We start from the raw sequence: 72,089 nt of genomic DNA, 5'->3' as shown, positions 1-72,089 counted from the left end.
AAAAATTAAATGGTCGTCAGGTGCTGTGGAAAAAACCTTGACTTTTTACGTCACATCTGAGACGTCACAACACCGCTCCCGGATGGGCTCGAACCACACACCTATTCGTTAACAGCCGAACGCGCTAACCTTTGAGCCAAGGAAGCCCAAAAATTTAATGGTCGTCAGGTATTGTGGCAAAACTTTGGCTTTCTACGTTACATTTGAGATCCCACACCACCGGTCCCGGGTGGGCTCAAACCACCAACTTATTGGTTAACAGCCGAACGCGCTAACCATTGGGCCACGGAAGCTCAGAAATTAAATGGTTGTCACGTATTGTGGGTAGGTTTTGACTTTTTACACTACATCTGAGACCCCACAACACCTCTTCCGGGTGGGCTTGAACCGCCAGCCTTTCGATAAACAGCTGAACGCGCTGACCATTGCGCCACGGAAGCCCAAAAAATAAATGGTCGTCAGGTATTGTGGAAAAATTTTGGCTTTCAACGTTACATTTGAGATCCCAAAATACCGCTCCCGGGTGGGCTCGAACCACCAACCTATTGGTTAACAGCCGAATTCGCTAACCATTGAGCCACGGAAGCTCAGAATTTAAGTGGTTGTCACATATTGTGGAAAAGTTTTAACATTTTACGTTACATTTGAGACGTCACAACACCGCTCCCGGATGGGCTCGAACCACCAACCTTTCGGTTAACAGCTGAACGCGCTAATCATTGCGCCACGGAAGCCCAAAAATTAAATGTTCGTCAGGTATTGTGGAAAAACTCTGACATTTTACGTTACATCTGAGACCTCACAACACCGCTCCCGGATGGGCTCGAACCACCAACCTATTGGTTAACAGCCGAACGCGCTAACCATTGCGCCACGGAAGACCAAAAATTAAATGGTCGTCAGGTGTTGTGGAAAAAACCTTGACTTTTTACGTCACATCTGAGACGTCACAAAACCGCTCCCGGATGGGCTCGAACCACACACCTATTGGTAAACAGCCGAACGCGCTAACCTTTGAGCCACGGAAGCTCAGAAATTAAATGGTTGTCAGGTATTGTGGATAAGTTATGACTTTTTACGTTACATGTGTGACCCTACAACACCTCTTCCGGTTGGGCTCGAACCACCAACCTTTCGGTTAACAGCGGTACGCGCTAACCATTGCGCCAAGGATGCCCAAAAATTTAATGGTCGTCAGGTATTGTGGCAAAACTTTGGCTTTCTACGTTACATTTGAGATCCCACACCACCGCTCCCGGGTGGGCTCGAACCACCAACCTATTGGTTAACAGCCGAACGCGCTAACCATTCAGCCACGGAAGCTCAGAAATTAAATGGTTGTCACGTATTGTGGAAAAGTTTTGACTTTTTACGCTACATCTGAGACCCCACAACACCTCTCCCGGTTGGGCTCGAACCACCAACCTTTCGATTAACAGCTGAACGTGCTAACCATTGCGCCACGGAAGCCCAAAAATTCAATGTTCGTCAGGTATTGTGGAAAAACCTTGACTTTTTACGTCACATCTGAGACCTCACAACACCGCTCCCGGATGGGCTCGAACCACCACCCTATTGGTTAACAGCCGAACGCGCTAACCATTGAGCCACGGAAGCTCAGAAATTAAATGGTTGTCACGTATTGTGGATAAGTTTTGACTTTTTACGCTACATCTGAGACCCCACAACACCTCTTCCGGGTGGGCCTGAACCACCAGCCTTTCGATTAACAGTTGAACGCGCTAATAATTGCGCCAGGGAAGCCCAAAAATTAAATGTTCGTCAGGTATTGTGGAAAAACTCTGACATTTTACGTTACATCTGAGACCTCACAACACCGCTCCCGGATGGGCTCTAACCACCAACCTATTGGTTAACAGCCGAACGCGCTAACCATCCAGCCACGGAAGCTCAGAAATTAAATGGTTGTCACGTATTGTGGAAAAGTTTTGACTTTGTACGCTACATCTGAGACCCCACAACACCTCTCCTGGTTGGGCTCGAACCACCAACCTTTCGATTAACAGCTGAACGCGCTAACCATTGCGCCACGGAAGCCCAAAAATTCAATGTTCGTCAGGTATTGTGGAAAAACCTTGACTTTTTACGTCACATCTGAGACCTCACAACACCGCTCCCGGATGGGCTCTAACCACCAACCTATTGGTTAACAGCCGAACGCGCTAACCATTGAGCCACGAAGCTCAGAAATTAAATGGTCGTCACGTATTGTGGAAAAACTTTGGCTTTCTACGTTACATTTGAGATCCCACAACACCGCTCCCGGGTGGGCTCGAACCACCAACCTATTGGTTAACAGCCGATCGCGTTAACCATTGCGCCACGGAAGCCCAAACATTAAATTGTCGTCAGGTATTGTGGAAAAACTTTGGCTTTCTACGTTACTTTTGAGATCCCACAACGCCGCTCCCGGGTGGGCTCGAACCACTAACCTATTGGTTAACAGCCGAACGCGCTAACCATTGAGCCACGAAGGCTCAGAAATTAAATGGTTGTCACGTATTGTGGAAACGTTTTGACTTTTTACGCTACATCTGAGACCCCACAACACCTCTCCCGGGTGGGCTCGAACCACCAACCTTTCGATTAACAGCTGAACGCGCTAACCATTGCGCCACGGAAGCCCAAAAATTCAATGTTCGTCAGGTATTGTGGAAAAACTCTGACATTTTATGTTACATCTGAGACGTCACAACACCGCTCCCGGGAGGGCTCAAACCACCAGTCTTTTGAACAGCAGCTGAACGCGCTAACCATTGCGCAACGGAAGCCCAAAAATTAAATGGTCGTCCGGTATTGTGGAAAAACTTTGACTTTTTACGTAACATCTGAGACCTCATAGCACCGCTCCCGGGTGTGCTCGAACCACCAACCTTTCTGTTAACAGCCGAACGCGCTAACGATTGCGCCACGGAAGCCCAAAAATTAAATGGTCGTCCGGTATTGTGGAAAAACCTTGACTTTTTACGTCACATCTAAGACGTCACAACACCGCTCCCGGATGGGCTCGAACCACCAACCTATTGGTTAACAGGCGAACGCGCTAACCATTGAGCCACGGAAGCTCAGAATTTAAATGGTTGTCACGTATTGCGGAAAAGTTTTGACTTTTTACGCTACATCTGAGACCCCACAACACCTCTCTCGGGTGGGCTCGAACCTTCAACCTTTCGATTAACAGCTGAACGCGCTAATCATTGCGCCACGGAAGCCCAAAAATTAAATGGTCGTCAGGTGCTGTGGAAAAAACCTTGACTTTTTACGTCACATCTGAGACGTCACAACACCGCTCCCGGATGGGCTCGAACCACACACCTATTTGTTAACAGCCGAACGCGCTAACCTTTGAGCCAAGGAAGCCCAAAAATTTAATTGTCGTCAGGTATTGTGGCAAAACTTTGGCTTTCTACGTTATATTTGAGATCCCACACCACCGGTCCCGGGTGGGCTCAAACCACCAACCTATTGGTTAACAGCCGAACGCGCTAACCATTGAGCCACGGAAGCTCAGAAATTAAATGGTTGTCACGTATTGTGGGTAGGTTTTGACTTTTTACACTACATCTGAGACCCCACAACACCTCTTCCGGGTGGGCTTGAACCGCCAGCCTTTCGATTAACAGCTGAACGCGCTGACCATTGCGCCACGGAAGCCCAAAAAATAAATGGTCGTCAGGTATTGTGGAAAAATTTTGGCTTTCAACGTTACATTTGAGATCCCAAAATACCGCTCCCGGGTGGGCTCGAACCACCAACCTATTGGTTAACAGCCGAATTCGCTAACCATTGAGCCACGGAAGCTCAGAATTTAAGTGGTTGTCACATATTGTGGAAAAGTTTTAACATTTTACGTTACATTTGAGACGTCACAACACCGCTCCCGGATGGGCTCGAACCACCAACCTTTCGGTTAACAGCTGAACGCGCTAATCATTGAGCCACGGAAGCCCAAAAATTAAATGTTCGTCAGGTATTGTGGAAAAACTCTGACATTTTACGTTACATCTGAGACCTCACAACACCGCTCCCGGATGGGCTCGAACCACCAACCTATTGGTTAACAGCCGAACGCGCTAACCATTGCGCCACGGAAGACCAAAAATTAAATGGTCGTCAGGTGTTGTGGAAAAAACCTTGACTTTTTACGTCACATCTGAGACGTCACAAAACCGCTCCCGGATGGGCTCGAACCACACACCTATTGGTAAACAGCCGAACGCGCTAACCTTTGAGCCACGGAAGCTCAGAAATTAAATGGTTGTCAGGTATTGTGGATAAGTTATGACTTTTTACGTTACATGTGCGACCCTACAACACCTCTTCCGGTTGAGCTCGAACCACCAACCTTTCGGTTAACAGCCGAACGCGCTAACCATTGCGCCAAGGAAGCCCAAAAATTTAATGGTCGTCAGGTATTGTGGCAAAACTTTGGCTTTCTACGTTACATTTGAGATCCACACCAACGCTCCCGGGTGGGCTCGAACCACCAACCTATTGGTTAACAGCCGAACGCGCTAACCATTGAGCCACGGAAGCTCAGAAATTAAATGGTTGTCACGTATTGTGGATAAGTTTTGACTTTTTACGCTACATCTGAGACCCCACAACACCTCTTCCGGGTGGGCCTGAACCACCAGCCTTTCGATTAACAGTTGAACGCGCTAATAATTGCGCCACGGAAGCCCAAAAATTAAATGTTCGTCAGGTATTGTGGAAAAACTCTGACATTTTACGTTACATCTGAGACCTCACAACACCGCTCCCGGATGGGCTCTAACCACCAACCTATTGGTTAACAGCCGAACGCGCTAACCATTCAGCCACGGAAGCTCAGAAATTAAATGGTTGTCACGTATTGTGGAAAAGTTTTGACTTTTTACGCTACATCTGAGACCCCACAACACCTCTCCCGGTTGGGCTCGAACCACCAACCTTTCGATTAACAGCTGAACGCGCTAACCATTGCGCCACGGAAGCCCAAAAATTCAATGTTCGTCAGGTATTGTGGAAAAACCTTGACTTTTTACGTCACATCTGAGACCTCACAACACCGCTCCCGGATGGGCTCGAACCACCAACCTATTGGTTAACAGCCGAACGCGCTAACCATTGAGCCACGGAAGCTCAGAAATTAAACGGTTGTCACGTATTGCGGATAAGTTTTGACTTTTTACGCTACATCTGAGACCCCAAAACACCTCTTCCGGGTGGGCCTGAACCACCAGCCTTTCGATTAACAGTTGAACGCGCTAATAATTGCGCCAGGGAAGCCCAAAAATTAAATGTTCGTCAGGTATTGTGGAAAAACTCTGACATTTTACGTTACATCTGAGGACTCACAACACCGCTCCCGGACGGGCTCTAACCACCAACCTATTGGTTAACAGCCGAACGCGCTAACCATTCAGCCACGGAAGCTCAGAAATTAAATGGTTGTCACGTATTGTGGAAAAGTTTTGACTTTTTACGCTACATCTGAGACCCCACAACATCTCTCCTGGTTGGGCTCGAACCACCAACCTTTCGATTAACAGCTGAACGCGCTAACCATTGCGCCACGGAAGCCCAAAAATTCAATGTTCGTCAGGTATTGTGGAAAAACCTTGACTTTTTACGTCACATCTGAGACCTCACAACACCGCTCCCGGATGGGCTCGAACCACCAACCTATTGGTTAACAGCCGAACGCGCTAACCATTGAGCCACGGAAGCTCAGAAATTAAACGGTTGTCACGTATTGCGGATAAGTTTTGACTTTTTACGCTACATCTGAGACCCCACAACACCTCTTCCGGGTGGGCCTGAACCACCAGCCTTTCGATTAACAGTTGAACGCGCTAATAATTGCGCCAGGGAAGCCCAAAAATTAAATGTTCGTCAGGTATTGTGGAAAAACTCTGACATTTTACGTTACATCTGAGACCTCACAACACCGCTCCCGGACGGGCTCTAACCACCAACCTATTGGTTAACAGCCGAACGCGCTAACCATTCAGCCACGGAAGCTCAGAAATTAAATGGTTGTCACGTATTGTGGAAAAGTTTTGACTTTTTACGCTACATCTGAGACCCCACAACATCTCTCCTGGTTGGGCTCGAACCACCAACCTTTCGATTAACAGCTGAACGCGCTAACCATTGCGCCACGGAAGCCCAAAAATTCAATGTTCGTCAGGTATTGTGGAAAAACCTTGACTTTTTACGTTACATTTGAGATCCCACAACACCGCTCCCGGGTGGGCTCGAACCACCAACCTATTGGTTAACAGCCGAACGCGTTAACCATTGCGCCACGGAAGCCCAAACATTAAATGGTCGTCAGGTATTGTGGAAAAACTTTGGCTTTCTACGTTACGTTTGAGATCCCACAACGCCGCTCCCGGGTGGGCTCGAACCACTAAATTATTTGTTAACTGCTGAACGCGCTAACTATTGCGCCACGGAAGCTCAGAAATTAAATGGTTGTCACGTATTGTGGAAAAGTTTTGACTTTTTACGCTACATCTGAGACCCCACAACACCTCTCCCGGGTGGGCTCGAACCTTCAACCTTTCGATTAACAGCTGAACGTGCTAATCATTGCGCCACGGAAGCCCAAAAATTAAATGGTCGTCAGGTATTGTGGAAAAACTTTGGCTTTCCACGTTACGTTTGAGATCCCACAACACCGCGCCCGGGTGGGCTCGAACCACCAACCTATTGGTTAACAGCCGAACGCCCTAACCATTGCGCCACGGAAGCTCAGAAATTAAATGGTTGTCACGTATTGTGGAAAAGTTTTGACTTTTTACGCTACATCTGAGACCCCACAACACCTCTCCCGGGTGGGCTCGAACCACCAACCTTTCGATTAACAGCTGAACGCGCTAACCATTGCGCTACGGAAGCCCAAAATTTCAATGTTCGTCAGGTATTGTGGAAAAACTCTGACATTTTATGTTACATCTGAGACGTCACAACACCGCTCCCGGGAGGGCTCAAACCACCAGTCTTTTGAATAGCAGCTGAACGCGCTAACCATTGCACCACGGAAGCCCAAAAATTAAATGGTCGTCCGGTATTGTGGAAAAACTTTGACTTTTTACGTAACATCTGAGACCTCATAGCACCGCTCCCGGGTGTGCTCGAACCACCAACCTTTCTGTTAACAGCCGAACGCGCTAACGATTGCGCCACGGAAGCCCAAAATTTAAATGGTCGTCCGGTATTGTGGAAAAACTTTGACTTTTTACGTCACATCTGAGACGTCACAACACCGCTCCCGGATGGGCTCGAACCACCAACCTATTGGTTAACAGCCGAACGCGCTAACCATTGAGCCACGGAAGCTCAGAAATTAAATGGTTGTCACGTATTGTGGAAAAGTTTTGACTTTTTACGCTACATCTGAGACCCCACAACACCTCTCCCGGGTGGGCTCGAACCTTCAACCTTTCGATTAACAGTTGAACGCGCTAGTCATTGCGGCACGGAAGCCCAAAAATTAAATGTTCGTCAGGTATTGTGGAAAAACTCTGACATTTTACGTTACATCTGAGACCTCACTACACCGCTCCCGGATGGGCTCGAACCACCAACCTATTGGTTAAAAGCCGAACGCGCTAACCATTGCGCCACGGAAGCCCAAAAATTAAATGGTCGTCAGGTGTTGTGGAAAAAACCTTGGCTTTTTACGTCACACCTGAGACGTCACAACACCTATTCCGGTTGGGCTCGAACCACCAACCTTTCGGTTAACAGCCGAACGCGCTAACCATTGCGCCAAGGAAGCCCAAAAATTTAATGGTCGTCAGGTATTGTGGCAAAACTTTGGCTTTCTACGTTACATTTGAGATCCCACACCACCGCTCCTGGGTGGGCTCGTACCACCAACCTATTGGTTAACAGCCGAACGCGCTAACCATTGAGCCACGGAAGCTCAGAAATTAAATGGTTGTCACGTATTGTGGATAAGTTATGACTTATTACGTTACATCTGAGACCCTACAACACCTCTCTCGGTTGGGCTCGAACCACCAACCTTTCGGTTAACAGCCGAACGCGCTAACCATTGCGCCACGGAAGCCCAAAAAATAAATCGTCGTCAGGTATTGTGGAAAAACTTTGGCTTTCTACGTTACATTTGAGATCCCACAACACCGCTCCCGGGTGGGCTCGAACCACCAACCTATTGGCTAACAGCCGAACGCGCTAAGCATTGAGCCACGGAAGCTCAGAAATTAAAAGGTTGTTACGTATTGTGGAAAAGTTTTGACATTTTACGCTACATCTGAGACCCCACAAAACCTCTCCCGGGTGGGCTCGAACCACCAACCTTTCGATTAACAGCTGAACGCGCTAATTATTACGCCACGGAATCCCAAAAATTAAATGTTCGTCAGGTATTGTTGAAAAACTCTGACATTTTACGTTACATTCAAGACGTCACAACACCGCTCCCGGGAGGGCTCAAACCACCAGTCTTTTGAATAGCAGCTGAACGCGCTAACCATTGCGCCACGGAAGCCTAAATATTAAATGGTCGTCATGTATTGTGGAAAAACTCTGACTTTTTACGTTACATCTGAGACCTCACAAAACGCTCCCGGATGGGCTCGAAAAACCAAAATTTCGGTTAAAAGCCGAAAGCGCTAGCCATTGAGCCACGGAAGCTCTGAAATTAAATGGTCGTCCGGTATTGTGGAAAAACTTTGACTTTTTACGTAACATCTGAGACCTCATAGCACCGCTCCCGGGTGTGCTCGAACCACCAAACTTTCTGTTAACAGCCAAACGCGCTAACCATTGCGCCAAGGAAGCCCAAATATTAAATATTCGTCAGGTATTGTGGAAAAACTCTGACATTTTACGTCACATCTGAGAACTCACAACACCGCTCCCGGGTGGGCCCGAACCACCAACCTATTGGTTAACAGCCGAACACGCTAAACATTGAGCCACGGAAGCTCAGAAATTAAATCGTTGTCACGTATTGTGGAAAAGTTTTGACTTTTTACGCTACATCTGAGACCCCACAACACCTCTCCCGGGTGGGCTCGAACCACCAACCTTTCGATTAACAGAAGAACGCGCTAACCATTGCGCCACGGAAGCTCAAAAATTAAATGGTCGTCAGGTATTGTGGAAAAACCTTGACTTTTTACGTCACATCTGAGACCTCACAACACCGCTCCCGGATGGGCTCGAACTACCAAACTATTGGTTAACAGCCGAACGCGCTAACCATTGAGCCACGGAAGCTCAGAAATTAAATGGTCGTCAGGTATTGTGGAAAAACTTTGGCTTTCTACGTTACATTTGAGACCCCACAACACCGCTCCCGGGTGGGCTCGAACCACCAACCTATTGGCTAACAGCCAAACGCTCTAAACATTGAGCCACGGAAGCTCAGAAATTAAATCGTTGTCACGTATTGTGGAAAAGTTTTGACTTTTTACGCTACATCTGAGACCCCACAACACCTCTCCCGGGTGGGCTCGAACCACCAACCTTTCGATTAACAGTAGAACGCGCTAAACATTGCGCCACGGAAGCTCAAAAATTAAATGGTCGTCAGGTATTGTGGAAAAACCTTGACTTTTTACGTCACATCTGAGACCTCACAACACCGCTCCCGAAAGGGCTCAAACCACCAGTCTTTTGAATAACAGCTGAACGCGCTAACCATTGCGCCCCGGAAGCCCAAAAATTAAATGGTCGTCAGGTATTGTGGAAAAACTTTGGCTTTCTACGTTACATTTGAGATCCCACAACACCGCTCCCGGGTGGGCTCGAACCACCAACCTTTCGATTAACAGCTGAACGCGCTAATTATTGCGCCACGGAAGCCCAAAAATTAAATGGTCGTCAGGTATTCTGGAAAAAGTTTGACTTTTCACGCTACATCTGAGACCTCACAATACCGCTCCCGGATGGGCTCGAACCACCAACCTTTCGATTAACAGCCGAACGCGCTAACCATTGAGCCACGGAAGCTCAGAAATTAAATGGTTGTCACGTATTGTGGAAAAGTTTTGACTTTTTACGCTACATCTGAGACCACACAATACCTCTTCCGGGCGGGCTCGAACCACCAACCTTTCGATTAACAGCTGAACGCGCTAATCATTGCGCCACGGAAGCCCAAAAGTTAAATGTTCGTCAGGTGTTTTGGAAAAACTCTTACATTTTACGTTACATCTGAGACGTCACAACACCGCTCCCGGGAGGGCTCGAACCACCAACCTTTCGGTTAACAGCTGAACGCGCTGACCATTGCGCCACTGTAGCCCAAAAATTAAATTTTCGTCAGGTATTGAGGTAAAACCTTGACTTTTTACTTACCATCTGAGACCTCACAACACCGCTCCCGGATGGGCTCGAACCACCAACCTTTCGGTTAACAGCCGAACGCGCTAACCATTCGCCACTGAGGCCCAAAAATTAAATGGTCGTCAGGTATTGTGGAAAAACTTTGGCTATTTACGTTACATTTGAGATCCAAAAACACCGCTCCCGGGTGGGCTCGAACCACCAACCTTTCTATTAACAGCTGAACGCGCTAACCATTGCGCCACGCAAGCCCAAAAATTAAATGTTCGTCAGATATTGTGGAAAAACTCTGACATTTTACGTTACATCTGAGACGTCACAACACTTCTCCCGGATAGGCTCGAAAAACCAACCAATTGGTTAACAGCCGAACGCGCTAACCATTGAGCCACAAAAGCTCAGAAATTAAATGGTTGTTAGGTTTTGTGGATAAGTTATGACTTTTTACGTTACATCTGAGACCCTACAACACCTCTCCCAGGTGGGCTCGAACCACCATCCTTTCGGTTAACAGCCGAACGCGCTAACCATTGCGCCAAGGAAGCCCAAAAATGAAATGGTCGTCAGGTATTGTGGAAAAACTTTGGCTATTTACGTTACATTTGAGATCCCAAAACACCGCTCCCGGGTGGGCTCGAACCACCAACCTATTGCTTAACAGCCGAACGCGCTAACCATTGAGCCACGGAAGCTCAGAAAATAAATGGTTATCACGTATTATGGAAAAAGTTTGACTTTTCACGCTACATCTGAGACCTCACAACACCGCTCCCGGATGGGCTCGAACCACCAACCTTTCGATTAACAGCCGAACGCGCTAACATTGAGCCACGGAAGCCCAAAAATTAAATGTTCGTCAGGACAATAAATAAAAATGTACCTCGATTTTTAATAACATTTTCAAAATCGACGTTTCACGGCCAAAGAAGCATATTTTGAGTATTTATTCACTATTTTCAAATATAACCACTGAAACCATTATTTTTATACTTTTTGCTTTAATTCAAGCAAGTGTAACGATATTCATTCAAAAAACTGTTAAAATTCAATTTTCAATAAGAAATCGTATTCACGGATTTTGTGTCTTGAAGAAGAAAAACCTGCGATTTTTTCGGTACTTTTTTGAATGCATTTTTTTCTGGAGAAATTTTTGACCGAATTCAGCTTAATTCCCTATAAAACACGAATTAAAAGTGATTTCATCTCCAGAAAAAAAAATTTCTCCAGAAAAAAAAGCATTCAAAAAAGTACCGAAAAAATCGCAGGTTTTTCTTCTTCAAGACACAAAATCCGTGAATACGATTTCTTATTGAAAATTGAATTTTAACAGTTTTTTGAGTGAATATCGTTACATTGCTTGAATTAAAGCAAAAAGTATAAAAATAATGGTTTCAGTGGTTATATTTGAAAATAGTGAAGAAATACTCAAAATATGCTTCTTTGGCCGTGAAACGTCGATTTTGAAAATGTTATTAAAAATCGAGGTACATTTTTATTTATTGTTCAATCGAGATGAAATCACTTTTATTGAGTGTTTTATAGGGAATTAAGCTGAATTCGGTCAAAACTTTTTTCTCCAGAAAAAAATGCATTCAAAAAAGTACCGAAAAAATCGCATGTTTTTCTTCTTCAAGATACAAAATCCGTGACAACGATTTCTTATTGAAAAATTTAATTTTAACAGTTTTTTGATTGAATATCGTTACATTTGCTTGAATTAAAGCAAAAAGTATAAAAATAATGGTTTCAGTGAACATATTTGAAAATAGTGAAGAAATACTCAAAGTATGCTTCTTTGGCCGTGAAACGTCGATTTTGAAAATGTTATTAAAAATCGAGGTAAATTTTTAATTATTGTTAAATCGAGATGAAATCACTTTCAAAGAGTGTTTTATAGGGAATTAAGCTGAATTCGGTCAAAAATTTCTCCAGAAAAAAATGCATTCAAAAGTGTACCGAAAAAATCGCATGTTTTTCTTCTTCAAGATACAAAATCCGTGACAACGATTTCTTATTGAAAAATTGAATTTTAACAGTTTTTTGAATGAATATCGTTACATTTGCTTGAATTAAAGCAAAAAGTATAAAAATAATGGTTTCAGTGGTTATATTTGAAAATAGTGAAGAAATACTCAAAATATGCTTCTTTGGCCGTGAAACGTCGATTTTGAAAATGTTATTAAAAATCGAGGTACATTTTTATTTATTGTTCAATCGAGATGAAATCACTTTTAATGAGTGTTTTATAGGGAATTAAGCTCAATTCGGTCAAAAATCTCTCCTGAAAAAAATGCATTCAAAAAAGTACCGAAAAAATCGCATGTTTTTTTTCTTCAAGATACAAAATCCGTGACAACGATTTCTTATTTAAAATTGAATTTTAACAGTTTGTTGAATGAATATCGTTACATTTGCTTGAATTAAAGCAAAAAGTATAAAAATAATGGTTTCAGTGGTTATTTTTGAAAATAGTGAAGAAATACTCAAAATATGCTTCTTTGGCCGTGAAACGTCGATTTTGAAAATGTTATTAAAAATCGAGGTACATTTTTATTTATTGTTCAATCGAGATGAAATCACTTTTAATGAGTGTTTTATAGGGAATTAAGCTGAATTCGGTCAAACATTTCTCCAAAAAAAAATGTATTCAAAAGTGTACCGAAAAAATCGCATGTTTTTTTTCTTCAAGATACAATATCCGTGACAACGATTTCTTATTTAAAATTGAATTTTAACAGTTTGTTGAATGAAAATCGTTACATTTGCTTGAATTAACGCAAAAATTACAAAAATAATGGTTTCAGTGGTTATATTTGAAAACAGTGAACAAATACTCAAAATGTTTTTCTTAGGCCGAGTTACGTCGATTTTGAAAATGTTATTAAAAATCGAGGTACATTTTTATTTATTGTTCAATCGAGATGAAATCACTTTTAATGAGTGTTTTATAGGGAATTAAGCTGAATTCGGTCAAAAATTTCTCCTGAAAAAAATGTTAATTATGAGCCTCCAAAGTTTAGTGCAAAAATCATAAGTAACATAATAAAAATAAGTGAGACGATACCAAAAATGACGAACATTTTGCTTAATATCTCGGCCCTTGTTTGTCGTAGCTCAATATTTTTAGTATGGTTAGATGGGGGACAATTTGGACTATAGCATATCCTATGGACATCCCCTTATCTTTAGTAGACACAGAGTTATGGGCCTGCAAAGTATAGTCTAATGCATTTCCTATGGAGGGGTTTGTTTGTTTACGATTAGCTTAATTACTCGACTACTGTTTGTCGTAGCTCAATGTTTTTAGTATGGTTAGATGGGGGACAAATTGGACTATAACATACTCAAAGGACATCCCCGTATCTCCAGTCGAAACAGAGTTACGAGCCTGCAAAGTATAGTCTAATGCATTTTCTATGGAGGGGTTTGTTTGTTCACGTATTGCTTAATTTCTTGACCCTGTTCTTTCGATTAAAAATAATAACATATCTTTAGTGTAGCGGTTATCGCATCCGCCTCACTCCCGGAAGGCCACAAGTTCGAAACCGCGAAGTTTTTTTTTTAAATTATCCGAACATTTGTGTCAAGGTCACATTATTTACATCCCCGTATCTCTGGTAGAACCAGAGTTACCAGCCTCCAGAATTTAGTCTTATGTATTTCCTATTGAGGGGTTTGTTTGTTTACGATTAGCTTAATTACTCGACTACTGTTTCTCGAAGCCCTAATTCTTAGTATGGCTAGATGGGGACAAATTGGTCTATAACATACTCAAAGGACATCCCCGTATCTCCAGTAGAAACAGAGTTACGAGCCTGCAAAGTTTATTTTCAAAAATTAAAAGTAACCTTCTAACAATAAGTGAGACAAAAAATAAGTTGACGACGATATTGAGGTAGCCTCAAGTTTAAAGTATCCTTGTATGGGGAGCAAAGAGTACTATAACATATCCAAAGGAGATCCCAATATCTCTTGTAGAACAAGAGTTATGAGCTTCCAAAGTTTAGTGCAAAAATCATAAGTAACATAATAAAAATAAGTGAGACGATACCAAAGTTGACGAACATTTTGCTTAATATCTCGGCCCCTGTTTGTCGTAGCTCAATGTTTTTAGTATGGTTAGATGGGGGACAATTTGGACTATAACATATCGTAAGGACATCCCCGTATCTCTAGTAGAAACAGAGTAATGGGCCTGCAAAGTATAGTCTAATGCATTTCCTATGGACGGGTTGTATGTTTACGTTTGGCTTAATTACTCGGCTCCTGTTTGTCGTAGCTCAATGTTTTTAGTATGGTTAGATGGGGGACAAATTCGACTATAACATACTCAAAGGACATCCCCGTATCTCCAGTGGAAACAGAGTTACGAGCCTGCAAAGTATAGTCTAACTCATTTCCTATGGAGGGGGTTTGTTTCTTTACGTTTTTCTTAAGTACTCGGCCCCTGTTTGTCGTAACCCAAAGTTTTTAGTATGGTTAGATGAAGGACAAATTGGACCATAACATATCCTAAGGACATCCCGGTATCTCTAGTAGACACAGAGTTATGGGCCTTGCAAAGTATAGTCTAATGCATTTTCTATGGAGGGGTTTGTTTATTCACGTATTGCTTAATTACTTGACCCTGTTCTTTCGATTAAAAATTATAACATATCTTTAGTGTAGCGGTTATCGCATCCGCCTCACTCCCGGAAGGCCACAGGTTCGAAACCGCGAAGTTTTTTTTTTTGCTTGGAACATGCAAAGACCTTTATAATTATCCGAACATTTGTGTCAAGGTCACATTATTTACATCCCCGTATCTCTGGTAGAACCAGAGTTACGAGCCTCCAGAATTTAGTCTAATGTATTTCCTATGGAGGGGTTTGTTTGTTTACGATTAGCTTAATTACTCGACTACTGTTTGTCGTAGCCCTAATTCTTAGTATGGCTAGATGGGGGACAAATTGGTCTATAACATACTCAAAGGACATCCCCGTATCTCCAGTAGAAACAGAGTTACGAGCCTGCAAAGTTTATTTTCAAAAATCAAAAGTAACCTTCTAACAATAAGTGAGACAAAAAGTAAGTTGACGACGATATTGAGGTAGCCTCAGGTTTAAAGTATCCTTGCATGGGGAGCAAAGAGTACTATAACATATCCAAAGGAGATCCCAGTATCTCTTGTAGAACAAGAGTTATGAGCCTCCAAAGTTTAGTGCAAAAATCATAAGTAACATAATAAAAATAAGTGAGACGATACCAAAGTTGACGAACATTTTGCTTAATATCTCGGCCCCTGTTTGTCGTAGCTCAATGTTTTTAGTATGATTAGATGGGGGACAATTTGGACTATAACATATCCTAAGGACATCCCCGTATCTCTAGTAAACACAGAGTTATGGGCCTGCAAAGCATAGTCTAATGCATTTCCTTTGGACGGGTTGTTTGTTTACGTTTAGCTTAATTACTCGGCCCCTGTTTTTCGTAGCTCAATGTTTTTAGTATGGTTAGATGGGGGACAAATTGGACTATAACATACTCAAAGGACTTCCCCGTATCTCCAGTAGAAACAGAGTTAAGAGCCTCCAAAGTATGGTCTAATGCATTTCCTATGGAGGGGGTTTGTTTCGTTACGTTTTGCTTAAGTACTCGGCCCCTGTTTGTCGTAGCCCAAAGTTTTTAGTATGGTTAGATGGGGGACAATTTGGAATATAACATATCCTAAGGACATCCCCGTATCTCTAGTAGACACAGAGTTATGGGCCTGCAAAGTATAGTCTAATGCATTTCCTATGGAGGGGTTTGTTTGTTTACGATTAGCTTAATTACTCGACTACTGTTTGTCGTAGCTCAATGTTTTTAGTATGGTTAGATGGGGGACAAATTGGACTATAACATACTCAAAGGACATCCCCGTATCTCCAGTAGAAACAGAGTTACGAGCCTGCAAAGTATAGTCTAATGCATTTTCTATGGAGGGGTTTGTTTGTTCACGTATTGTTTAATTACTTGACCCTGTTCTTTCGATTAAAAATAATAACATATCTTTAGTGTAGCGGTTATCGCATCCGCCTCACTCTCGGAAGGCCACAGATTCGAAACCACGAAGTTTTTTTTTTTGCTTGGAACATGCAAAGACCTTTATAATTATCCGAACATTTGTGTCAAGGTCACATTATTTACATCCCCGTATCTCTGGTAGAACCATAGTTACGAGCCTCCAGAATTTAGTCTAATGTATTTCCTATGGAGGGGTTTGTTTGTATACGATTAGCTTAATTACTCGACTACTGTTTGTCGTAGCCCTAATTCTTAGTATGGCTAGATGGGGGACAAATTGGTCTATAACATACTCAAAGGACATCTCCTTATCTCCAGTAGAAACAGAGTTACGAGCCTGCAAAGTTTATTTTCAAAAATCAAAAGTAACCTTCTAACAATAAGTGAGACAAAAAGTAAGTTGACGACGATATTGAGGTAGCTTCAAGTTTAAAGTATCCTTGTATGGGGAGCAAAGAGTACTATAACATATGCAAAGGAGATCCCAGTATCTCTTGTAGAACAAGAGTTATGAGCCTCCAAAGTTTAGTGCAAAAATCATAAGTAACATAATAAAAATAAGTGAGACGATACCAAAGTTGACGAACATTTTGCTTAATATCTCGGCCCCTGTTTGTCGTAGCTCAATGTTTTCAGTATGATTAGATGTAGGACAAATTGGACTATAACATACTCAAAGGACATTCCCGTATCTTCAATGGAAACAGAGTTACGAGCCTGCAAAGTATAGTCTAACTCATTTCCTATGGAGGGGGTTTGTTTCTTTACGTTTCGCTTAAGTACACGGCCCCTGTTTGTCGTAGCCCAAAGTTTTTAGTATGGTTAGATGAATGACAAATTGGACTATAACATATCCTAAGGACATCCCGGTATCTCTAGTAGATTCAGAGTTATGGGCCTTGCAAAGTATAGTCTAATGCATTTTCTATGGAGGGGTTTGTTTGTTCACGTATTGCTTAATTACTTGACCCTGTTCTTTCGATTAAAAATAATAACATATCTTTAGTGTAGCGGTTATCGCATCCGCCTCACTCCCGGAAGGCCACAGGTTCGAAACCGCGAAGTTTTTTTTTTTGCTTGGAACATGCAAAGACCTTTATAATTATCCGAACATTTGTGTCAAGGTCACATTATTTACATCCCCGTATCTATGGTAGAACCAGAGTTACGAGCCTGCAAAGTTTATTTTCAAAAATCAAAAGTAACCTTCTAACAATAAGTGAGACAAAAAATAAGTTGACGACGATATTGAGGTAGCCTCAAGTTTAAAGTATCCTGGTATGGGGAGCAAAGAGTACTATAACATTTCCAAAGGAGATCCCAGTATCTCTTGTAGAACAAGAGTTATGAGCCTCCAAAGTTTAGTGCAAAAATCATAAGTAGCATAATAAAAATAAGTGAGACGATACCAAAGTTGACGAACATTTTGCTTAATATCTCGGCCCTTGTTTGTCGTAGCTCAATGTTTTTAGTATGGTTAGATGGGTGACAATTTGGACTATAACATATCCTAAGGACATCCCCGTATCTCTAGTAGACACAGAGTTATGGGCCTGCAAAGTATAGTCTAATGCATTTCCTAAGGACGGGTTGTTTGTTTACGTTTAGCTTAATTACTCGGCCCCTGTTTGTCGTAGCTCAATGTTTTTAGTATGGTTAGATGGGGGACAAATTGCACTATAACATACTCAAAGGACATCCCCGTATCTCCAGTGGAAACAGAGTTACGAGCCTGCAAAGTATAGTCTAACTCATTTCCTATGGAGGGGGTTTGTTTCTTTACGTTTCGCTTAAGTACACGGCCCCTGTTTGTCGTAGCCCAAAGTTTTTAGTATGGTTAGATGAATGACAAATTGGACTATAACATATCCTAAGGACATCCCGGTATCTCTAGTAGATACAGAGTTATGGGCCTTGCAAAGTATAGTCTAATGCATTTTCTATGGAGGGGTTTGTTTGTTCACGTATTGCTTAATTACTTGACCCTGTTCTTTCGATTAAAAATAATAACATATCTTTAGTGTAGCGGTTATCGCATCCGCCTCACTCCCGGAAGGCCACAGGTTCGAAACCGCGAAGTTTTTTTTTTGCTTGGAACATGCAAAGACCTTTATAATTATCCGAACATTTGTGTCAAGGTCACATTATTTACATCCCCGTATCTATGGTAGAACCAGAGTTACGAGCCTGCAAAGTTTATTTTCAAAAATCAAAAGTAACCTTCTAACAATAAGTGAGACAAAAAATAAGTTGACGACGATATTGAGGTAGCCTCAAGTTTAAAGTATCCTGGTATGGGGAGCAAAGAGTACTATAACATTTCCAAAGGAGATCCCAGTATCTCTTGTAGAACAAGAGTTATGAGCCTCCAAAGTTTAGTGCAAAAATCATAAGTAACATAATAAAAATAAGTGAGACGATACCAAAGTTGACGAACATTTTGCTTAATATCTCGGCCCTTGTTTGTCGTAGCTCAATGTTTTTAGTATGGTTAGATGGGTGACAATTTGGACTATAACATATCCTAAGGACATCCCCGTATCTCTAGTAGACACAGAGTTATGGGCCTGCAAAGTATAGTCTAATGCATTTCCTATGGAGGGGTTTGTTTGTTTACGATTAGCTTAATTACTCGACTACTGTTTGTCGTAGCTCAATGTTTTTAGTATGGTTAGATGGGGGACAAGTTGGACTATAACATACTCAAAGGACATCCCCGTATCTCCAGTAGAAACAGAGTTACGAGCCTGCAAAGTATAGTCTAATGCATTTTCTATGGAGGGGTTTGTTTGTTCACGTATTGCTTAATTACTTGACCCTGTTCTTTCGATTAAAAATAATAACATATCTTTAGTGTAGCGGTTATCGCATCCGCCTCACTCTCGGAAGGCCACAGATTCGAAACCACGAAGTTTTTTTTTTTGCTTGGAACATGCAAAGACCTTTATAATTATCCGAACATTTGTGTCAAGGTCACATTATTTAGATCCCCGTATCTCTGGTAGAACCATAGTTACGAGCCTCCAGAATTTAGTCTAATGTATTTCCTATGGAGGGGTTTGTTTGTATACGATTAGCTTAATTACTCGACTACTGTTTGTCGTAGCCCTAATTCTTAGTATGGCTAGATGGGGGACAAATTGGTCTATAACATACTCAAAGGACATCTCCTTATCTCCAGTAGAAACAGAGTTACGAGCCTGCAAAGTTTATTTTCAAAAATCAAAAGTAACCTTCTAACAATAAGTGAGACAAAAAGTAAGTTGACGACGATATTGAGGTAGCTTCAAGTTTAAAGTATCCTTGTATGGGGAGCAAAGAGTACTATAACATATGCAAAGGAGATCCCAGTATCTCTTGTAGAACAAGAGTTATGAGCCTCCAAAGTTTAGTGCAAAAATCATAAGTAACATAATAAAAATAAGTGAGACGATACCAAAGTTGACGAACATTTTGCTTAATATCTCGGCCCCTGTTTGTCGTAGCTCAATGTTTTCAGTATGATTAGATGTAGGACAAATTGGACTATAACATACTCAAAGGACATCCCCGTATCTTCAGTGGAAACAGAGTTACGAGCCTGCAAAGTATAGTCTAACTCATTTCCTATAGAGGGGGTTTGTTTCTTTACGTTTCGCTTAAGTACACGGCCCCTGTTTGTCGTAGCCCAAAGTTTTCAGTATGGTTAGATGAATGACAAATTGGACTATAACATATCCTAAGGACATCCCGGTATCTCTAGTAGATACAGAGTTATGGGCCTTGCAAAGTATAGTCTAATGCATTTTCTATGGAGGGGTTTGTTTGTTCACGTATTGCTTAATTACTTGACCCTGTTCTTTCGATTAAAAATAATAACATATCTTTAGTGTAGCGGTTATCGCATCCGCCTCACTCCCGGAAGGCCACAGGTTCGAAACCGCGAAGTTTTTTTTTTTTTTGCTTGGAACATGCAAAGACCTTTATAATTATCCGAACATTTGTGTCAAGGTCACATTATTTACATCCCCGTATCTATGGTAGAACCAGAGTTACGAGCCTGCAAAGTTTATTTTCAAAAATCAAAAGTAACCTTCTAACAATAAGTGAGACAAAAAATAAGTTGACGACGATATTGAGGTAGCCTCAAGTTTAAAGTATCCTGGTATGGGGAGCAAAGAGTACTATAACATTTCCAAAGGAGATCCCAGTATCTCTTGTAGAACAAGAGTTATGAGCCTCCAAAGTTTAGTGCAAAAATCATAAGTAGCATAATAAAAATAAGTGAGACGATACCAAAGTTGACGAACATTTTGCTTAATATCTCGGCCCTTGTTTGTCGTAGCTCAATGTTTTTAGTATGGTTAGATGGGTGACAATTTGGACTATAACATATCCTAAGGACATCCCCGTATCTCTAGTAGACACAGAGTTATGGGCCTGCAAAGTATAGTCTAATGCATTTCCTAAGGACGGGTTGTTTGTTTACGTTTAGCTTAATTACTCGGCCCCTGTTTGTCGTAGCTCAATGTTTTTAGTATGGTTAGATGGAAGACAAATTGGAATATAACATACTCAAAGGACATCCCCGTATTTCCAGTGGAAACAGAGTTACGAGCCTGCAAAGTATAGTCTAACTCATTTCCTATGGAGGGGGTTTGTTTCTTTACGTTTCGCTTAAGTACTCGGCCCCTGTTTGTCGTAGCCCAAAGTTTTTAGTGTGGTTAGATGAATGACAAATTGGACTATAACATATCCTAAGGACATCCCGGTATCTCTAGTAGACACAGAGTTATGGGCCTTGCAAAGTATAGTCTAATGCATTTTCTATGGAGGGGTTTGTTTGTTCACGTATTGCTTAATTACTTGACCCTGTTCTTTCGATTAAAAATAATAACATATCTTTAGTGTAGCGGTTATCGCATCCGCCTCACTCTCGGAAGGCCACAGATTCGAAACCACGAAGTTTTTTTTTTTGCTTGGAACATGCAAAGACCTTTATAATTATCCGAACATTTGTGTCAAGGTCACATTATTTACATCCCCGTATCTCTGGTAGAACCATAGTTACGAGCCTCCAGAATTTAGTCTAATGTATTTCCTATGGAGGGGTTTGTTTGTATACGATTAGCTTAATTACTCGACTACTGTTTGTCGTAGCCCTAATTCTTAGTATGGCTAGATGGGGGACAAATTGGTCTATAACATACTCAAAGGACATCTCCTTATCTCCAGTAGAAACAGAGTTACGAGCCTGCAAAGTTTATTTTCAAAAATCAAAAGTAACCTTCTAACAATAAGTGAGACAAAAAGTAAGTTGACGACGATATTGAGGTAGCTTCAAGTTTAAAGTATCCTTGTATGGGGAGCAAAGAGTACTATAACATATGCAAAGGAGATCCCAGTATCTCTTGTAGAACAAGAGTTATGAGCCTCCAAAGTTTAGTGCAAAAATCATAAGTAACATAATAAAAATAAGTGAGACGATACCAAAGTTGACGAACATTTTGCTTAATATCTCGGCCCCTGTTTGTCGTAGCTCAATGTTTTTAGTATGGTTAGATGGGGGACAAATTCGACTATAACATACTCAAAGGACATCCCCGTATCTCCAGTGGAAACAGAGTTACGAGCCTGCAAAGTATAGTCTAACTCATTTCCTATGGAGGGGGTTTGTTTCTTTACGTTTTTCTTAAGTACTCGGCCCCTGTTTGTCGTAACCCAAAGTTTTTAGTATGGTTAGATGAAGGACAAATTGGACCATAACATATCCTAAGGACATCCCGGTATCTCTAGTAGACACAGAGTTATGGGCCTTGCAAAGTATAGTCTAATGCATTTTCTATGGAGGGGTTTGTTTATTCACGTATTGCTTAATTACTTGACCCTGTTCTTTCGATTAAAAATTATAACATATCTTTAGTGTAGCGGTTATCGCATCCGCCTCACTCCCGGAAGGCCACAGGTTCGAAACCGCGAAGTTTTTTTTTTTGCTTGGAACATGCAAAGACCTTTATAATTATCCGAACATTTGTGTCAAGGTCACATTATTTACATCCCCGTATCTCTGGTAGAACCAGAGTTACGAGCCTCCAGAATTTAGTCTAATGTATTTCCTATGGAGGGGTTTGTTTGTTTACGATTAGCTTAATTACTCGACTACTGTTTGTCGTAGCCCTAATTCTTAGTATGGCTAGATGGGGGACAAATTGGTCTATAACATACTCAAAGGACATCCCCGTATCTCCAGTAGAAACAGAGTTACGAGCCTGCAAAGTTTATTTTCAAAAATCAAAAGTAACCTTCTAACAATAAGTGAGACAAAAAGTAAGTTGACGACGATATTGAGGTAGCCTCAGGTTTAAAGTATCCTTGCATGGGGAGCAAAGAGTACTATAACATATCCAAAGGAGATCCCAGTATCTCTTGTAGAACAAGAGTTATGAGCCTCCAAAGTTTAGTGCAAAAATCATAAGTAACATAATAAAAATAAGTGAGACGATACCAAAGTTGACGAACATTTTGCTTAATATCTCGGCCCCTGTTTGTCGTAGCTCAATGTTTTTAGTATGATTAGATGGGGGACAATTTGGACTATAACATATCCTAAGGACATCCCCGTATCTCTAGTAAACACAGAGTTATGGGCCTGCAAAGCATAGTCTAATGCATTTCCTTTGGACGGGTTGTTTGTTTACGTTTAGCTTAATTACTCGGCCCCTGTTTTTCGTAGCTCAATGTTTTTAGTATGGTTAGATGGGGGACAAATTGGACTATAACATACTCAAAGGACTTCCCCGTATCTCCAGTAGAAACAGAGTTAAGAGCCTCCAAAGTATGGTCTAATGCATTTCCTATGGAGGGGGTTTGTTTCGTTACGTTTTGCTTAAGTACTCGGCCCCTGTTTGTCGTAGCCCAAAGTTTTTAGTATGGTTAGATGGGGGACAATTTGGAATATAACATATCCTAAGGACATCCCCGTATCTCTAGTAGACACAGAGTTATGGGCCTGCAAAGTATAGTCTAATGCATTTCCTATGGAGGGGTTTGTTTGTTTACGATTAGCTTAATTACTCGACTACTGTTTGTCGTAGCTCAATGTTTTTAGTATGGTTAGATGGGGGACAAATTGGACTATAACATACTCAAAGGACATCCCCGTATCTCCAGTAGAAACAGAGTTACGAGCCTGCAAAGTATAGTCTAATGCATTTTCTATGGAGGGGTTTGTTTGTTCACGTATTGTTTAATTACTTGACCCTGTTCTTTCGATTAAAAATAATAACATATCTTTAGTGTAGCGGTTATCGCATCCGCCTCACTCTCGGAAGGCCACAGATTCGAAACCACGAAGTTTTTTTTTTTGCTTGGAACATGCAAAGACCTTTATAATTATCCGAACATTTGTGTCAAGGTCACATTATTTACATCCCCGTATCTCTGGTAGAACCATAGTTACGAGCCTCCAGAATTTAGTCTAATGTATTTCCTATGGAGGGGTTTGTTTGTATACGATTAGCTTAATTACTCGACTACTGTTTGTCGTAGCCCTAATTCTTAGTATGGCTAGATGGGGGACAAATTGGTCTATAACATACTCAAAGGACATCTCCTTATCTCCAGTAGAAACAGAGTTACGAGCCTGCAAAGTTTATTTTCAAAAATCAAAAGTAACCTTCTAACAATAAGTGAGACAAAAAGTAAGTTGACGACGATATTGAGGTAGCTTCAAGTTTAAAGTATCCTTGTATGGGGAGCAAAGAGTACTATAACATATGCAAAGGAGATCCCAGTATCTCTTGTAGAACAAGAGTTATGAGCCTCCAAAGTTTAGTGCAAAAATCATAAGTAACATAATAAAAATAAGTGAGACGATACCAAAGTTGACGAACATTTTGCTTAATATCTCGGCCCCTGTTTGTCGTAGCTCAATGTTTTCAGTATGATTAGATGTAGGACAAATTGGACTATAACATACTCAAAGGACATTCCCGTATCTTCAATGGAAACAGAGTTACGAGCCTGCAAAGTATAGTCTAACTCATTTCCTATGGAGGGGGTTTGTTTCTTTACGTTTCGCTTAAGTACACGGCCCCTGTTTGTCGTAGCCCAAAGTTTTTAGTATGGTTAGATGAATGACAAATTGGACTATAACATATCCTAAGGACATCCCGGTATCTCTAGTAGATTCAGAGTTATGGGCCTTGCAAAGTATAGTCTAATGCATTTTCTATGGAGGGGTTTGTTTGTTCACGTATTGCTTAATTACTTGACCCTGTTCTTTCGATTAAAAATAATAACATATCTTTAGTGTAGCGGTTATCGCATCCGCCTCACTCCCGGAAGGCCACAGGTTCGAAACCGCGAAGTTTTTTTTTTTTGCTTGGAACATGCAAAGACCTTTATAATTATCCGAACATTTGTGTCAAGGTCACATTATTTACATCCCCGTATCTATGGTAGAACCAGAGTTACGAGCCTGCAAAGTTTATTTTCAAAAATCAAAAGTAACCTTCTAACAATAAGTGAGACAAAAAATAAGTTGACGACGATATTGAGGTAGCCTCAAGTTTAAAGTATCCTGGTATGGGGAGCAAAGAGTACTATAACATTTCCAAAGGAGATCCCAGTATCTCTTGTAGAACAAGAGTTATGAGCCTCCAAAGTTTAGTGCAAAAATCATAAGTAGCATAATAAAAATAAGTGAGACGATACCAAAGTTGACGAACATTTTGCTTAATATCTCGGCCCTTGTTTGTCGTAGCTCAATGTTTTTAGTATGGTTAGATGGGTGACAATTTGGACTATAACATATCCTAAGGACATCCCCGTATCTCTAGTAGACACAGAGTTATGGGCCTGCAAAGTATAGTCTAATGCATTTCCTAAGGACGGGTTGTTTGTTTACGTTTAGCTTAATTACTCGGCCCCTGTTTGTCGTAGCTCAATGTTTTTAGTATGGTTAGATGGGGGACAAATTGCACTATAACATACTCAAAGGACATCCCCGTATCTCCAGTGGAAACAGAGTTACGAGCCTGCAAAGTATAGTCTAACTCATTTCCTATGGAGGGGGTTTGTTTCTTTACGTTTCGCTTAAGTACACGGCCCCTGTTTGTCGTAGCCCAAAGTTTTTAGTATGGTTAGATGAATGACAAATTGGACTATAACATATCCTAAGGACATCCCGGTATCTCTAGTAGATACAGAGTTATGGGCCTTGCAAAGTATAGTCTAATGCATTTTCTATGGAGGGGTTTGTTTGTTCACGTATTGCTTAATTACTTGACCCTGTTCTTTCGATTAAAAATAATAACATATCTTTAGTGTAGCGGTTATCGCATCCGCCTCACTCCCGGAAGGCCACAGGTTCGAAACCGCGAAGTTTTTTTTTTGCTTGGAACATGCAAAGACCTTTATAATTATCCGAACATTTGTGTCAAGGTCACATTATTTACATCCCCGTATCTATGGTAGAACCAGAGTTACGAGCCTGCAAAGTTTATTTTCAAAAATCAAAAGTAACCTTCTAACAATAAGTGAGACAAAAAATAAGTTGACGACGATATTGAGGTAGCCTCAAGTTTAAAGTATCCTGGTATGGGGAGCAAAGAGTACTATAACATTTCCAAAGGAGATCCCAGTATCTCTTGTAGAACAAGAGTTATGAGCCTCCAAAGTTTAGTGCAAAAATCATAAGTAACATAATAAAAATAAGTGAGACGATACCAAAGTTGACGAACATTTTGCTTAATATCTCGGCCCTTGTTTGTCGTAGCTCAATGTTTTTAGTATGGTTAGATGGGTGACAATTTGGACTATAACATATCCTAAGGACATCCCCGTATCTCTAGTAGACACAGAGTTATGGGCCTGCAAAGTATAGTCTAATGCATTTCCTATGGAGGGGTTTGTTTGTTTACGATTAGCTTAATTACTCGACTACTGTTTGTCGTAGCTCAATGTTTTTAGTATGGTTAGATGGGGGACAAGTTGGACTATAACATACTCAAAGGACATCCCCGTATCTCCAGTAGAAACAGAGTTACGAGCCTGCAAAGTATAGTCTAATGCATTTTCTATGGAGGGGTTTGTTTGTTCACGTATTGCTTAATTACTTGACCCTGTTCTTTCGATTAAAAATAATAACATATCTTTAGTGTAGCGGTTATCGCATCCGCCTCACTCTCGGAAGGCCACAGATTCGAAACCACGAAGTTTTTTTTTTTGCTTGGAACATGCAAAGACCTTTATAATTATCCGAACATTTGTGTCAAGGTCACATTATTTAGATCCCCGTATCTCTGGTAGAACCATAGTTACGAGCCTCCAGAATTTAGTCTAATGTATTTCCTATGGAGGGGTTTGTTTGTATACGATTAGCTTAATTACTCGACTACTGTTTGTCGTAGCCCTAATTCTTAGTATGGCTAGATGGGGGACAAATTGGTCTATAACATACTCAAAGGACATCTCCTTATCTCCAGTAGAAACAGAGTTACGAGCCTGCAAAGTTTATTTTCAAAAATCAAAAGTAACCTTCTAACAATAAGTGAGACAAAAAGTAAGTTGACGACGATATTGAGGTAGCTTCAAGTTTAAAGTATCCTTGTATGGGGAGCAAAGAGTACTATAACATATGCAAAGGAGATCCCAGTATCTCTTGTAGAACAAGAGTTATGAGCCTCCAAAGTTTAGTGCAAAAATCATAAGTAACATAATAAAAATAAGTGAGACGATACCAAAGTTGACGAACATTTTGCTTAATATCTCGGCCCCTGTTTGTCGTAGCTCAATGTTTTCAGTATGATTAGATGTAGGACAAATTGGACTATAACATACTCAAAGGACATCCCCGTATCTTCAGTGGAAACAGAGTTACGAGCCTGCAAAGTATAGTCTAACTCATTTCCTATAGAGGGGGTTTGTTTCTTTACGTTTCGCTTAAGTACACGGCCCCTGTTTGTCGTAGCCCAAAGTTTTCAGTATGGTTAGATGAATGACAAATTGGACTATAACATATCCTAAGGACATCCCGGTATCTCTAGTAGATACAGAGTTATGGGCCTTGCAAAGTATAGTCTAATGCATTTTCTATGGAGGGGTTTGTTTGTTCACGTATTGCTTAATTACTTGACCCTGTTCTTTCGATTAAAAATAATAACATATCTTTAGTGTAGCGGTTATCGCATCCGCCTCACTCCCGGAAGGCCACAGGTTCGAAACCGCGAAGTTTTTTTTTTTTTTGCTTGGAACATGCAAAGACCTTTATAATTATCCGAACATTTGTGTCAAGGTCACATTATTTACATCCCCGTATCTATGGTAGAACCAGAGTTACGAGCCTGCAAAGTTTATTTTCAAAAATCAAAAGTAACCTTCTAACAATAAGTGAGACAAAAAATAAGTTGACGACGATATTGAGGTAGCCTCAAGTTTAAAGTATCCTGGTATGGGGAGCAAAGAGTACTATAACATTTCCAAAGGAGATCCCAGTATCTCTTGTAGAACAAGAGTTATGAGCCTCCAAAGTTTAGTGCAAAAATCATAAGTAGCATAATAAAAATAAGTGAGACGATACCAAAGTTGACGAACATTTTGCTTAATATCTCGGCCCTTGTTTGTCGTAGCTCAATGTTTTTAGTATGGTTAGATGGGTGACAATTTGGACTATAACATATCCTAAGGACATCCCCGTATCTCTAGTAGACACAGAGTTATGGGCCTGCAAAGTATAGTCTAATGCATTTCCTAAGGACGGGTTGTTTGTTTACGTTTAGCTTAATTACTCGGCCCCTGTTTGTCGTAGCTCAATGTTTTTAGTATGGTTAGATGGAAGACAAATTGGAATATAACATACTCAAAGGACATCCCCGTATTTCCAGTGGAAACAGAGTTACGAGCCTGCAAAGTATAGTCTAACTCATTTCCTATGGAGGGGGTTTGTTTCTTTACGTTTCGCTTAAGTACTCGGCCCCTGTTTGTCGTAGCCCAAAGTTTTTAGTGTGGTTAGATGAATGACAAATTGGACTATAACATATCCTAAGGACATCCCGGTATCTCTAGTAGACACAGAGTTATGGGCCTTGCAAAGTATAGTCTAATGCATTTTCTATGGAGGGGTTTGTTTGTTCACGTATTGCTTAATTACTTGACCCTGTTCTTTCGATTAAAAATAATAACATATCTTTAGTGTAGCGGTTATCGCATCCGCCTCACTCCCGGAAGGCCACAGGTTCGAAACCGCGAAGTTTTTTTTTTTTTGCTTGGAACATGCAAAGACCTTTATAATTATCCGAACATTTGTGTCAAGGTCACATTATTTACATCCCCGTATCTATGGTAGAACCAGAGTTACGAGCCTGCAAAGTTTATTTTCAAAAATCAAAAGTAACCTTCTAACAATAAGTGAGACAAAAAATAAGTTGACGACGATATTGAGGTAGCCTCAAGTTTAAAGTATCCTGGTATGGGGAGCAAAGAGTACTATAACATTTCCAAAGGAGATCCCAGTATCTCTTGTAGAACAAGAGTTATGAGCCTCCAAAGTTTAGTGCAAAAATCATAAGTAGCATAATAAAAATAAGTGAGACGATACCAAAGTTGACGAACATTTTGCTTAATATCTCGGCCCTTGTTTGTCGTAGCTCAATGTTTTTAGTATGGTTAGATGGGTGACAATTTGGACTATAACATATCCTAAGGACATCCCCGTATCTCTAGTAGACACAGAGTTATGGGCCTGCAAAGTATAGTCTAATGCATTTCCTAAGGACGGGTTGTTTGTTTACGTTTAGCTTAATTACTCGGCCCCTGTTTGTCGTAGCTCAATGTTTTTAGTATGGTTAGATGGGGGACAAATTGCACTATAACATACTCAAAGGACATCCCCGTATCTCCAGTGGAAACAGAGTTACGAGCCTGCAAAGTATAGTCTAACTCATTTCCTATGGAGGGGGTTTGTTTCTTTACGTTTCGCTTAAGTACACGGCCCCTGTTTGTCGTAGCCCAAAGTTTTTAGTATGGTTAGATGAATGACAAATTGGACTATAACATATCCTAAGGACATCCCGGTATCTCTAGTAGATACAGAGTTATGGGCCTTGCAAAGTATAGTCTAATGCATTTTCTATGGAGGGGTTTGTTTGTTCACGTATTGCTTAATTACTTGACCCTGTTCTTTCGATTAAAAATAATAACATATCTTTAGTGTAGCGGTTATCGCATCCGCCTCACTCCCGGAAGGCCACAGGTTCGAAACCGCGAAGTTTTTTTTTTGCTTGGAACATGCAAAGACCTTTATAATTATCCGAACATTTGTGTCAAGGTCACATTATTTACATCCCCGTATCTATGGTAGAACCAGAGTTACGAGCCTGCAAAGTTTATTTTCAAAAATCAAAAGTAACCTTCTAACAATAAGTGAGACAAAAAATAAGTTGACGACGATATTGAGGTAGCCTCAAGTTTAAAGTATCCTGGTATGGGGAGCAAAGAGTACTATAACATTTCCAAAGGAGATCCCAGTATCTCTTGTAGAACAAAGGTTATGAGCCTCCAAAGTTTAGTGCAAAAATCATAAGTAACATAATAAAAATAAGTGAGACGATACCAAAGTTGACGAACATTTTGCTTAATATCTCGGCCCTTGTTTGTCGTAGCTCAATGTTTTTAGTATGGTTAGATGGGTGACAATTTGGACTATAACATATCCTAAGGACATCCCCGTATCTCTAGTAGACACAGAGTTATGGGCCTGCAAAGAATAGTCTAATGCATTTCCTAAGGACGGGTTGTTTGTTTACGTTTAGCTTAATTACTCGGCCCCTGTTTGTCGTAGCTCAATGTTTTTAGTATGGTTAGATGGAAGACAAATTGGAATATAACATACTCAAAGGACATCCTCGTATCTCCAGTGGAAACAGAGTTACGAGCCTGCAAAGTATAGTCTAACTCATTTCCTATGGAGGGGGTTTGTTTCTTTACGTTTCGCTTAAGTACTCGGCCCCTGTTTGTCGTAGCCCAAAGTTTTTAGTGTGGTTAGATGAATGACAAATTGGACTATAACATATCCTAAGGACATCCCGGTATCTCTAGTAGACACAGAGTTATGGGCCTTGCAAAGTATAGTCTAATGCATTTTCTATGGAGGGGTTTGTTTGTTCACGTATTGCTTAATTACTTGACCCTGTTCCTTCGATTAAAAATAATAACATATCTTTAGTGTAGCCGTTATCGCATCCGCCTCACTCCCGGAAGGCCACAGGTTCGAAACCGCGAAGTTTTTTTTTTTGCTTGGAACATGCAAAGACCTTTATAATTATCCGAACATTTGTGTCAAGGTCACATTATTTACATCCCCGTATCTCTGGTAGAACCAGAGTTACGAGCCTGCAAAGTTTATTTTCAAAAATCAAAAGTAACCTTCTAACTATAAGTGAGACAAAAAATAAGTTGACGACGATATTGAGGTAGCTTCAAGTTTAAAGTATCCTTGTATGGGGAGCAAAGAGTACTATAACATTTCCAAAGGAGATCCCAGTATCTCTTGTAGAACAAGAGTTATGAGCCTCCAAAGTTTAGTGCAAAAATCATAAGTAACATAATAAAAATAAGTGAGACGATACCAAAGTTGGCGAACATTTTGCTTAATATCTCGGCCCTTGTTTGTCGTAGCTCAATGTCGTAGCTCTCGGCAACGGCCATATCACGCTGAATTCACCGGTTCTCGTCCGATAACCAAAGTTAAGCAGCGTCGAGCGCAGTCAGTACTTGGGAGGGCGACCACTTAGGAACACTGCGTGCCGTTAGCTTTTTCACTTTTCTTTCCTCTTTTAAATTCCAATAGATATGAAAAAAGCAAACATATTTTCTTTTTGTTATTGTTTTAAAATGATGAAGGTTAATTTGTCTCACTTAATTTAAATTCGAATTATTAACTAGCACTCTCGGCAACGGCCATATCACGCTGAAAACACCGGTTCTCGTCCGATCGCTGACGTTAGCAGCGTCGAGCGCAGTCAGTACTTGGGAATACTGCGTGCCGTTTGCTTTTTCACTTTTGTTTCCTCTTTCAAATTCCACCAGATATGAAAAAAGCAAACATATCTTCTTTTTGTTATTGTTTTATAATGATGAAAGTTAATTAAATTCAAATTATTAACTGGCACTCTCGGCAACGGCCATATCACGCTGAATACACCGGTTCTCGTCCGATAACCGAAGTTAAGCAGCGTCGAGCGCAGTCACTACTTGGGAGGGAGACCACTTAGGAACACTGCGTGCCGTTGGCTTTTTCACTTTTTTTCCCCATTTAAATTTTAATAGATATGAAAGAAGCAAACATGTTTTCTTTTTGTTATTGTTTTAAAATGATGAAGGTTAATTTGTCTCACTTAATTTAAATTCGAATTATTAACTAGCACTCTCGACAACGGCCATATCACGCAGAAAACACCGGTTCACGTCCGATCACCGAAGTTAAGCAGCGTCGAGCGCATACAGTACTTGGGAATACCGCATGCCGTTTGTTTTTTCACTTTTGTTTCCTCTTTTAAATTCCACCAGATATGAAAAAAGCAAACATATCTTCTTTTTGTTATTGTTTTATAAAGATGAAGGTTAATTAAATTCAAATTATTAACTAGCACTCTCGGCAACGGCCATATCACGCTGAATACACCAGTTTGCTTTTTTCATATCTATTGGAATTTAAAAGAGGAAAAAATAGTGAAAAAGCTAACGGCACGCAGTGTTCCTAAGTGGTCGCCCTCCCAAGTACTGACTGCGCTCGACGCTGCTTAACTTTGGTTATCGGACGAGAACTGGTGTATTCAGCGTGATATGGCCGTTGCCGAGAGTGCTAGTTAATAATTCGAATTTAAATTAAGTGAGACAAATTAACCTTCATCTTTTTCAAACAATAACAAAAAGAAAATATGTTTGCTTTTTTCATATCTATTGGAATTTAAAAGAGGAAAAAAAGTGAAAAAGCTTACGGCACGCAGTGTTCCTAAGTGGTCGCCCTCCCAAGTACTGACTGCGCTCGACGCTGCTTAACTTCGGTTATCGGACGAGAAACGGTGTATTCAGCGTGATATGGCCGTTGCCGAGAGTGCTAGTTAATAATTTGAATTTAATTAACGTTCATCTTTATAAAACAATAACAAAAAGAAGATATGTTTGCTTTTTTCATATCTGGTAGAATTTGAAAGTGGAAACAAAAGTGAAAAAGCAAACGGCACGCAGTATTCCCAAGTACTGACTGCGCTCGACGCTGCTAACGTCGGCGATCGGACGAGAACCGGTGTTCTCAGCGTGATATGGCCGTTGCCGAGAGTGCTAGATAATAATTCGAATTTAAATTAAGTGAGACAAATTAACCTTCATCTTTTTCAAACAATAACAAAAAGAAAATATGTTTGCTTTTTTCATATCTATTAAAATTTAAATGGGGAAAAAAAGTGAAAAAGCCAACGGCACGCAGTATTCCCAAGTACTGTATGCGCTCGACGCTGCTTAACTTTGGTTATCGGACGAGAACTGGCGTATTCAGCGTGATATGGCCGTTGCCGAGAGTGCTAGTTAATAATTTGAATTTAATTAACCTTCATCTTTATAAAACAATAACAAAAAGAAGATATGTTTGCTTTTTTCATATCTGGTGGAATTTAAAAGAGGAAACAAAAGTGAAAAAACAAACGGCACGCAGTATTCCCAAGTACTGTATGCGCTCGACGCTGCTTAACTTCGGTGATCGGACGTGAACCGGTGTTTTCTGCGTGATATGGCCGTTGTCGAGAGTGCTAGTTAATAATTCGAATTTAAATTAAGTGAGACAAATTAACCTTCATCATTTTAAAACAATAACAAAAAGAAAACATGTTTGCTTTTTTCATATCTATTAAAATTTAAATGGGGAAAAAAAGTGAAAAAGCCAACGGCACGCAGTGTTCCTAAGTGGTCTCCCTCCCAAGTAGTGACTGCGCTCGACGCTGCTTAACTTCGGTTATCGGACGAGAACCGGTGTATTCAGCGTGATATGGCCGTTGCCGAGAGTGCTAGTTAATAATTTGAATTTAATTAACTTTCATCATTATAAAACAATAACAAAAAGAAGATATGTTTGCTTTTTTCATATCTGGTGGAATTTGAAAGAGGAAACAAAAGTGAAAAAGCAAACGGCACGCAGTATTCCCAAGTACTGACTGCGCTCGACGCTGCTAACGTCAGCGATCGGACGAGAACCGGTGTTTTCAGCGTGATATGGCCGTTGCCGAGAGTGCTAGTTAATAATTCGAATTTAAATTAAGTGAGACAAATTAACCTTCATCATTTTAAAACAATAACAAAAAGAAAACATGTTTGCTTTTTTCATATCTATTAAAATTTAAAAGAGGAAAAAAAAGTGAAAAAGCCAACGGCACGCAGTGTTCCTAAGTGGTCTCCCTCCCAAGTAGTGACTGCGCTCGACGCTGCTTAACTTCGCTTATCGGACGAGAACCGGTGTATTCAGCGTGACATGGCCGTTGCCGAGAGTGCTAGTTAATAATTTGAATTTAATTAACTTTCATCATTTTAAAACAATAACAAAAAGAAGATATGTTTGCTTTTTTCATATCTGGTGGAATTTGAAAGAGGAAACAAAAGTGAAAAAGCAAACGGCACGCAGTATTCCCAAGTACTGACTGCGCTCGACGCTGCTAACGTCGGCGATCGGACGAGAACCGGTGTTCTCAGCGTGATATGGCCGTTGCCGAGAGTGCTAGATAATAATTCGAATTTAAATTAAGTGAGACAAATTAACCTTCATCTTTTTCAAACAATAACAAAAAGAAAATATGTTTGCTTTTTTCATATCTATTGGAATTTAAAAGAGGAAAAAAAAGTGAATAAGCTAACGGCACGCAGTGTTCCTAAGTGGTCGCCCTCCCAAGTACTGACTGCGCTCGACGCTGCTTAACTTTGGTTATCGGACGAGAACCGGTGAATTCAGCGTGATATGGCCGTTGCCAAGAGCTACGACATTGAGCTACGACAAACAAGGGCCGAGATATTAAGCAAAATGTTCGCCAACTTTGGTATCGTCTCACTTATTTTTATTATGTTACTTATGATTTTTGCACTAAACTTTGGAGGCTCATAACTCTTGTTCTACAAGAGATACTGGGATCTCCTTTGGAAATGTTATAGTACTCTTTGCTCCCCATACAAGGATACTTTAAACTTGAGGCTACCTCAATATCGTCGTCAACTTATTTTTGTCTCACTTATAGTTAGAAGGTTACTTTTGATTTTTGAAAATAAACTTTGCAGGCTCGTAACTCTGGTTCTACCAGAGATACGGGGATGTAAATAATGTGACCTTGACACAAATGTTCGGATAATTATAAAGGTCTTTGCATGTTCCAAGCAAAAAAAAAACTTCGCGGTTTCGAACCTGTGGCCTTCCGGGAGTGAGGCGGATGCGATAACGGCTACACTAAAGATATGTTATTATTTTTAATCGAAGGAACAGGGTCAAGTAATTAAGCAATACGTGAACAAACAAACCCCTCCATAGAAAATGCATTAGACTATACTTTGCAAGGCCCATAACTCTGTGTCTACTAGAGATACCGGGATGTCCTTAGGATATGTTATAGTCCAATTTGTCATTCATCTAACCATACTAAAAACTTTGGGCTACGACAAACAGGGGCCGAGTACTTAAGCGAAACGTAAAGAAACAAACCCCCTCCATAGGAAATGAGTTAGACTATACTTTGCAGGCTCGTAACTCTGTTTCCACTGGAGATACGGGGATGTCCTTTGAGTATGTTATATTGCAATTTGTCTTCCATCTAACCATACTAAAAACATTGAGCTACGACAAACAGGGGCCGAGTAATTAAGCTAAACGTAAACAAACAACCCGTCCTTAGGAAATGCATTAGACTATACTTTGCAGGCCCATAACTCTGTGTCTACTAGAGATACGGGGATATCCTTAGGATATGTTATAGTCCAAATTGTCACCCATCTAACCATACTAAAAACATTGAGCTACGACAAACAAGGGCCGAGATATTAAGCAAAATGTTCGTCAACTTTGGTATCGTCTCACTTATTTTTATTATGTTACTTATGATTTTTGCACTAAACTTTGGAGGCTCATAACTCTTGTTCTACAAGAGATACTGGGATCTCCTTTGGAAATGTTATAGTACTCTTTGCTCCCCATACCAGGATACTTTAAACTTGAGGCTACCTCAATATCGTCGTCAACTTATTTTTTGTCTCACTTATTGTTAGAAGGTTACTTTTGATTTTTGAAAATAAACTTTGCAGGCTCGTAACTCTGGTTCTACCAGAGATACGGGGATGTAAATAATGTGACCTTGACACAAATGTTCGGATAATTATAAAGGTCTTTGCACGTTCCAAGCAAAAAGAAAAAACTTCGCGGTTTCGAACCTGTGGCCTTCCGGGAGTGAGGCGGATGCGATAACGGCTACACTAAAGATATGTTATTATTTTTAATCGAAGGAACAGGGTCAAGTAATTAAGCAATACGTGAACAAACAAACCCCTCCATAGAAAATGCATTAGACTATACTTTGCAAGGCCCATAACTCTGTGTCTACTAGAGATACCGGGATGTCCTTAGGATATGTTATAGTCCAATTTGTCATTCATCTAACCATACTCAGAAATTAAATGGTTGTCAGGTGTTGTGGAAAAACTTTGGCTTTCTACGTTACATTTGAGACCCCACAACACCTCTCCCGGGTGGGCTCGAACCACCAACCTTTCGATTAACAGCTGAACGCGCTAACCATTGCGCCACGGAATCCCAAAAGTTAAATGCTCGTCAGGTATTGTGTAAAAACCTTGACTTTTTACGTCACATCTGAGACCTCACAACACCGCTCCCGGATGGGCTCGAACCACCAACCTATTGGTTAACAGCCGAACGCGCTAACCATTGCGCCACGGAAGCACAAAAGTTAAATACTCGTCAGGTATTGTGTAAAAACCTTGACATCTTACGTCACATCTGAGACCTCACAACACCGCTCCCGGATGGGCTCGAACCACCAACCTATTGGTTAACAGCCGAACGCGCTAACCATTGCGCCACGGAAGCCCAAAAGTTTAATGCTCGTCAGGTATTGTGTAAAAACCTTGACTTTTTACGTCACATCTGAGACCTCACAACACTGCTCCCGGATGGGCTCGAACCACCAACCTATTGGTTAACAGCCGAACGCGCTAAACATTGCGCCACGGAAGCCCAAAAGTTAAATGCTCGTCAGGTATTGTGCAAAAACTTTGGCTTTCTACGTTACATTTGAGATCACACAACACCGCTCCCGGATGGGCTCGAACCACCAACCTATTGGTTAACAGCCGAACGCGCTAACCATTGAGCCACGGAAGCCCAAAAATTCAATGTTCGTCAGGTATTGTGAAAAACTCTGACATTTTACGTTACATCTGAGACCTCACAACACCGCATCCCGGATGGGCTCGAACCACAAACCTATTGGTTAACAGCCGAACGCGCTAATCATTGAGCCACGGAAGCCCAGAAATTAAATGGTTGTCACGTATTGTGGAAAAGTTTTGACTTTTTACGCTACATCTGAGACCCCACAACACCTCTCCCGGGTGGGCTCGAACCACCAACCTCGCGATTTACAGCTGAACGCGCTAACCATTGCGCCACGGAAGCCCAAAAATTCAATGTTCGACAGGTATTGTGGAAAAACTCTGACATTTTATGTTACACTTGAGACGTCACAACACCGCTCCCGGGAGAGCTCAAACCACCAGTCTTTTGAATAGCAGCTGAACGCGCTAACCATTGCGCCACGGAAGCCCAAAAATTAAATGGTCGTCAGGTATTGTGGAAAAACTTTGGCTTTCTACGTTACATTTGAGATCACACGTAGCTTTAATTCAAGCAATGTAACGATATTCATTCAAAAAACTGTTAAAATTCAATTTTCAATAAGAAATCGTATTCACGGATTTTGTGTCTTGAAGAAGAAAAACCTGCGATTTTTTCGGTACTTTTTTGAATGAATTTTTTTCTGGAGAAATTTTTGAGCGAATTCAGCTTAATTCCCTATAAAACACTCATTGAAAGTGATTTCATCTCGATTGAACAATAATTAAAAATTTACCTCGAATTTTAATAACATTTTCAAAATCGACGTTTCACGGCCAAAGAAGCATACTTTGAGTATTTCTTCACTATTTTCAAATATGTTCACTGAAAGCATTATTTTTATACTTTTTGCTTTAATACAAGCAAATGTAACGATATTCAATCAAAAAACTGTTAAAATTAAATTTTTCAATAAGAAATCGTTGTCACGGATTTTGTATCTTGAAGAAGAAAAACATGCGATTTTTTCGGTACTTTTTTGAATGCATTTTTTTCAGGAGAAATTTTTGACCGAATTCAGCTTAATTCCCTATAAAACACTCATTAAAAGTGATTTCATCTCGATTGAACAATAAATGAAAATGTACCTCGATTTTTAATAACATTTTCAAAATCGACGTAACTCGGCCTAAGAAAAACATTTTGAGTATTTGTTCACTGTTTTCAAATATAACCACTGAAACCATTATTTTTGTAATTTTTGCGTTAATTCAAGCAAATGTAACGATTTTCATTCAACAAACTGTTAAAATTCAATTTTAAATAAGAAATCGTTGTCACGGATATTGTATCTTGAAGAAAAAAAACATGCGATTTTTTCGGTACACTTTTGAATGCATTTTTTTTTGGAGAAATGTTTGACCGAATTCAGCTTAATTCCCTATAAAACACTCTTTGAAAGTGATTTCATCTCGATTGAACAATAAATAAAAATGTACCTCGATTTTTAATAACATTTTCAAAATCGACGTTTCACGGCCAAAGAAGCATATTTTGAGTATTTCTTCACTATTTTCAAAAATAACCACTGAAACCATTATTTTTATACTTTTTGCTTTAATTCAAGCAAATGTAACGATATTCATTCAACAAACTGTTAAAATTCAATTTTAAATAAGAAATCGTTGTCACGGATTTTGTATCTTGAAGAAAAAAAACATGCGATTTTTTCGGTGCTTTTTTGAATGCATTTTTTTCTGGAGAAATTTTTGACCGAATTCAGCTTAATTCCCTATAAAACACTCAATAAGAGTGATTTCATCTCGATTGAACAATAATAAAAATGTACCTCGATTTTTAATAACATTTTCAAAATCGACGTAACTCGGCCTAAGAAAAACATTTTGAGTATTTGTTCACTATTTACAAATATATTCACTGAAACCATTATTTTTATACTTTTTGCTTTAATTCAAGCAATGTAACGATATTCATTCAAAAAACTGTTAAAATTCAATTTTCAATAAGAAATCGTTGTCACGGATTTTGTATCTTGAAGAAGAAAAACATGCGATTTTTTTCGGTACTTTTTTGAATGCATTTTTTTCTGGAGAAATTTTTGACCGAATTCAGCTTAATTCCCTATAAAACACTCATTGAAAGTGATTTCATCTCGATTGACCAATAATTAAAAATTTACCTCGATTTTTAATAACATTTTCAAAATCGACGTTTCACGGCCAAAGAAGCATACTTTGAGTATTTCTTCACTATTTTCAAATATATTCATTGAAACCATTATTTTTATACTTTTTGCTTTAATTCAAGCAATGTAACGATATTCATTCAAAAAACTGTTAAAATTCAATTTTCAATAAGAAATCGTATTCACGGATTTTGTGTCTTGAAGAAGAAAAACCTGCGATTTTTTCGGTACTTTTTTGAATGAATTTTTTTCTGGAGAAATTTTTGAGCGAATTCAGCTTAATTCCCTATAAAACACTCATTGAAAGTGATTTCATCTCGATTGAACAATAATTAAAAATTTACCTCGAATTTTAATAACATTTTCAAAATCAACGTTTCACGGCCAAAGAAGCATACTTTGAGTATTTCTTCACTATTTTCAAATATGTTCACTGAAAGCATTATTTTTATACTTTTTGCTTTAATTCAAGCAAATGTAACGATATTCAATCAAAAAACTGTTAAAATTAAATTTTTCAATAAGAAATCGTTGTCACGGATTTTGTATCTTGAAGAAGAAAGACATGCGATTTTTTCGGTACTTTTTTGAATGCATTTTTTTCAGGAGAAATTTTTGACCGAATTCAGCTTAATTCCCTATAAAACACTCATTAAAAGTGATTTCATCTCGATTGAACAATAAATGAAAATGTACCTCGATTTTTAATAACATTTTCAAAATCGACGTAACTAGGCCTAAGAAAAACATTTTGAGTATTTGTTCACTGTTTTCAAATATAACCACTGAAACCATTATTTTTGTAATTTTTGCGTTAATTCAAGCAAATGTAACGATATTCATTCAACAAACTGTTAAAATTCAATTTTAAATAAGAAATCGTTGTCACGGATATTGTATCTTGAAGAAAAAAAACATGCGATTTTTTCGGTACACTTTTGAATGCATTTTTTTTTGGAGAAATGTTTGACCGAATTCAGCTTAATTCCCTATAAAACACTCTTTGAAAGTGATTTCATCTCGATTGAACAATAAATAAAAATGTACCTCGATTTTTAATAACATTTTCAAAATCGACGTTTCACGGCCAAAGAAGCATATTTTGAGTATTTCTTCACTATTTTCAAAAATAACCACTGAAACCATTATTTTTATACTTTTTGCTTTAATTCAAGCAAATGTAACGATATTCATTCAAAAAACTGTTAAAATTCAATTTTCAATAAGAAATCGTATTCACGGATTTTGTGTCTTGAAGAAGAAAAACCTGCAATTTTTTCGGTACTTTTTTGAATGAATTTTTTTCTGGAGAAATTTTTGACCGAATTCAGCTTAATTCCCTATAAAACACTCATTTAAAGTGATTTCATCTCGTTTGAACAATAAATAAAAATGTACCTCGATTTTTAATAACATTTTCAAAATCGACGTAACTCGGCCTAAGAAAAACATTTTGAGTATTTGTTCACTGTTTTCAAATATAACCACTGAAACCATTATTTTTGTAATTTTTGCGTTAATTCAAGCAAATGTAACGATATTCAATCAAAAAACTGTTAAAATTAAATTTTTCAATAAGAAATCGTTGTCACGGATTATGTATCTTGAAGAAGAAAAACATGCGATTTTTTCGGTACTTTTTTGAATGCATTTTTTTCAGGAGAAATGTTTGACCGAATTCAGCTTAATTCCCTATAAAACACTCATTAAAAGTGATTTCATCTCGATTGAACAATAAATGAAAATGTACCTCGATTTTTAATAACATTTTCAAAATCGACGTAACTCGGCCTAAGAAAAACATTTTGAGTATTTGTTCACTGTTTTCAAATATAACCACTGAAACCATTATTTTTGTAATTTTTGCGTTAATTCAAGCAAATGTAACGATATTCAATCAAAAAACTGTTAAAATTAAAATTTTCAATAAGAAATCGTTGTCACGGATTTTGTATCTTGAAGAAGAAAAACATGCGATTTTTTCGGTACTTTTTTGAATGCATTTTTTTCAGGAGAAATTTTTGACCGAATTCAGCTTAATTCCCTATAAAACACTCATTAAAAGTGATTTCATCTCGATTGAACAATAAATGAAAATGTACCTCGATTTTTAATAACATTTTCAAAATCGACGTAACTCGGCCTAAGAAAAACATTTTGAGTATTTGTTCACTGTTTTCAAATATAACCACTGAAACCATTATTTTTGTAATTTTTGCGTTAATTCAAGCAAATGTAACGATATTCAATCAAAAAACTGTTAAAATTAAATTTTTCAATAAGAAATCGTTGTCACGGATTTTGTATCTTGAAGAAGAAAAACATGCGATTTTTTCGGTACTTTTTTGAATGCATTTTTTTCAGAAGTTTTTGACCGAATTCAGCTTAATTCCCTATAAAACACTCATTAAAAGTGATTTCATCTCGATTGAACAATAAATAAAAATGTACCTCGATTTTTAATAACATTTTCAAAATCGACGTTTCACGGCCAAAGAAGCATATTTTGAGTATTTCTTCACTATTTTCAAAAATAACCATTGAAACCATTATTTTTATACTTTTTGCTTTAATTCAAGCAAATGTAACGATATTCAATCAAAAAACTGTTAAAATTAAATTTTTCAATAAGAAATCGTTGTCACGGATTTTGTATCTTGAAGAAGAAAAACATGCGATTTTTTCGGTACTTTTTTGAATGCATTTCTTTCAGGAGAAATTTTTGACCGAATTCAGCTTAATTCCCTATAAAACACTCATTAAAAGTGATTTCATCTCGATTGAACAATAAATGAAAATGTACCTCGATTTTTAATAACATTTTCAAAATCGACGTAACTCGGCCTAAGAAAAACATTTTGAGTATTTGTTCACTGTTTTCAAATATAACCACTGAAACCATTATTTTTGTAATTTTTGCGTTAATTCAAGCAAATGTAACGATATTCATTCAAAAAACTGTTAAAATTCAATTTTCAATAAGAAATCGTATTCACGGATTTTGTGTCTTGAAGAAGAAAAACCTGCGATTTTTTTGGTACTTTTTTGAATGAATTTTTTTCTGGAGAAATTTTTGACCGAATTCAGCTTAATTCCCTATAAAACACTCATTTAAAGTGATTTCATCTCGATTGAACAATAAATAAAAATGTACCTCGATTTTTAATAACATTTTCAAAATCGACGATTCACGGCCAAAGAAGCATACTTTGAGTATTTCTTCACTCTTTTCAAAAATAACCATTGAAACCATTATTTTTATACTTTTTGCTTTAATTCAAGCAAATGTAACGATATTCAATCAAAAAACTGTTAAAATTAAATTTTTCAATAAGAAATCGTTGTCACGGATTTTGTATCTTGAAGAAGAAAAACATGCGATTTTTTCGGTACTTTTTTGAATGCATTTCTTTCAGGAGAAATTTTTGACCGAATTCAGCTTAATTCCCTATAAAACACTCATTTAAAGTGATTTCATCTCGATTGAACAATAAATAAAAATGTACCTCGATTTTTAATAACATTTTCAAAATCGACGTAACTCGGCCTAAGAAAAACATTTTGAGTATTTGTTCACTGTTTTCAAATATAACCACTGAAACCATTATTTTTGTAATTTTTGCGTTAATTCAAGCAAATGTAACGATATTCAATCAAAAAACTGTTAAAATTAAATTTTTCAATAAGAAATCGTTGTCACGGATTATGTATCTTGAAGAAGAAAAACATGCGATTTTTTCGGTACTTTTTTGAATGCATTTTTTTCAGGAGAAATTTTTGACCGAATTCAGCTTAATTCCCTATAAAACACTCATTAAAAGTGATTTCATCTCGATTGAACAATAAATAAAAATGTACCTCGATTTTTAATAACATTTTCAAAATCGACGTTTCACGGCCAAAGAAGCATACTTTGAGTATTTCTTCACTCTTTTCAAATATGTTCACTGAAAGCATTATTTTTATACTTTTTGCTTTAATTCAAGCAAATGTAACGATATTCAATCAAAAAACTGTTAAAATTAAATTTTTCAATAAGAAATCGTTGTCACGGATTTTGTATCTTGAAGAAGAAAAACATGAGATTTTTCGGTACTTTTTTGAATGCATTTTTTTCAGGAGAAATGTTTGACCGAATTCAGCTTAATTCCCTATAAAACACTCATTAAAAGTGATTTCATCTCGATTGAACAATAAATGAAAATGTACCTCGATTTTTAATAACATTTTCAAAATCGACGTAACTCGGCCTAAGAAAAACATTTTGAGTATTTGTTCACTGTTTTCAAATATAACCACTGAAACCATTATTTTTGTAATTTTTGCGTTAATTCAAGCAAATGTAACGATATTCAATCAAAAAACTGTTAAAATTAAATTTTTCAATAAGAAATCGTTGTCACGGATTTTGTATCTTGAAGAAGAAAAACATGCGATTTTTTCGGTACTTTTTTGAATGCATTTTTTTTAGGAGAAATTTTTGACCGAATTCAGCTTAATTCCCTATAAAACACTCATTAAAAGTGATTTCATCTCGATTGAACAATAAATAAAAATGTACCTCGATTTTTAATAACATTTTCAAAATCGACGTTTCACGGCCAAAGAAGCATATTTTGAGTATTTCTTCACTATTTTCAAAAATAACCATTGAAACCATTATTTTTATACTTTTTGCTTTAATTCAAGCAAATGTAACGATATTCATTCAAAAAACTGTTAAAATTCAATTTTCAATAAGAAATCGTATTCACGGATTTTGTGTCTTGAAGAAGAAAAACAAGCGATTTTTTCGGTACTTTTTTGAATGAATTTTTTTCTGGAGAAATTTTTGACCGAATTCAGCTTAATTCCCTATAAAACACTCATTAAAAGTGATTTCATCACGATTGAACAATAAATGAAAATGTACCTCGATTTTTAATAACATTTTCAAAATCGACGTAACTCGGCCTAAGAAAAACATTTTGAGTATTTGTTCACTGTTTTCAAATATAACCACTGAAACCATTATTTTTGTAATTTTTGCGTTAATTCAAGCAAATGTAACGATATTCAATCAACAAACTGTTAAAATTCAATTTTCAATAAGAAATCGTTGTCACGGATTTTGTATCTTGAAGAAGAAAAACATGCGATTTTTTCGGTACTTTTTTGAATGCATTTTTTTCAGGAGAAATTTTTGACCGAATTCAGCTTAATTCCCTATAAAACACTCATTAAAAGTGATTTCATCTCGATTGAACAATAAATAAAAATGTACCTCGATTTTTAATAACATTTTCAAAATCGACGTTTCACGGCCAAAGAAGCATACTTTGAGTATTTCTTCACTATTTTCAAAAATAACCATTGAAACCATTATTTTTATACTTTTTGCTTTAATTCAAGCAAATGTAACGATATTCAATCAAAAAACTGTTAAAATTAAATTTTTCAATAAGAAATCGTTGTCACGGATTTTGTATCTTGAAGAAGAAAAACATGAGATTTTTTCGGTACTTTTTTGAATGCATTTTTTTCAGGAGAAATTTTTGACCGAATTCAGCTTAATTCCCTATAAAACACTCATTAAAAGTGATTTCATCTCGATTGAACAATAAATGAAAATGTACCTCGATTTTTAATAACATTTTCAAAATCGACGTAACTCGGCCTAAGAAAAACATTTTGAGTATTTGTTCACTGTTTTCAAATATAACCACTGAAACCATTATTTTTGTAATTTTTGCGTTAATTCAAGCAAATGTAACGATATTCAATCAAAAAACTGTTAAAATTAAATTTTTCAATAAGAAATCGTTGTCACGGATTTTGTATCTTGAAGAAGAAAAACATGCGATTTTTTCGGTACTTTTTTGAATGCATTTTTTTCAGGAGAAATTTTTGACCGAATTCAGCTTAATTCCCTATAAAACACTCATTAAAAGTGATTTCATCTCGATTGAACAATAAATAAAAATGTACCTCGATTTTTAATAACATTTTCAAAATCGACGTTTCACGGCCAAAGAAGCATATTTTGAGTATTTCTTCACTATTTTCAAAAATAACCACTGAAACCATTATTTTTATACTTTTTGCTTTAATTCAAGCAAATGTAACGATATTCATTCAAAAAACTTTTAAAATTCAATTTTCAATAAGAAATCGTATTCACGGATTTTGTGTCTTGAAGAAGAAAAACATGCGATTTTTTCGGTACTTTTTTGAATGCATTTTTTTCAGGAGAAATTTTTGACCGAATTCTGCTTAATTCCCTATAAAACACTCATTAAAAGTGATTTCATCTCGATTGAACAATAAATAAAAATGTACCTCGATTTTTAATAACATTTTCAAAATCGACGTTTCACGGCCAAAGAAGCATACTTTGAGTATTTCTTCACTCTTTTCAAATATGTTCACTGAAAGCATTATTTTTATACTTTTTGCTTTAATTCAAGAAAATGTAACGATATTCAATCAAAAAACTGTTAAAATTAAATTTTTCAATAAGAAATCGTTGTCACGGATTTTGTATCTTGAAGAAGAAAAACATGAGATTTTTTCGGTACTTTTTTGAATGCATTTTTTTCAGGAGAAATTTTTGACCGAATTCAGCTTAATTCCCTATAAAACACTCATTAAAAGTGATTTCATCTCGATTGAACAATAAATGAAAATGTACCTCGATTTTTAATAACATTTTCAAAATCGACGTAACTCGGCCTAAGAAAAACATTTTGAGTATTTGTTCACTGTTTTCAAATATAACCACTGAAACCATTATTTTTGTAATTTTTGCGTTAATTCAAGCAAATGTAACGATATTCAATCAAAAAACTGTTAAAATTAAATTTTTCAATAAGAAATCGTTGTCACGGATTTTGTATCTTGAAGAAGAAAAACATGCGATTTTTTCGGTACTTTTTTGAATGCATTTTTTTCAGGAGAAATTTTTGACCGAATTCAGCTTAATTCCCTATAAAACACTCATTAAAAGTGATTTCATCTCGATTGAACAATAAATAAAAATGTACCTCGATTTTTAATAACATTTTCAAAATGACGTTTCACGGCCAAAGAAGCATACTTTGAGTATTTCTTCACTCTTTTCAAATATGTTCACTGAAAGCATTATTTTTATACTTTTTGCTTTAATTCAAGCAAATGTAACGATATTCAATCAAAAAACTGTTAAAATTAAATTTTTCAATAAGAAATCGTTGTCACGGATTTTGTATCTTGAAGAAGAAAAACATGAGATTTTTTCGGTACTTTTTTGAATGCATTTTTTTCAGGAGAAATTTTTGACCGAATTCAGCTTAATTCCCTATAAAACACTCATTAAAAGTGATTTCATCTCGATTGAACAATAAATGAAAATGTACCTCGATTTTTAATAACATTTTCAAAATCGACGTAACTCGGCCTAAGAAAAACATTTTGAGTATTTGTTCACTGTTTTCAAATATAACCACTGAAACCATTATTTTTGTAATTTTTGCGTTAATTCAAGCAAATGTAACGATATTCAATCAAAAAACTGTTAAAATTAAATTTTTCAATAAGAAATCGTTGTCACGGATTTTGTATCTTGAAGAAGAAAAACATGCGATTTTTTCGGTACTTTTTTGAATGCATTTTTTTCAGGAGAAATTTTTGACCGAATTCAGCTTAATTCCCTATAAAACACTCATTAAAAGTGATTTCATCTCGATTGAGCAATAAATAAAAATGTACCTCGATTTTTAATAACATTTTCAAAATCGACGTTTCACGGCCAAAGAAGCATATTTTGAGTATTTCTTCACTATTTTCAAAAATAACCACTGAAACCATTATTTTTATACTTTTTGCTTTAATTCAAGCAAATGTAACGATATTCATTCAAAAAACTGTTAAAATTCAATTTTCAATAAGAAATCGTATTCACGGATTTTGTGTCTTGAAGAAGAAAAACCTGCGATTTTTTCGGTACTTTTTTGAATGAATTTTTTTCTGGAGAAATTTTTGACCGAATTCAGCTTAATTCCCTATAAAACACTCATTTAAAGTGATTTCATCTCGATTGAACAATAAATAAAAATGTACCTCGATTTTTAATAACATTTTCAAAATCGACGTTTCACGGCCAAAGAAGCATACTTTGAGTATTTCTTCACTCTTTTCAAATATGTTCACTGAAAGCATTATTTTTATACTTTTTGCTTTAATTCAAGCAAATGTAACGATATTCAATCAAAAAACTGTTAAAATTAAATTTTTCAATAAGAAATCGTTGTCACGGATTTTGTATCTTGAAGAAGAAAAACATGAGATTTTTTCGGTACTTTTTTGAATGCATTTTTTTCAGGAGAAATTTTTGACCGAATTCAGCTTAATTCCCTATAAAACACTCATTAAAAGTGATTTCATCTCGATTGAACAATAAATAAAAATGTACCTCGATTTTTAATAACATTTTCAAAATCGACGTTTCACGGCCAAAGAAGCATACTTTGAGTATTTCTTCACTCTTTTCAAATATGTTCACTGAAAGCATTATTTTTATACTTTTTGCTTTAATTCAAGCAAATGTAACGATATTCAATCAAAAAACTGTTAAAATTAAATTTTTCAATAAGAAATCGTTGTCACGGATTTTGTATCTTGAAGAAGAAAAACATGCGATTTTTTCGGTACTTTTTTGAATGCATTTTTTTCAGGAGAAATTTTTGACCGAATTCAGCTTAATTCCCTATAAAACACTCATTAAAAGTGATTTCATCTCGATTGAACAATAAATGAAAATGTACCTCGATTTTTAATAACATTTTCAAAATCGACGTAACTCGGCCTAAGAAAAACATTTTGAGTATTTGTTCACTGTTTTCAAATATAACCACTGAAACCATTATTTTTGTAATTTTTGCGTTAATTCAAGCAAATGTAACGATATTCATTCAAAAAACTGTTAAAATTCAATTTTCAATAAGAAATCGTATTCACGGATTTTGTGTCTTGAAGAAGAAAAACCTGCGATTTTTTTGGTACTTTTTTGAATGAATTTTTTTCTGGAGAAATTTTTGACCGAATTCAGCTTAATTCCCTATAAAACACTCATTAAAAGTGATTTCATCTCGATTGAACAATAAATGAAAATGTACCTCGATTTTTAATAACATTTTCAAAATCGACGTAACTCGGCCTAAGAAAAACATTTTGAGTATTTGTTCACTGTTTTCAAATATAACCACTGAAACCATTATTTTTGTAATTTTTGCGTTAATTCAAGCAAATGTAACGATATTCAATCAAAAAACTGTTAAAATTAAATTTTTCAATAAGAAATCGTTGTCACGGATTTTGTATCTTGAAGAAGAAAAACATGCGATTTTTTCGGTACTTTTTTGAATGCATTTTTTTCAGAAGTTTTTGACCGAATTCAGCTTAATTCCCTATAAAACACTCATTAAAAGTGATTTCATCTCGATTGAACAATAAATAAAAATGTACCTCGATTTTTAATAACATTTTCAAAATCGACGTTTCACGGCCAAAGAAGCATATTTTGAGTATTTCTTCACTATTTTCAAAAATAACCATTGAAACCATTATTTTTATACTTTTTGCTTTAATTCAAGCAAATGTAACGATATTCAATCAAAAAACTGTTAAAATTAAATTTTTCAATAAGAAATCGTTGTCACGGATTTTGTATCTTGAAGAAGAAAAACATGCGATTTTTTCGGTACTTTTTTGAATGCATTTCTTTCAGGAGAAATTTTTGACCGAATTCAGCTTAATTCCCTATAAAACACTCATTAAAAGTGATTTCATCTCGATTGAACAATAAATGAAAATGTACCTCGATTTTTAATAACATTTTCAAAATCGACGTAACTCGGCCTAAGAAAAACATTTTGAGTATTTGTTCACTGTTTTCAAATATAACCACTGAAACCATTATTTTTGTAATTTTTGCGTTAATTCAAGCAAATGTAACGATATTCATTCAAAAAACTGTTAAAATTCAATTTTCAATAAGAAATCGTATTCACGGATTTTGTGTCTTGAAGAAGAAAAACCTGCGATTTTTTTGGTACTTTTTTGAATGAATTTTTTTCTGGAGAAATTTTTGACCGAATTCAGCTTAATTCCCTATAAAACACTCATTAAAAGTGATTTCATCTCGATTGAACAATAAATAAAAATGTACCTCGATTTTTAATAACATTTTCAAAATCGACGTAACTCGGCCTAAGAAAAACATTTTGAGTATTTGTTCACTGTTTTCAAATATAACCACTGAAACCATTATTTTTGTAATTTTTGCGTTAATTCAAGCAAATGTAACGATATTCAATCAAAAAACTGTTAAAATTAAATTTTTCAATAAGAAATCGTTGTCACGGATTTTGTATCTTGAAGAAGAAAAACATGCGATTTTTTCGGTACTTTTTTGAATGCATTTTTTTCTGGAGAAATTTTTGACCGAATTCAGCTTAATTCCCTATAAAACACTCATTAAAAGTGATTTCATCTCGATTGAACAATAAATAAAAATGTACCTTGATTTTTAATAACATTTTCAAAATCGACGTTTCACGGCCAAAGAAGCATATTTTGAGTATTTCTTCACTATTTTCAAAAATAACCACTGAAACCATTATTTTTATACTTTTTGCTTTAATTCAAGCAAATGTAACGATATTCATTCAAAAAACTGTTAAAATTCAATTTTCAATAAGAAATCGTATTCACGGATTTTGTGTCTTGAAGAAGAAAAACCTGCGATTTTTTCGGTACTTTTTTGAATGAATTTTTTTCTGGAGAAATTTTTGACCGAATTCAGCTTAATTCCCTATAAAACACTCATTTAAAGTGATTTCATCTCGATTGAACAATAAATAAAAATGTACCTCGATTTTTAATAACATTTTCAAAATAGACGTAACTCGGCCTAAGAAAAACATTTTGAGTATTTGTTCACTGTTTTCAAATATAACCACTGAAACCATTATTTTTGTAATTTTTGCGTTAATTCAAGCAAATGTAACGATATTCAATCAAAAAACTGTTAAAATTAAATTTTTCAATAAGAAATCGTTGTCACGGATTATGTATCTTGAAGAAGAAAAACATGCGATTTTTTCGGTACTTTTTTGAATGCATTTTTTTCAGGAGAAAGTTTTGACCGAATTCAGCTTAATTCCCTATAAAACACTCATTAAAAGTAATTTCATCTCGATTGAACAATAAATAAAAATGTACCTCGATTTTTAATAACATTTTCAAAATCGACGTTTCACGGCCAAAGAAGCATACTTTGAGTATTTCTTCACTCTTTTCAAATATGTTCACTGAAAGCATTATTTTTATACTTTTTGCTTTAATTCAAGCAAATGTAACGATATTCAATCAAAAAACTGTTAAAATTAAATTTTTCAATAAGAAATCGTTGTCACGGATTTTGTATCTTGAAGAAGAAAAACATGAGATTTTTTCGGTACTTTTTTGAATGCATTTTTTTCAGGAGAAATTTTTGACCCAATTCAGCTTAATTCCCTATAAAACACTCATTAAAAGTGATTTCATCTCGATTGAACAATAAATGAAAATGTACCTCGATTTTTAATAACATTTTCAAAATCGACGTAACTCGGCCTAAGAAAAACATTTTGAGTATTTGTTCACTGTTTTCAAATATAACCACTGAAACCATTATTTTTGTAATTTTTGCGTTAATTCAAGCAAATGTAACGATATTCAATCAAAAAACTGTTAAAATTAAATTTTTCAATAAGAAATCGTTGTCACGGATTTTGTATCTTGAAGAAGAAAAACATGCGATTTTTTCGGTACTTTTTTGAATGCATTTTTTTCAGGAGAAATTTTTGACCGAATTCAGCTTAATTCCCTATAAAACACTCATTAAAAGTGATTTCATCTCGATTGAACAATAAATAAAAATGTACCTCGATTTTTAATAACATTTTCAAAATCGACGTTTCACGGCCAAAGAAGCATATTTTGAGTATTTCTTCACTATTTTCAAAAATAACCACTGAAACCATTATTTTTATACTTTTTGCTTTAATTCAAGCAAATGTAACGATATTCATTCAAAAAACTGTTAAAATTCAATTTTCAATAAGAAATCGTATTCACGGATTTTGTGTCTTGAAGAAGAAAAACCTGCGATTTTTTCGGTACTTTTTTGAATGAATTTTTTTCTGGAGAAATTTTTGACCGAATTCAGCTTAATTCCCTATAAAACACTCATTTAAAGTGATTTCATCTCGATTGAACAATAAATAAAAATGTACCTCGATTTTTAATAACATTTTCAAAATCGACGTACCTCGGCCTAACAAAAACATTTTGAGTATTTGTTCACTGTTTTCAGATATAACCACTGAAACCATTATTTTTGTAATTTTTGCGTTAATTCAAGCAAATGTAACGATATTCAATCAAAAAACTGTTAAAATTAAATTTTTCAATAAGAAATCGTTGTCACGGATTATGTATCTTGAAGAAGAAAAACATGCGATTTTTTCGGTACTTTTTTGAATGCATTTTTTTCAGGAGAAATTTTTGACCGAATTCAGCTTAATTCCCTATAAAACACTCATTAAAAGTGATTTCATCTCGATTGAACAATAAATAAAAATGTACCTCGATTTTTAATAACATTTTCAAAATCGACGTTTCACGGCCAAAGAAGCATACTTTGAGTATTTCTTCACTCTTTTCAAATATGTTCACTGAAAGCATTATTTTTATACTTTTTGCTTTAATTCAAGCAAATGTAACGATATTCAATCAAAAAACTGTTAAAATTAAATTTTTCAATAAGAAATCGTTGTCACGGATTTTGTATCTTGAAGAAGAAAAACATGAGATTTTTTCGGTACTTTTTTGAATGCATTTTTTTCAGGAGAAATTTTTGACCGAATTCAGCTTAATTCCCTATAAAACACTCATTAAAAGTGATTTCATCTCGATTGAACAATAAATGAAAATATACCTCGATTTTTAATAACATTTTCAAAATCGACGTAACTCGGCCTAAGAAAAACATTTTGAGTATTTGTTCACTGTTTTCAAATATAACCACTGAAACCATTATTTTTGTAATTTTTGCGTTAATTCAAGCAAATGTAACGATATTCAATCAAAAAACTGTTAAAATTAAATTTTTCAATAAGAAATCGTTGTCACGGATTTTGTATCTTGAAGAAGAAAAACATGCGATTTTTTCGGTACTTTTTTGAATGCATTTTTTTCTGGAGAAATTTTTGACCGAATTCAGCTTAATTCCCTATAAAACACTCATTAAAAGTGATTTCATCTCGATTGAACAATAAATAAAAATGTACCTTGATTTTTAATAACATTTTCAAAATCGACGTTTCACGGCCAAAGAAGCATATTTTGAGTATTTCTTCACTATTTTCAAAAATAACCACTGAAACCATTATTTTTATACTTTTTGCTTTAATTCAAGCAAATGTAACGATATTCATTCAAAAAACTGTTAAAATTCAATTTTCAATAAGAAATCGTATTCACGGATTTTGTGTCTTGAAGAAGAAAAACCTGCGATTTTTTCGGTACTTTTTTGAATGAATTTTTTTCTGGAGAAATTTTTGACCGAATTCAGCTTAATTCCCTATAAAACACTCATTTAAAGTGATTTCATCTCGATTGAACAATAAATAAAAATGTACCTCGATTTTTAATAACATTTTCAAAATCGACGTAACTCGGCCTAAGAAAAACATTTTGAGTATTTGTTCACTGTTTTCAAATATAACCACTGAAACCATTATTTTTGTAATTTTTGCGTTAATTCAAGCAAATGTAACGATATTCAATCAAAAAACTGTTAAAATTAAATTTTTCAATAAGAAATCGTTGTCACGGATTATGTATCTTGAAGAAGAAAAACATGCGATTTTTTCGGTACTTTTTTGAATGCATTTTTTTCAGGAGAAATTTTTGACCGAATTCAGCTTAATTCCCTATAAAACACTCATTAAAAGTAATTTCATCTCGATTGAACAATAAATAAAAATGTACCTCGATTTTTAATAACATTTTCAAAATCGACGTTTCACGGCCAAAGAAGCATACTTTGAGTATTTCTTCACTCTTTTCAAATATGTTCACTGAAAGCATTATTTTTATACTTTTTGCTTTAATTCAAGCAAATGTAACGATATTCAATCAAAAAACTGTTAAAATTAAATTTTTCAATAAGAAATCGTTGTCACGGATTTTGTATCTTGAAGAAGAAAAACATGAGATTTTTTCGGTACTTTTTTGAATGCATTTTTTTCAGGAGAAATTTTTGACCCAATTCAGCTTAATTCCCTATAAAACACTCATTAAAAGTGATTTCATCTCGATTGAACAATAAATGAAAATGTACCTCGATTTTTAATAACATTTTCAAAATCGACGTAACTCGGCCTAAGAAAAACATTTTGAGTATTTGTTCACTGTTTTCAAATATAACCACTGAAACCATTATTTTTGTAATTTTTGCGTTAATTCAAGCAAATGTAACGATATTCAATCAAAAAACTGTTAAAATTAAATTTTTCAATAAGAAATCGTTGTCACGGATTTTGTATCTTGAAGAAGAAAAACATGCGATTTTTTCGGTACTTTTTTGAATGCATTTTTTTCAGGAGAAATTTTTGACCGAATTCAGCTTAATTCCCTATAAAACACTCATTAAAAGTGATTTCATCTCGATTGAACAATAAATAAAAATGTACCTCGATTTTTAATAACATTTTCAAAATCGACGTTTCACGGCCAAAGAAGCATATTTTGAGTATTTCTTCACTATTTTCAAAAATAACCACTGAAACCATTATTTTTATACTTTTTGCTTTAATTCAAGCAAATGTAACGATATTCATTCAAAAAACTGTTAAAATTCAATTTTCAATAAGAAATCGTATTCACGGATTTTGTGTCTTGAAGAAGAAAAACCTGCGATTTTTTCGGTACTTTTTTGAATGAATTTTTTTCTGGAGAAATTTTTGACCGAATTCAGCTTAATTCCCTATAAAACACTCATTTAAAGTGATTTCATCTCGATTGAACAATAAATAAAAATGTACCTCGATTTTTAATAACATTTTCAAAATCGACGTACCTCGGCCTAAGAAAAACATTTTGAGTATTTGTTCACTGTTTTCAGATATAACCACTGAAACCATTATTTTTGTAATTTTTGCGTTAATTCAAGCAAATGTAACGATATTCAATCAAAAAACTGTTAAAATTAAATTTTTCAATAAGAAATCGTTGTCACGGATTATGTATCTTGAAGAAGAAAAACATGCGATTTTTTCGGTACTTTTTTGAATGCATTTTTTTCAGGAGAAATTTTTGACCGAATTCAGCTTAATTCCCTATAAAACACTCATTAAAAGTGATTTCATCTCGATTGAACAATAAATAAAAATGTACCTCGATTTTTAATAACATTTTCAAAATCGACGTTTCACGGCCAAAGAAGCATACTTTGAGTATTTCTTCACTCTTTTCAAATATGTTCACTGAAAGCATTATTTTTATACTTTTTGCTTTAATTCAAGCAAATGTAACGATATTCAATCAAAAAACTGTTAAAATTAAATTTTTCAATAAGAAATCGTTGTCACGGATTTTGTATCTTGAAGAAGAAAAACATGAGATTTTTTCGGTACTTTTTTGAATGCATTTTTTTCAGGAGAAATTTTTGACCGAATTCAGCTTAATTCCCTATAAAACACTCATTAAAAGTGATTTCATCTCGATTGAACAATAAATGAAAATGTACCTCGATTTTTAATAACATTTTCAAAATCGACGTTTCACGGCCAAAGAAGCATATTTTGAGTATTTCTTCACTATTTTCAAAAATAACCACTGAAACCATTATTTTTATACTTTTTGCTTTAATTGAAGCAAATGTAACGATATTCATTCAAAAAACTGTTAAAATTCAATTTTCAATAAGAAATCGTATTCACGGATTTTGTGTCTTGAAGAAGAAAAACCTGCGATTTTTTCGGTACTTTTTTGAATGAATTTTTTTCTGGAGAAATTTTTGACCGAATTCAGCTTAATTCCCTATAAAACACTCATTTAAAGTGATTTCATCTCGATTGAACAATAAATAAAAATGTACCTCGATTTTTAATAACATTTTCAAAATCGACGTAACTCGGCCTAAGAAAAACATTTTGAGTATTTGTTCACTGTTTTCAAATATAACCACTGAAACCATTATTTTTGTAATTTTTGCGTTAATTCAAGCAAATGTAACGATATTCAATCAAAAAACTGTTAAAATTAAATTTTTCAATAAGAAATCGTTGTCACGGATTTTGTATCTTGAAGAAGAAAAACATGCGATTTTTTCGGTACTTTTTTGAATGCATTTTTTTCAGGAGAAATTTTTGACCGAATTCAGCTTAATTCCCTATAAAACACTCATTAAAAGTGATTTCATCTCGATTGAACAATAAATAAAAATGTACCTCGAATTTTAATAACATTTTCAAAATCGACGTAACTCGGCCTAAGAAAAACATTTTGAGTATTTGTTCACTGTTTTCAAATATAACCACTGAAACCATTATTTTTGTAATTTTTGCGTTAATTCAAGCAAATGTAACGATATTCATTCAACAAACTGTTAAAATTCAATTTTCAATAAGAAATCGTTGTCACGGATTTTGTATCTTGAAGAAAAAGAACATGCAATTTTTTCGGTACACTTTTGAATGCATTTTTTTTGGAGAAATGTTTGACCGAATTCAGCTTAATTCCCTATAAAACACTCATTAAAAGTGATTTCATCTCGATTGAACAATAAATAAAAATGTACCTCGATTTTTAATAACATTTTCAAAATCGACGTTTCACGGCCAAAGAAGCATACTTTGAGTATTTCTTCACTCTTTTCAAATATGTTCACTGAAAGCATTATTTTTATACTTTTTGCTTTAATTCAAGCAAATGAAACGATATTCAATCAAAAAACTGTTAAAATTAAATTTTTCAATAAGAAATCGTTGTCACGGATTTTGTATCTTGAAGAAGAAAAACATGAGATTTTTTCGGTACTTTTTTGAATGCATTTTTTTCAGGAGAAATTTTTGACCGAATTCAGCTTAATTCCCTATAAAACACTCATTAAAAGTGATTTCATCTCGATTGAACAATAAATGAAAATGTACCTCGATTTTTAATAACATTTTCAAAATCGACGTTTCACGGCCAAAGAAGCATATTTTGAGTATTTCTTCACTATTTTCAAAAATAACCACTGAAACCATTATTTTTATACTTTTTGCTTTAATTCAAGCAAATGTAACGATATTCATTCAAAAAACTGTTAAAATTCAATTTTCAATAAGAAATCGTATTCACGGATTTTGTGTCTTGAAGAAGAAAAACCTGCGATTTTTTCGGTACTTTTTTGAATGAATTTTTTTCTGGAGAAATTTTTGACCGAATTCAGCTTAATTCCCTATAAAACACTCATTTAAAGTGATTTCATCTCGATTGAACAATAAATAAAAATGTACCTCGATTTTTAATAACATTTTCAAAATCGACGTAACTCGGCCTAAGAAAAACATTTTGAGTATTTGTTCACTGTTTTCAAATATAACCACTGAAACCATTATTTTTGTAATTTTTGCGTTAATTCAAGCAAATGTAACGATATTCAATCAAAAAACTGTTAAAATTAAATTTTTCAATAAGAAATCGTTGTCACGGATTTTGTATCTTGAAGAAGAAAAACATGCGATTTTTTCGGTACTTTTTTGAATGCATTTTTTTCAGGAGAAATTTTTGACCGAATTCAGCTTAATTCCCTATAAAACACTCATTAAAAGTGATTTCATCTCGATTGAACAATAAATAAAAATGTACCTCGAATTTTAATAACATTTTCAAAATCGACGTAACTCGGCCTAAGAAAAACATTTTGAGTATTTCTTCACTATTTTCAAAAATAACCATTGAAACCATTATTTTTATACTTTTTGCTTTAATTCAAGCAAATGTAACGATATTCAATCAAAAAACTGTTAAAATTAAATTTTTCAATAAGAAATCGTTGTCACGGATTTTGTATCTTGAAGAAGAAAAACATGAGATTTTTTCGGTACTTTTTTGAATGCATTTTTTTCAGGAGAAATTTTTGACCGAATTCAGCTTAATTCCCTATAAAACACTCATTAAAAGTGATTTCATCTCGATTGAACAATAAATGAAAATGTACCTCGATTTTTAATAACATTTTCAAAATCGACGTAACTCGGCCTAAGAAAAACATTTTGAGTATTTGTTCACTGTTTTCAAATATAACCACTGAAACCATTATTTTTGTAATTTTTGCGTTAATTCAAGCAAATGTAACGATATTCAATCAAAAAACTGTTAAAATTAAATTTTTCAATAAGAAATCGTTGTCACGGATTTTGTATCTTGAAGAAGAAAAACATGCGATTTTTTCGGTACTTTTTTGAATGCATTTTTTTCAGGAGAAATTTTTGACCGAATTCAGCTTAATTCCCTATAAAACACTCATTAAAAGTGATTTCATCTCGATTGAGCAATAAATAAAAATGTACCTCGATTTTTAATAACATTTTCAAAATCGACGTTTCACGGCCAAAGAAGCATATTTTGAGTATTTCTTCACTATTTTCAAAAATAACCACTGAAACCATTATTTTTATACTTTTTGCTTTAATTCAAGCAAATGTAACGATATTCATTCAAAAAACTGTTAAAATTCAATTTTCAATAAGAAATCGTATTCACGGATTTTGTGTCTTGAAGAAGAAAAACCTGCGATTTTTTCGGTACTTTTTTGAATGAATTTTTTTCTGGAGAAATTTTTGACCGAATTCAGCTTAATTCCCTATAAAACACTCATTTAAAGTGATTTCATCTCGATTGAACAATAAATAAAAATGTACCTCGATTTTTAATAACATTTTCAAAATCGACGTTTCACGGCCAAAGAAGCATACTTTGAGTATTTCTTCACTCTTTTCAAATATGTTCACTGAAAGCATTATTTTTATACTTTTTGCTTTAATTCAAGCAAATGTAACGATATTCAATCAAAAAACTGTTAAAATTAAATTTTTCAATAAGAAATCGTTGTCACGGATTTTGTATCTTGAAGAAGAAAAACATGAGATTTTTTCGGTACTTTTTTGAATGCATTTTTTTCAGGAGAAATTTTTGACCGAATTCAGCTTAATTCCCTATAAAACACTCATTAAAAGTGATTTCATCTCGATTGAACAATAAATAAAAATGTACCTCGATTTTTAATAACATTTTCAAAATCGACGTTTCACGGCCAAAGAAGCATACTTTGAGTATTTCTTCACTCTTTTCAAATATGTTCACTGAAAGCATTATTTTTATACTTTTTGCTTTAATTCAAGCAAATGTAACGATATTCAATCAAAAAACTGTTAAAATTAAATTTTTCAATAAGAAATCGTTGTCACGGATTTTGTATCTTGAAGAAGAAAAACATGCGATTTTTTCGGTACTTTTTTGAATGCATTTTTTTCAGGAGAAATTTTTGACCGAATTCAGCTTAATTCCCTATAAAACACTCATTAAAAGTGATTTCATCTCGATTGAACAATAAATGAAAATGTACCTCGATTTTTAATAACATTTTCAAAATCGACGTAACTCGGCCTAAGAAAAACATTTTGAGTATTTGTTCACTGTTTTCAAATATAACCACTGAAACCATTATTTTTGTAATTTTTGCGTTAATTCAAGCAAATGTAACGATATTCAATCAAAAAACTGTTAAAATTAAATTTTTCAATAAGAAATCGTTGTCACGGATTTTGTATCTTGAAGAAGAAAAACATGCGATTTTTTCGGTACTTTTTTGAATGCATTTTTTTCAGAAGTTTTTGACCGAATTCAGCTTAATTCCCTATAAAACACTCATTAAAAGTGATTTCATCTCGATTGAACAATAAATAAAAATGTACCTCGATTTTTAATAACATTTTCAAAATCGACGTTTCACGGCCAAAGAAGCATATTTTGAGTATTTCTTCACTTTTTTCAAAAATAACCACTGAAACCATTATTTTTATACTTTTTGCTTTAATTCAAGCAAATGTAACGATATTCATTCAAAAAACTGTTAAAATTCAATTTTCAATAAGAAATCGTATTCACGGATTTTGTGTCTTGAAGAAGAAAAACCTGCGATTTTTTCGGTACTTTTTTGAATGAATTTTTTTCTGGAGAAATTTTTGACCGAATTCAGCTTAATTCCCTATAAAACACTCATTTAAAGTGATTTCATCTCGATTGAACAATAAATAAAAATGTACCTCGATTTTTAATAACATTTTCAAAATCGACGTAACTCGGCCTAAGAAAAACATTTTGAGTATTTGTTCACTGTTTTCAAATATAACCACTGAAACCATTATTTTTGTAATTTTTGCGTTAATTCAAGCAAATGTAACGATATTCAATCAAAAAACTGTTAAAATTAAATTTTTCAATAAGAAATCGTTGTCACGGATTATGTATCTTGAAGAAGAAAAACATGCGATTTTTTCGGTACTTTTTTGAATGCATTTTTTTCAGGAGAAATTTTTGACCGAATTCAGCTTAATTCCCTATAAAACACTCATTAAAAGTGATTTCATCTCGATTGAACAATAAATAAAAATGTACCTCGATTTTTAATAACATTTTCAAAATCGACGTTTCACGGCCAAAGAAGCATATTTTGAGTATTTCTTCACTATTTTCAAAAATAACCATTGAAACCATTATTTTTATACTTTTTGCTTTAATTCAAGCAAATGTAACGATATTCATTCAAAAAACTGTTAAAATTCAATTTTCAATAAGAAATCGTTGTCACGGATTTTGTATCTTGAAGAAGAAAAACATGCGATTTTTTCGGTACACTTTTGAATGCATTTTTTTTTGGAGAAATGTTTGACCGAATTCAGCTTAATTCCCTATAAAACACTCATTAAAAGTGATTTCATCTCGATTGAACAATAAATAAAAATGTAACTCGATTTTTAATAACATTTTCAAAATCGACGTACCTCGGCCTAAGAAAAACATTTTGAGTATTTGTTCACTGTTTTCAAATATAACCACTGAAACCATTATTTTTGTAATTTTTGCGTTAATTCAAGCAAATGTAACGATATTCATTCAACAAACTGTTAAAATTCAATTTTAAATAAGAAATCGTTGTCACGGATATTGTATCTTGAAGAAAAAAAACATGCGATTTTTTCGGTACACTTTTGAATGCATTTTTTTTTGGAGAAATGTTTGACCGAATTCAGCTTAATTCCCTATAAAACACTCATTAAAAGTGATTTCATCTCGATTGAACAATAAATGAAAATGTACCTCGATTTTTAATAACATTTTCAAAATCGACGTAACTCGGCCTAAGAAAAACATTTTGAGTATTTGTTCACTGTTTTCAAATATAACCACTGAAACCATTATTTTTGTAATTTTTGCGTTAATTCAAGCAAATGTAACGATATTCAATCAAAAAACTGTTAAAATTAAATTTTTCAATAAGAAATCGTTGTCACGGATTTTGTGACAACAAAATTACAAAAATAATGGTTTCAGTGGTTATATTTGAAAACAGTGAACAAATACTCAAAATGTTTTTCTTAGGCCGAGTTACGTCGATTTTGAAAATGTTATTAAAAATCGAGGTACATTTTTATTTATTGTTCAATCGAGATGAAATCACTTTAAATGAGTGTTTTATAGGGAATTAAGCTGAATTCGGTCAAAAATTTCTCCTGAAAAAAATGCATTCAAAAAAGTACCGAAAAAATCTCATGTTTTTCTTCTTCAAGATACAAAATCCGTGACAACGATTTCTTATTGAAAAATTTAATTTTAACAGTTTTTTGATTGAATATCGTTACATTTGCTTGAATTAAAGCAAAAAGTATAAAAATAATGCTTTCAGTGAACATATTTGAAAAGAGTGAAGAAATACTCAAAGTATGCTTCTTTGGCCGTGAAACGTCGATTTTGAAAATGTTATTAAAAATCGAGGTACATTTTTATTTATTGTTCAATCGAGATGAAATTACTTTTAATGAGTGTTTTATAGGGAATTAAGCTGAATTCGGTCAAAAATTTCTCCTGAAAAAAATGCATTCAAAAAAGTACCGAAAAAATCGCATGTTTTTCTTCTTCAAGATACATAATCCGTGACAACGATTTCTTATTGAAAAATTTAATTTTAACAGTTTTTTGATTGAATATCGTTACATTTGCTTGAATTAACGCAAAAATTACAAAAATAATGGTTTCAGTGGTTATATTTGAAAACAGTGAACAAATACTCAAAATGTTTTTCTTAGGCCGAGTTACGTCGATTTTGAAAATGTTATTAAAAATCGAGGTACATTTTTATTTATTGTTCAATCGAGATGAAATCACTTTAAATGAGTGTTTTATAGGGAATTAAGCTGAATTCGGTCAAAAATTTCTCCAGAAAAAAATTCATTCAAAAAAGTACCGAAAAAATCGCAGGTTTTTCTTCTTCAAGACACAAAATCCGTGAATACGATTTCTTATTGAAAATTGAATTTTAACAGTTTTTTGAATGAATATCGTTACATTTGCTTGAATTAAAGCAAAAAGTATAAAAATAATGGTTTCAGTGGTTATTTTTGAAAATAGTGAAGAAATACTCAAAATATGCTTCTTTGGCCGTGAAACGTCGATTTTGAAAATGTTATTAAAAATCAAGGTACATTTTTATTTATTGTTCAATCGAGATGAAATCACTTTTAATGAGTGTTTTATAGGGAATTAAGCTGAATTCGGTCAAAAATTTCTCCAGAAAAAAATGCATTCAAAAAAGTACCGAAAAAATCGCATGTTTTTCTTCTTCAAGATACAAAATCCGTGACAACGATTTCTTATTGAAAAATTTAATTTTAACAGTTTTTTGATTGAATATCGTTACATTTGCTTGAATTAACGCAAAAATTACAAAAATAATGGTTTCAGTGGTTATATTTGAAAACAGTGAACAAATACTCAAAATGTTTTTCTTAGGCCGAGTTACGTCGATTTTGAAAATGTTATTAAAAATCGAGGTACATTTTCATTTATTGTTCAATCGAGATGAAATCACTTTTAATGAGTGTTTTATAGGGAATTAAGCTGAATTCGGTCAAAAATTTCTCCTGAAAAAAATGCATTCAAAAAAGTACCGAAAAAATCGCATGTTTTTCTTCTTCAAGATACAAAATCCGTGACAACGATTTCTTATTGAAAAATTTAATTTTAACAGTTTTTTGATTGAATATCGTTACATTTGCTTGAATTAAAGCAAAAAGTATAAAAATAATGCTTTCAGTGAACATATTTGAAAAGAGTGAAGAAATACTCAAAGTATGCTTCTTTGGCCGTGAAACGTCGATTTTGAAAATGTTATTAAAAATCGAGGTACATTTTTATTTATTGTTCAATCGAGATGAAATTACTTTTAATGAGTGTTTTATAGGGAATTAAGCTGAATTCGGTCAAAAATTTCTCCTGAAAAAAATGCATTCAAAAAAGTACCGAAAAAATCGCATGTTTTTCTTCTTCAAGATACATAATCCGTGACAACGATTTCTTATTGAAAAATTTAATTTTAACAGTTTTTTGATTGAATATCGTTACATTTGCTTGAATTAACGCAAAAATTACAAAAATAATGGTTTCAGTGGTTATATTTGAAAACAGTGAACAAATACTCAAAATGTTTTTCTTAGGCCGAGTTACGTCGATTTTGAAAATGTTATTAAAAATCGAGGTACATTTTCATTTATTGTTCAATCGAGATGAAATCACTTTTAATGAGTGTTTTATAGGGAATTAAGCTGAATTCGGTCAAAAATTTCTCCTGAAAAAAATGCATTCAAAAAAGTACCGAAAAAATCGCATGTTTTTCTTCTTCAAGATACAAAATCCGTGACAACGATTTCTTATTGAAAAATTTAATTTTAACAGTTTTTTGATTGAATATCGTTACATTTGCTTGAATTAACGCAAAAATTACAAAAATAATGGTTTCAGTGGTTATATTTGAAAACAGTGAACAAATACTCAAAATGTTTTTCTTAGGCCGAGTTACGTCGATTTTGAAAATGTTATTAAAAATCGAGGTACATTTTCATTTATTGTTCAATCGAGATGAAATCACTTTTAATGAGTGTTTTATAGGGAATTAAGCTGAATTCGGTCAAAAATTTCTCCTGAAAAAAATGCATTCAAAAAAGTACCGAAAAAATCTCATGTTTTTCTTCTTCAAGATACAAAATCCGTGACAACGATTTCTTATTGAAAAATTTAATTTTAACAGTTTTTTGATTGAATATCGTTACATTTGCTTGAATTAAAGCAAAAAGTATAAAAATAATGCTTTCAGTGAACATATTTGAAAAGAGTGAAGAAATACTCAAAGTATGCTTCTTTGGCCGTGAAACGTCGATTTTGAAAATGTTATTAAAAATCGAGGTACATTTTTATTTATTGTTCAATCGAGATGAAATTACTTTTAATGAGTGTTTTATAGGGAATTAAGCTGAATTCGGTCAAAAATTTCTCCTGAAAAAAATGCATTCAAAAAAGTACCGAAAAAATCGCATGTTTTTCTTCTTCAAGATACATAATCCGTGACAACGATTTCTTATTGAAAAATTTAATTTTAACAGTTTTTTGATTGAATATCGTTACATTTGCTTGAATTAACGCAAAAATTACAAAAATAATGGTTTCAGTGGTTATATTTGAAAACAGTGAACAAATACTCAAAATGTTTTTCTTAGGCCGAGTTACGTCGATTTTGAAAATGTTATTAAAAATCGAGGTACATTTTTATTTATTGTTCAATCGAGATGAAATCACTTTAAATGAGTGTTTTATAGGGAATTAAGCTGAATTCGGTCAAAAATTTCTCCAGAAAAAAATTCATTCAAAAAAGTACCGAAAAAATCGCAGGTTTTTCTTCTTCAAGACACAAAATCCGTGAATACGATTTCTTATTGAAAATTGAATTTTAACAGTTTTTTGAATGAATATCGTTACATTTGCTTGAATTAAAGCAAAAAGTATAAAAATAATGGTTTCAGTGGTTATTTTTGAAAATAGTGAAGAAATACTCAAAATATGCTTCTTTGGCCGTGAAACGTCGATTTTGAAAATGTTATTAAAAATCAAGGTACATTTTTATTTATTGTTCAATCGAGATGAAATCACTTTTAATGAGTGTTTTATAGGGAATTAAGCTGAATTCGGTCAAAAATTTCTCCAGAAAAAAATGCATTCAAAAAAGTACCGAAAAAATCGCATGTTTTTCTTCTTCAAGATACAAAATCCGTGACAACGATTTCTTATTGAAAAATTTAATTTTAACAGTTTTTTGATTGAATATCGTTACATTTGCTTGAATTAACGCAAAAATTACAAAAATAATGGTTTCAGTGGTTATATTTGAAAACAGTGAACAAATACTCAAAATGTTTTTCTTAGGCCGAGTTACGTCGATTTTGAAAATGTTATTAAAAATCGAGGTACATTTTCATTTATTGTTCAATCGAGATGAAATCACTTTTAATGAGTGTTTTATAGGGAATTAAGCTGAATTCGGTCAAAAATTTCTCCTGAAAAAAATGCATTCAAAAAAGTACCGAAAAAATCTCATGTTTTTCTTCTTCAAGATACAAAATCCGTGACAACGATTTCTTATTGAAAAATTTAATTTTAACAGTTTTTTGATTGAATATCGTTACATTTGCTTGAATTAAAGCAAAAAGTATAAAAATAATGCTTTCAGTGAACATATTTGAAAAGAGTGAAGAAATACTCAAAGTATGCTTCTTTGGCCGTGAAACGTCGATTTTGAAAATGTTATTAAAAATCGAGGTACATTTTTATTTATTGTTCAATCGAGATGAAATCACTTTTAATGAGTGTTTTATAGGGAATTAAGCTGAATTCGGTCAAAAATTTCTCCTGAAAAAAATGCATTCAAAAAAGTACCGAAAAAATCGCATGTTTTTCTTCTTCAAGATACAAAATCCGTGACAACGATTTCTTATTGAAAAATTTAATTTTAACAGTTTTTTGATTGAATATCGTTACATTTGCTTGAATTAACGCAAAAATTACAAAAATAATGGTTTCAGTGGTTATATTTGAAAACAGTGAACAAATACTCAAAATGTTTTTCTTAGGCCGAGTTACGTCGATTTTGAAAATGTTATTAAAAATCGAGGTACATTTTTATTTATTGTTCAATCGAGATGAAATCACTTTTAATGAGTGTTTTATAGGGAATTAAGCTGAATTCGGTCAAACATTTCTCCTGAAAAAAATGCATTCAAAAAAGTACCGAAAAAATCGCATGTTTTTCTTCTTCAAGATACAAAATCCGTGACAACGATTTCTTATTGAAAAATTTAATTTTAACAGTTTTTTGATTGAATATCGTTACATTTGCTTGAATTAACGCAAAAATTACAAAAATAATGGTTTCAGTGGTTATATTTGAAAACAGTGAACAAATACTCAAAATGTTTTTCTTAGGCCGAGTTACGTCGATTTTGAAAATGTTATTAAAAATCGAGGTACATTTTCATTTATTGTTCAATCGAGATGAAATCACTTTTAATGAGTGTTTTATAGGGAATTAAGCTGAATTCGGTCAAAAATTTCTCCTGAAAAAAATGCATTCAAAAAAGTACCGAAAAAATCTCATGTTTTTCTTCTTCAAGATACAAAATCCGTGACAACGATTTCTTATTGAAAAATTTAATTTTAACAGTTTTTTGATTGAATATCGTTACATTTGCTTGAATTAAAGCAAAAAGTATAAAAATAATGCTTTCAGTGAACATATTTGAAAAGAGTGAAGAAATACTCAAAGTATGCTTCTTTGGCCGTGAAACGTCGATTTTGAAAATGTTATTAAAAATCGAGGTACATTTTTATTTATTGTTCAATCGAGATGAAATTACTTTTAATGAGTGTTTTATAGGGAATTAAGCTGAATTCGGTCAAAAATTTCTCCTGAAAAAAATGCATTCAAAAAAGTACCGAAAAAATCGCATGTTTTTCTTCTTCAAGATACATAATCCGTGACAACGATTTCTTATTGAAAAATTTAATTTTAACAGTTTTTTGATTGAATATCGTTACATTTGCTTGAATTAACGCAAAAATTACAAAAATAATGGTTTCAGTGGTTATATTTGAAAACAGTGAACAAATACTCAAAATGTTTTTCTTAGGCCGAGTTACGTCGATTTTGAAAATGTTATTAAAAATCGAGGTACATTTTTATTTATTGTTCAATCGAGATGAAATCACTTTAAATGAGTGTTTTATAGGGAATTAAGCTGAATTCGGTCAAAAATTTCTCCAGAAAAAAATTCATTCAAAAAAGTACCGAAAAAATCGCAGGTTTTTCTTCTTCAAGACACAAAATCCGTGAATACGATTTCTTATTGAAAATTGAATTTTAACAGTTTTTTGAATGAATATCGTTACATTTGCTTGAATTAAAGCAAAAAGTATAAAAATAATGGTTTCAGTGGTTATTTTTGAAAATAGTGAAGAAATACTCAAAATATGCTTCTTTGGCCGTGAAACGTCGATTTTGAAAATGTTATTAAAAATCAAGGTACATTTTTATTTATTGTTCAATCGAGATGAAATCACTTTTAATGAGTGTTTTATAGGGAATTAAGCTGAATTCGGTCAAAAATTTCTCCAGAAAAAAATGCATTCAAAAAAGTACCGAAAAAATCGCATGTTTTTCTTCTTCAAGATACAAAATCCGTGACAACGATTTCTTATTGAAAAATTTAATTTTAACAGTTTTTTGATTGAATATCGTTACATTTGCTTGAATTAACGCAAAAATTACAAAAATAATGGTTTCAGTGGTTATATTTGAAAACAGTGAACAAATACTCAAAATGTTTTTCTTAGGCCGAGTTACGTCGATTTTGAAAATGTTATTAAAAATCGAGGTACATTTTCATTTATTGTTCAATCGAGATGAAATCACTTTTAATGAGTGTTTTATAGGGAATTAAGCTGAATTCGGTCAAAAATTTCTCCTGAAAAAAATGCATTCAAAAAAGTACCGAAAAAATCTCATGTTTTTCTTCTTCAAGATACAAAATCCGTGACAACGATTTCTTATTGAAAAATTTAATTTTAACAGTTTTTTGATTGAATATCGTTACATTTGCTTGAATTAAAGCAAAAAGTATAAAAATAATGCTTTCAGTGAACATATTTGAAAAGAGTGAAGAAATACTCAAAGTATGCTTCTTTGGCCGTGAAACGTCGATTTTGAAAATGTTATTAAAAATCGAGGTACATTTTTATTTATTGTTCAATCGAGATGAAATCACTTTTAATGAGTGTTTTATAGGGAATTAAGCTGAATTCGGTCAAAAATTTCTCCTGAAAAAAATTCATTCAAAAAAGTACCGAAAAAATCGCATGTTTTTCTTCTTCAAGATACAAAATCCGTGACAACGATTTCTTATTGAAAAATTTAATTTTAACAGTTTTTTGATTGAATATCGTTACATTTGCTTGAATTAACGCAAAAATTACAAAAATAATGGTTTCAGTGGTTATATTTGAAAACAGTGAACAAATACTCAAAATGTTTTTCTTAGGCCGAGTTACGTCGATTTTGAAAATGTTATTAAAAATCGAGGTACATTTTCATTTATTGTTCAATCGAGATGAAATCACTTTTAATGAGTGTTTTATAGGGAATTAAGCTGAATTCGGTCAAAAATTTCTCCTGAAAAAAATGCATTCAAAAAAGTACCGAAAAAATCGCATGTTTTTCTTCTTCAAGATACAAAATCCGTGACAACGATTTCTTATTGAAAAATTTAATTTTAACAGTTTTTTGATTGAATATCGTTACATTTGCTTGAATTAACGCAAAAATTACAAAAATAATGGTTTCAGTGGTTATATTTGAAAACAGTGAACAAATACTCAAAATGTTTTTCTTAGGCCGAGTTACGTCGATTTTGAAAATGTTATTAAAAATCGAGGTACATTTTCATTTATTGTTCAATCGAGATGAAATCACTTTTAATGAGTGTTTTATAGGGAATTAAGCTGAATTCGGTCAAAAATTTCTCCTGAAAAAAATGCATTCAAAAAAGTACCGAAAAAATCTCATGTTTTTCTTCTTCAAGATACAAAATCCGTGACAACGATTTCTTATTGAAAAATTTAATTTTAACAGTTTTTTGATTGAATATCGTTACATTTGCTTGAATTAAAGCAAAAAGTATAAAAATAATGCTTTCAGTGAACATATTTGAAAAGAGTGAAGAAATACTCAAAGTATGCTTCTTTGGCCGTGAAACGTCGATTTTGAAAATGTTATTAAAAATCGAGGTACATTTTTATTTATTGTTCAATCGAGATGAAATTACTTTTAATGAGTGTTTTATAGGGAATTAAGCTGAATTCGGTCAAAAATTTCTCCTGAAAAAAATGCATTCAAAAAAGTACCGAAAAAATCGCATGTTTTTCTTCTTCAAGATACATAATCCGTGACAACGATTTCTTATTGAAAAATTTAATTTTAACAGTTTTTTGATTGAATATCGTTACATTTGCTTGAATTAACGCAAAAATTACAAAAATAATGGTTTCAGTGGTTATATTTGAAAACAGTGAACAAATACTCAAAATGTTTTTCTTAGGCCGAGTTACGTCGATTTTGAAAATGTTATTAAAAATCGAGGTACATTTTTATTTATTGTTCAATCGAGATGAAATCACTTTAAATGAGTGTTTTATAGGGAATTAAGCTGAATTCGGTCAAAAATTTCTCCAGAAAAAAATTCATTCAAAAAAGTACCGAAAAAATCGCAGGTTTTTCTTCTTCAAGACACAAAATCCGTGAATACGATTTCTTATTGAAAATTGAATTTTAACAGTTTTTTGAATGAATATCGTTACATTTGCTTGAATTAAAGCAAAAAGTATAAAAATAATGGTTTCAGTGGTTATTTTTGAAAATAGTGAAGAAATACTCAAAATATGCTTCTTTGGCCGTGAAACGTCGATTTTGAAAATGTTATTAAAAATCAAGGTACATTTTTATTTATTGTTCAATCGAGATGAAATCACTTTTAATGAGTGTTTTATAGGGAATTAAGCTGAATTCGGTCAAAAATTTCTCCAGAAAAAAATGCATTCAAAAAAGTACCGAAAAAATCGCATGTTTTTCTTCTTCAAGATACAAAATCCGTGACAACGATTTCTTATTGAAAAATTTAATTTTAACAGTTTTTTGATTGAATATCGTTACATTTGCTTGAATTAACGCAAAAATTACAAAAATAATGGTTTCAGTGGTTATATTTGAAAACAGTGAACAAATACTCAAAATGTTTTTCTTAGGCCGAGTTACGTCGATTTTGAAAATGTTATTAAAAATCGAGGTACATTTTCATTTATTGTTCAATCGAGATGAAATCACTTTTAATGAGTGTTTTATAGGGAATTAAGCTGAATTCGGTCAAAAATTTCTCCTGAAAAAAATGCATTCAAAAAAGTACCGAAAAAATCTCATGTTTTTCTTCTTCAAGATACAAAATCCGTGACAACGATTTCTTATTGAAAAATTTAATTTTAACAGTTTTTTGATTGAATATCGTTACATTTGCTTGAATTAAAGCAAAAAGTATAAAAATAATGCTTTCAGTGAACATATTTGAAAAGAGTGAAGAAATACTCAAAGTATGCTTCTTTGGCCGTGAAACGTCGATTTTGAAAATGTTATTAAAAATCGAGGTACATTTTTATTTATTGTTCAATCGAGATGAAATCACTTTTAATGAGTGTTTTATAGGGAATTAAGCTGAATTCGGTCAAAAATTTCTCCTGAAAAAAATGCATTCAAAAAAGTACCGAAAAAATCGCATGTTTTTCTTCTTCAAGATACAAAATCCGTGACAACGATTTCTTATTGAAAAATTTAATTTTAACAGTTTTTTGATTGAATATCGTTACATTTGCTTGAATTAACGCAAAAATTACAAAAATAATGGTTTCAGTGGTTATATTTGAAAACAGTGAACAAATACTCAAAATGTTTTTCTTAGGCCGAGTTACGTCGATTTTGAAAATGTTATTAAAAATCGAGGTACATTTTCATTTATTGTTCAATCGAGATGAAATCACTTTTAATGAGTGTTTTATAGGGAATTAAGCTGAATTCGGTCAAAAATTTCTCCTGAAAAAAATGCATTCAAAAAAGTACCGAAAAAATCGCATGTTTTTCTTCTTCAAGATACAAAATCCGTGACAACGATTTCTTATTGAAAAATTTAATTTTAACAGTTTTTTGATTGAATATCGTTACATTTGCTTGAATTAAAGCAAAAAGTATAAAAATAATGCTTTCAGTGAACATATTTGAAAAGAGTGAAGAAATACTCAAAGTATGCTTCTTTGGCCGTGAAACGTCGATTTTGAAAATGTTATTAAAAATCGAGGTACATTTTTATTTATTGTTCAATCGAGATGAAATTACTTTTAATGAGTGTTTTATAGGGAATTAAGCTGAATTCGGTCAAAAATTTCTCCTGAAAAAAATGCATTCAAAAAAGTACCGAAAAAATCGCATGTTTTTCTTCTTCAAGATACATAATCCGTGACAACGATTTCTTATTGAAAAATTTAATTTTAACAGTTTTTTGATTGAATATCGTTACATTTGCTTGAATTAACGCAAAAATTACAAAAATAATGGTTTCAGTGGTTATATTTGAAAACAGTGAACAAATACTCAAAATGTTTTTCTTAGGCCGAGTTACGTCGATTTTGAAAATGTTATTAAAAATCGAGGTACATTTTTATTTATTGTTCAATCGAGATGAAATCACTTTAAATGAGTGTTTTATAGGGAATTAAGCTGAATTCGGTCAAAAATTTCTCCAGAAAAAAATTCATTCAAAAAAGTACCGAAAAAATCGCAGGTTTTTCTTCTTCAAGACACAAAATCCGTGAATACGATTTCTTATTGAAAATTGAATTTTAACAGTTTTTTGAATGAATATCGTTACATTTGCTTGAATTAAAGCAAAAAGTATAAAAATAATGGTTTCAGTGGTTATTTTTGAAAATAGTGAAGAAATACTCAAAATATGCTTCTTTGGCCGTGAAACGTCGATTTTGAAAATGTTATTAAAAATCAAGGTACATTTTTATTTATTGTTCAATCGAGATGAAATCACTTTTAATGAGTGTTTTATAGGGAATTAAGCTGAATTCGGTCAAAAATTTCTCCAGAAAAAAATGCATTCAAAAAAGTACCGAAAAAATCGCATGTTTTTCTTCTTCAAGATACAAAATCCGTGACAACGATTTCTTATTGAAAAATTTAATTTTAACAGTTTTTTGATTGAATATCGTTACATTTGCTTGAATTAACGCAAAAATTACAAAAATAATGGTTTCAGTGGTTATATTTGAAAACAGTGAACAAATACTCAAAATGTTTTTCTTAGGCCGAGTTACGTCGATTTTGAAAATGTTATTAAAAATCGAGGTACATTTTCATTTATTGTTCAATCGAGATGAAATCACTTTTAATGAGTGTTTTATAGGGAATTAAGCTGAATTCGGTCAAAAATTTCTCCTGAAAAAAATGCATTCAAAAAAGTACCGAAAAAATCTCATGTTTTTCTTCTTCAAGATACAAAATCCGTGACAACGATTTCTTATTGAAAAATTTAATTTTAACAGTTTTTTGATTGAATATCGTTACATTTGCTTGAATTAAAGCAAAAAGTATAAAAATAATGCTTTCAGTGAACATATTTGAAAAGAGTGAAGAAATACTCAAAGTATGCTTCTTTGGCCGTGAAACGTCGATTTTGAAAATGTTATTAAAAATCGAGGTACATTTTTATTTATTGTTCAATCGAGATGAAATCACTTTTAATGAGTGTTTTATAGGGAATTAAGCTGAATTCGGTCAAAAATTTCTCCTGAAAAAAATTCATTCAAAAAAGTACCGAAAAAATCGCATGTTTTTCT

At 34.4% G+C, this 72,089-nt stretch overlaps 7 pseudogenes; 2 read left to right on the top strand and 5 right to left on the bottom strand.

Annotated features, from left to right (window-relative positions):
• The first annotated feature begins 31,050 nt into the window (after nucleotides 1–31,050).
• Nucleotides 31,051–31,169, top strand: LOC149650042 (5S ribosomal RNA; annotated as a pseudogene).
• A 361-nt stretch (nucleotides 31,170–31,530) lies between these two features.
• On the top strand, nucleotides 31,531–31,649 carry LOC149650041 (5S ribosomal RNA; annotated as a pseudogene).
• A 443-nt stretch (nucleotides 31,650–32,092) lies between these two features.
• LOC149650040 (5S ribosomal RNA) lies at nucleotides 32,093–32,211 on the bottom strand (annotated as a pseudogene).
• Nucleotides 32,212–32,347: 136 nt separating this feature from the next.
• On the bottom strand, nucleotides 32,348–32,466 carry LOC149650039 (5S ribosomal RNA; annotated as a pseudogene).
• An 824-nt stretch (nucleotides 32,467–33,290) lies between these two features.
• On the bottom strand, nucleotides 33,291–33,409 carry LOC149650038 (5S ribosomal RNA; annotated as a pseudogene).
• Nucleotides 33,410–33,770: 361 nt separating this feature from the next.
• LOC149650037 (5S ribosomal RNA) lies at nucleotides 33,771–33,889 on the bottom strand (annotated as a pseudogene).
• Nucleotides 33,890–34,250: 361 nt separating this feature from the next.
• Nucleotides 34,251–34,369, bottom strand: LOC149650036 (5S ribosomal RNA; annotated as a pseudogene).
• Nucleotides 34,370–72,089: the final 37,720 nt, after the last annotated feature.

The sequence above is a fragment of the Phalangium opilio genome, unplaced genomic scaffold, assembly GCF_054372755.1.
Source record: "Phalangium opilio isolate 3A_F unplaced genomic scaffold, DU_Popi_V2 ptg000087l_1, whole genome shotgun sequence".
NCBI classification, from domain to species: Eukaryota; Metazoa; Arthropoda; class Arachnida; order Opiliones; family Phalangiidae; genus Phalangium; species Phalangium opilio.
Note: the sequence above shows the minus strand (reverse complement) of the source record. Positions and strands in the feature narration are given on the sequence as shown.